General features: G+C 45.4%; 1 protein-coding gene across 1 annotated transcript; it reads right to left on the reverse strand.

Annotated features, from left to right (window-relative positions):
* Window positions 1-15264: 15264 nt before the first annotated feature.
* On the reverse strand, window positions 15265-58686 carry LOC144252811 (Fanconi anemia group A protein-like). Its single transcript, XM_077794919.1, has 11 exons — window positions 58605-58686; window positions 58288-58397; window positions 57996-58089; window positions 55976-56109; window positions 55761-55856; window positions 54427-54500; window positions 53359-53471; window positions 52634-52716; window positions 39227-39409; window positions 15638-15716; window positions 15265-15413 (listed from the first exon to the last, which is right to left on the reverse strand). Exons 1-11 carry the CDS (start codon window positions 58684-58686, stop codon window positions 15265-15267), a joined length of 1197 nt encoding a protein of 398 aa, XP_077651045.1.
* Between the last annotated feature and the right edge of the window lie 2354 nt (window positions 58687-61040).

The following is a 61040-nucleotide window of genomic DNA, read 5'->3' on the forward strand; positions in this document are numbered from 1 at the left end:
CCAGAGCCTTGAGATCTAGAGTGGATTTTTGGATTGGCAAAAGGGAGAAGGAAGCATTTTGCAAGAGTTAGAGGAACATGGAAGCAGAGATTCACAGAGCATGTGCAGAAAGCAGGAAGGATCCTGGAGCAGGGCCAGGGCAGAGACACTCTGGTGCTGACTCTGAATAGGGAAGAGGGACAAGAAGACAGGGAAAGGTTTGTGATCATGGCATTCTGGGTCAAAGCCACAAGCAACATCTGACAGCAGCGTGCAGGTGGATTGGGGTAAGAAAACATGGTGTATGGAGACCCATGAAGAGTCTGGTAATGCACTAGGCCAATGATGATAGAGTCACAGGCTACAGGAAGATGGCATAGCATGGGTCTATGTGACACCTGTAGCACAGCTTCTTCTCCCCATCACCTCTGCCAGACTGGGAGTCCATGCCACACCTTCTTTCTCTTCAGCTGCTAGTACTTGGACTAAGAAGGAATCACTATTACAATTTACATTTGAGGAAATGCACTGAGAAGTTGTATGACACAGCTAGGGAGGGATACAGAGGGACAGCAGGTAAGTGACAAAAGGAAGATCTGATTCCAAAGCCTGTGCCCTGACCCTTATCCTACACAACCTCAGGTTTTGCTTTGCCATCTGAGTATGAAATCACCTGAAGTCTTAGAAACCAACACTCGAATGGTCCCTGAAGAGTTCTCTGATAGAAGACGTTTAATCATTAGCTAGGATTTTATTCAAAATGCTTTGAGATGTTTGTTAATGAGTAGGCAAAGAGGTGCTGACTCGGGTAAACTGTAGATCTGAGTCATCCAGGGGGTTGACGATTGAGCCTGGCCTGGAGGCTAGATCTCTGCATCCTTCAGCCATCCTGTCACCAAAAGAGCAGTAGAGCATTTGCCTGTGAGTGCAGGCTGCCTGTGTGACTCCTGGCACCCAGAAATGGGTCCGTGTTCTTCCTTGGGCAGAGGGATAGTTATTATCATTAGACAAATCAGAAAAACAGTCAACATCAAGGTGAAAGCCCTTTAAATATACCTGGAAAACAAGAAGTTCTTTAGGTTGAAGTAATTTTGTTTTAATTATTTACAGGAACAGATTGGTGTTGGACATGTGGCCACCAGTCCCATGGCAGAAACTAGTTATTAGAGTAGAATTATGTCTTTCAAGGCACTTAATAGGTTTAGTTGTAGACTTTTGGCAGAAAGAAAGAAGGGAGGGAGGGAAGGAAGGAAGGAAGGGAGGGAGGGAGGGAGGGAGAAAGAGAGAGAGGGTGGAGGGGGAGAGAGAGAGACAGAAAGAAAGGGAAGAAGAGAAAGGGAGAGAGAGAGAAGGTGAAAGAGTACAGAGAATCCTTTGAAAAGTTTCTCCTTTGGAGGCCAGTGTGCTCTACCCAATAAATCCAGCACAGTTCCTTTAATCTCCAGTTTTGGAGTCAATGTGTAGATAATGCAACTGAACTATTTAAATACCTACAAGTTTGTAAACATGAGCATTTCCAAAGAAACAGAGCTACCTGGGCATGTATGGGCTGAGGTGATGCTTATCGAGTTTAAGAGGTACATAATTTAATTGCTTCTATTTCTCCTTCTCCATTTCTCTTGCATCCTGAATGGGAAACCTGGGTTCCCAGTTTTGGCAGGCCGCTGCCCATCACTGGAACCATTCTCTGTTTTATAACTTAAGGGCAGCATTTTGCCCTCTCTTCGTAGGAGTTCAAGACTTCACAAGTCTTCCTGTTCTGCTTCAATACTGTTTCCTCCTCTCCTGCCCGACTCTGGTGACCCTCAGCTCATTCCTCCTCTTAGTGACTCATCTTCATCCACCAGATGATGTTCAAGATCCTTTCAAGTCCTTCCAGTCCTTCAACCCATTTTCTTAGGTTACCATTAAAATGTGTCAAGAGAAAAATCAAAACTCCCCATGTCACACACATTTTATGAGAGGGGGATAAAAACCACGGCTGCTGTTCCTTTCCAATGTAAATGTTTACATGTTTAAATCCACGGAGTTTATATGAATAACTGAATTATGAGCCACATGTCCTTTTCTGTAAAGAAATGACACTTTCTTCCCCGAGAAGCTTTTCCTGTCTTCTTTCCTTCCCATGAGAATTAAGTGAAAAGAGAAAGACTGCTTCAAAATCAGGGTGGGATATCTTCTCAACCCTCTCCTCCAGACAGGAATGAGGTTTAAAATAAATATTACCAGACTGGAATGCAGGAATCCAACCATCAATTTGTCCATTCTTCTCCCTCCGAGTAGCACCACATTTATATTCCCTCGGACAGATGTGTCTGATGGCCTCCAGAGAAGGGCATGTCACCCGACTCACAGAGCACTTGGTCAATGGTTCCAGTGTCCTAGGAACTTGTCAGTTGTGAAATTCATTGTGTGCCTTGATCTCCTCTGCCATGTTATTAACCGACATCCCCTCGCTCGTTCCCCAGTGGACTTGAAGAACAGATGGCTATTATCTTCTCTAGGGTGGAGTTCTCAGAAGCATATGAATCTTAAGCAAAGCCAGTCAGTTATTTCCTTCCATCCATCACCACTCCTCATAATGCCCTCCCCCATCCCATCCCACATCCACACCACATAAATTCCCACTGAAATACTCAATAAAATACAGAATGGAAATGAAAAAGAGCCTGTTAAATCTCTTTAAATCCTGCTGCTGCCTCACATTTTGCCTGTGGTAAATGGTCCTTGATGATCATTGTTCCTAATCTAATAAATCTGATTGTCCTCAGAGGCAACAGGTAATGTGGAGAAGGAGCCAGCAATGTTCCAGATAAATAGCAGCAATTATGTGTGAGAAATCATAATTAAACTTGACATGGGAACCAAAAGTGACCCTGTGGAATAAGGCAGCTTCCCAAACCATGCACAGTGGATTCACCAACAGTTTCCTCTTGAGGTCACATGATCCTAAGAGCCTTGAGTCCTGAAATTTCAGGACACAAAAGACACACAGTGACATCACTCAGGGTAATCATTATGGTTGGAATATGAGGTGTCCTCCCAAAGCTCCTGTATTACTACAGGTGAAATGACTAGATTGGGAGAGCTGTGACCTAATCTGTAGGTTGGGTAGGTTACAAACTGGTCTCCTGACCTCTCCTTGGTGAAGAATTGAAGGTCCCTCTTGACAGTAGCCTGTCCTCTATACCAGGAATGCATGAGGCAAGCCTGAGATCGATGTTCCTCTCTTAAAGTCCGAAGTGCCTGTGCAATGGTGCAAATGTGTAGGTTCCTCCTCTTGGCCTGGGTGTTCAGAGGTGGGACTGTATTACACTGTGGCTGCTGTTCTCCTCCATTATGTGGATTGCATTTGGAGACTCCAGATGAGAGGTGATGCAAGAAACAATGCCCAGAAAGTGGTAACTTGTGGAAAGAAAAGCATTATGAGCTTAGGTATATAACTCTATTTTCTTACCCCCGGTTGACTTTCATTCATTTTCTATGTAACACAGAGTCATTAAACACAAATGTGCTGGTACCAGACTGTGCTAGAAATTCCAAGGTGAGCACATAAGATCCCAGCCTTCAAAGGCCTCAGATTCTAGTCTTCCTTTTTGACCTTGGCCTTCCTCTCTAGCTCCTAGTCGTATCACAAATGCTTCAATGAACGTTGAAGAAAGAGAGAGAGTGCACCCTTTCCAGGGATTAAATGCTGTATTATGAGAGAATGCCCCCATAATGACAGTTCTTTATTATCCAGCTTTATATTCTGACCCATCAACCCAGAACTCTCAGGAGCCACTCTTGAACATACCCTCCACTGATACAGATGATCGAGGTCCTTTAACAGTCCCAATAATTCCCCAGTTGGGTCTTGCTGAGATAGATCCCTGGTAATTGCTCCAGCAACCAGGAGAAAAGTTGGGAAAAGTCCTGAGAAAAACAGCATAGTTTTATAAAACATTTATTTTATTTGAGGCTTCTCCATATCTTTGAGTAAAGGGATTGAGGGATCCTATCGTCCAATAAAGGGGAAGACCCAGAAGTTTCAAGAAAATCTGTCAGTTCAAGGTTCTCATCATAAACCCTGGGGTATACTCTTCCTCTCAGGCCCTGACTTTGATTCAGTTTTTTAAAAGCTATACACTATAGAATGCATTCAAACACTATCAGAACTAATTATCATACTTACTGTCAGAAGATCAGCCAGCCGGCAGCTCAGTCTACATAGCTCCATGTGCAAAATTAACTTCTTCATTTGTTACACAGCCGTTGAGGTCTCCTGTTTCAGAGCTGGGTGGCTAACACCCCTATCCTTACAATTACCCAAGCTCAAGGCTCACATTTTTCTTCTGACTCCTCTTTCTCAATCACTAAACTCTCAGTGTTGCACTTCTATTTGTAATTCCTCACAGCTTCTTTGGCAATTTCTCATTGTCATTGTCACTTCTGTCACTCCAAGTTATGTTCTCTGTTATTGATTATAATCTCCTTAACTGGTCTTGCTACCCTCTATGCAAGTGTCATATCCATCTCGCGTGTGACTGTCAGATTAGTCTTTCTACCACCTATGTCATAAGATGAGATCTTTCAAAACCCGCCAAGTATAATAAGTCAAGACTCACCCTTTAGAAAGTGACTTGATTCCCTTTATGACCTGATTCTAGCCTAGTTTTATGTTAAAATTTTTCTTATTTACAATGTCTTCTCTTTGTATATCTCTCTTTCTAAATTGTGTGATCTGACACCCCATGTTCCCTTCATCTTTTCCTGCTACTATTTCTCTACTTGCTCTGCTAGTACTCATGTGCAAAATCCACTCCACTCATCCTCCAGGACACAGCCACTGAGGGTTACTACTGTGTGTTAAATGGCCAGACTCTAGAGCTGAACTGCAAACTATTTACTGGCAAGTTATTTAACTTCTCTATGCAGTGGTTTTTCTTAATGGTCAAATAGGAGGAGGGAAAGGGAGAGAATGATAGAAGCTATCTCACAGAGTTTTGCAAGAATCAATTTAGGCTTATGACAACACAAGCTTGGAATATGGTTAGCAATTAATGGAGATTGGCTATTCCTACTAACTATCCCTTTCTTCTTATAGTTTTCCCTGATGCTTCTAGGAGGAAATAGCCTCTTCCTTCTCTTATATTGTATAATAAAATCCTTTCTATCCCTTTCTATCACTTCCTGCCATAGAATATTTATGTTGATAGACAGCCTATTTCTCCATAGTGTGTGTGTATATATATTTCAGTTCATCATTGTATATCCCAACTCCATAATTTAATGTATTCACCATTACATTGAGTGAATGGATTTTCGGTTGTCAGATTAAATTTAACCAGGGTAAGATCGATCTCTCTCTGTCTCTCCCTCCCTCCCTCCCTCCCTCCCTCCCTCCCTCTCCCTCTCCACTATCACTACAAGGAGAAAGTATTAGCAAACTACAATAACTATCTGCATGCCCCATCCCTGCCTATATCCTCTTTTGCAATCTTGTTTCTCACCAAAACTTAGGCTAATTATTTAAAAAAATAGCAGTGAGAGTGAACCAATAAAATGTGGTCATCACCTTTCCTCTGCTCCCCATCCCTGTAAACACTATGGCAAACAAAACAAATATCAATGTCATGTGCATTTCTTAATAAATAAGTAATAAACAAAGGGTCCAGACATCACGGGTTATCTCCCTCCATCTCTCCATCTAGTCACCAGCCCATCTAACTTTACCTCTCCAGCTCTCCTGCTTCAACTTTAAACTGCAGCTAGACCCTCCCTATGCCCCAAGTCAGGGCTATTCTTGTTTTCAATCCTTTTTTACTTTCTTCACTAAAAGCCCTCACAACATTTTAGATCCAACTCAATTCTCTTTTGCTCCTGAAAAGTTTCCAAACTGGTCTTGAAAGAACATTCTTTTCTTCTTGTTCCATTACATGCAGTTGCTCAGCATTTAAGAACCCACAGCCTCTTCTTACCACCTGTTTTATGCTTATAATTAGCATAAAACCTACTCTTGAGCTCTCTGGAGGGAAGGGATAAAGCTTGTATGCACATCTAAATATACAGCACCTAGTGTCACCCCAAGCCCTTGAAAATGAGCAATTAATCCACTTTAAGTAGCTTATTATTTTCTTGCTCAGAAGATGGCTCAACAGGCTCATGGAGGTTGAAGTCAGTTTAGACCAACTAAGTTGAATCACAGGTGGGAGGCCATGAATTTTTCCTGTCTCAATGATGGCTTTCTGAAATTGATAGAAGGAGTGGGTCCTTCCTAAGGACACACACCCACACCCCCTTGCTCCTGCTATCCAGATGACCATATCAGACACTTGACAGCCACATGAGAGGAGTCATGGTGAGTGGTCCTTGCTAGATCAGAATGTGGGGAAAATGGAGCATCAGAAAACAACTGATAGGTGTGGGGATTGGATACCTTCTTCATAGGAGAGCGAGTTCTCACCACTGATATAGCATCTGCAATAACGTTAGCAATATCTACAAAAATGTAAAGTATGGATAGTCTTTTATCCTTTATTTTATGTGTCCATCTCTGTTGTGAGATATATTCATACGAGTACAGAGGAAGCACCTGTCAATGTATTTATTACACCCCCTTTTACAAGAGTCAAAATTAGAAATTAACTAAAATGCATCAATAAAGTCAATGTGAAATAAAGTAATATCCATGTGATAGAGTACAATGAGCTTTTTTTTTTTTAATGAGACCGAGTTTTATAAAAACATAGAGGAACCTCAAAGACAAATTAAATAGAAACCAAACAACTTTCAGAGAAATACATATGTTATGGCATAATTAATTTAAAAATACAAATCCAGCTCCCTTACATGTTCTCTGTATACATTTTCATAAATGTAATATACAAAAATGTCTCTAGAAGAAATACACCTGTGGCTATGTCTAGAAAGAGTTATAGAAGGAGATGAGCTATGGAGAACTTTAGTTTTACCAGTTGACTTTTCATTTCTTGGAGGGAAATTCTCATGTTATCAGTGTGGATTAAAATTAAGTTATAAGAAATAACTTGAGCTGATACATGAGACTGGAGAGTGGGGACAGATGAAGTGATTTATGCCTGTGGCTTTCTGAGTCATACTCACCCTTCTTGATGGAGTCCATGACCAAAGTGCAGGGAGGTGGGGGTTAGGGGTAATAAAACCTAGTGGATCCAAGGTAATTTGTGACCCTTTCTCTGGGGAAAGACTCATGTTTTCCTGATTCAGGCTCAGCACCTGGAATAGAAGTGGGATCGTAGTGAGAGAGGAGAGGTGTTGGTCAGAATAGAAGACATCCCTATCAACCCCAGCCAGCTCCATATCACGTTGGAGGCAGTGGCCAAGGTCAAGACCAGAGGTCAGTGGCTCTGGAACGCAATGCACACAGAATCCCTTGGAGTTTTTATTGAAGCTTCAAGATCCTGGGCTCCACCTGTAGAGCCAGTTCTGGCAACAAAGACTAAAGGGTTCCTGACCTGGGAATTGTGTCTGTTGCTCTAAGAGCTCCTGAGACAAAGTGAGGGTGGCCATCTGTCCTCTGTGGTCTCTGCCCTTTACATTCACTCAGGAGGAGCCTTGCAGTGTGTCCCCTTCTACCTACTGATCCCTTCCCCACTCCCAGCTTTCCCATCTCTAAATATTCAAACAGCCATGAGAAAAACGCAGAGTGCTGGGGAGGAACTGAAGAGGTAGAAAGCGCAGGGAGAAAATGGTGTGGAGAAGGTGGCAGGGGAGAGGGATGGGGGGCATGGGTCTTTGGAAAAAAACCAGTTGATCTGGATCATTGGTTTGAAATGAGGAATTCGGATAAAAGGTGGCTATAGTCCAAGCTGTTGGATGAAAGTTGTTGAGTTAAATAGAAGAAACCTAACCCATTCCAAGGTTTTAGGCAGAAACTTGTGTTGCAAATTCAATAGTCCAGTTCCTGTCCACAAGAGGAACTGGTCTGGTCCTGAGGCAAATGAACAAAGAAGCAATGGAAGGAAGAGTGACTGAAATTCATTGAGCACTTACTGTATGCCAGACAGTGTTCTGAGCACTTACTCACTTCATTATCACAATAATTCCTGAGGCAGATATGAATTTTTTTCAATCCCTATTTTACAGGTCAATAAAGCAAAAAAACAGAGAAGTGGGTTATTCTCCCAAAATCTCATAGCTGAGGCAGGATTGAAACCCAGGCAGACTGAGCCAGAGCTCATGACCTATGCTTGATTAATAGGTCAAATCCAGGAGCTATTAACAGAGGTCAATACAAGGAACAGATAAAACGAGTGCAAAAGAAAAAACACAGAGAGGGGGCGACAGAATAGATGGCATCTCAATTGTGTTTTGAAGAATGAAGAGAAGCTTTATAGGAAGAAAAGGAAGATGCTGGGTGCTTAATGGCAAATTAGACAACCCACAGAGAGTGTGTTGAAGAAGCTATGGAAGACCCATAGAAGGGGCAGGAGTGACACATGGCCTTTGAAAGAGAGCAGGAGCTGAGGGCTGGGAAAGGGGCAGGGTGGAACCACCAGGGGCAGAGGTGGTGGGTGGGATGTCTCTGCTCTGAATAAGTGTCTGGGATTTGGGCTTATACAATGGAATCCTGACATAGATTTCAAGTAGAGAATTGAACAATCAAATTTTCCTTTAAAATGTATTATTTGCTTGATAAATTAGAGAAATGAATAGTTGAGAAAACACTCAAGACAAGGAGGGTATTTGGTAGCCTGTGTTCTGAGTATGTGTCTTTGTGGGCTAGGGCAAGCAGATCTCTAGTGAATTTGGGGACCAAAATAACATGCTGACTTCATGTTCTCGTTTTTCGTGAATTAAACAGTTTTATGTCTTAAATGTTTCCTTCACATAGTCATTGTAGAAACAGCTTGTGTGGTGACCTGCAGTCACAATATGATCCCTCCCCTAGGGCATGCTGCTGTGAATGGAGACCCTGAGCTTCAGTGTTATAAAATAAGTACCTTTTGCATTTGTCTAATTGGGGTTTTATAAATAGCAAAGAGATTTCACATGCATGATCTCATCTGCAGAAATTTCAAAATAATAATCCTATGCTGCTTGACAATGGAGGAACATTCTGAGAATTTCACTCTGAGGTGTTTTCTTCATTGTGCAAACATCCCAGAGTGTGCTTACATCAACCTAAATGGTATAGATGCACCACCTGACGTGACCTCTGAGGCTATCAAGAGACAAGATCGACCTGACCTGTATGAAGCTGCTGCCAGTGAACCATGGCACACCATTTCACAGTAAAATTGTTTTTTATGAAATCACTGAAATAATTATAGATACATAGTATCGTAAATATGCAAACTGGTAATAGAGTTGCTTATTGTCATTATTATTGTATTATTGTACATAACATGTGCTTTGCTTTTATATGACTGGCAGTGCTGTAGGTTTGTTCACACAAGGGTCACTACAGACACATGAGGAGTGCATTATGTTAAGACATTGTGATGGCATCAGGAATGTCTCAGATCCATTGTAGTCTGATGGGACCACCACTGTGCCCACGATCTAGTCCACTGTTAACTGAAACATTGTTATGGGCACAGGATTATATATAAACTCAATCATCAGAGAGGGCTCATGGAAGGCTTACTAGTCTCATGTTTAGTGATACTTAATACCCCTGTGGAAGCAGGTAACAAAGGGTGCTATGCAATATCATATCAGTCTTTGTGTCTTGAACTCTTACACTCAATTCATTCCAATAGAGATGGATCTAGAAAATGGAAATCTTATCCAAATGGGGCAAGGAGATCACCCACACTGGAGGTTCAGGAAGGGCACTGCAGGATCCCTCCCCCATGGCTGCTGTGCACGGGGGACACTGAGCTTCAGAGTTGTAAAATAAGTACCTTTTGCATTTGCCTAATCAGAGTTTTATAAATGGCAAAGAGATCTCACATGCATGATCTCATCTGAGTTGGGTGGAAGCTGCTGTTTGCGCTTCTATCATTGGGACCAAAATACCTCATGACTTCACTTTGCAGCAGGCAGAAGGGTGTGAGGAGCAAGCTGCACAGGTGACTGGGATGGTGGGGAGCAGACCCTAAATGTTCCTCTATTCTGAGGGGGGAGGGGCAGCTACCTCTGGAGAGTGAGCAGGAAGATGAGTATTTTATTTGACCCATGAAAATGTCCTGTATGATACAAAAAGCACCAACCATTTTTATAAACATTCAGAAGCAGTAATAATTCCACGTGCAGCAAATTCTGCTACCCAGCATTGTATCTATGCACTGCTGTGACAGTGGCCTTTGACTCTATCCAATGAACATGTCTGAGATCAGCCGACAGACGGGAGACACATAAAAGCAAGTGTAGAAGCAACAGCTTCCGACACACTCCAGCCATGCGCTGTCGTCTCCTCTAATGCGACTGAACACAGCACCAGTGTTGCCTTCTTGGCACAGGAGTATTTCATTTATTTCTCTCATGGTCCTGTAGTGGACAATTCCAGGTCCTTTAGGTGCCCGGGGGACCTCCTCAGATAGCTGCTCCTAACACAGTTGCAGGCCCCCAGGAACCTCTTATCAGCTCGCTGACTTCACAGGCGTCTGTGAGTAACTTTCCCTGGGGGCGTCAGGAAGGAGCCCACATGGACAGTGGGTGAAGGACAGCTATAAGAGCTAAGGCCAGTAACAACTACTTAGCATCTGCCCTGCGGCAAGCAGAGGGACTAAAAGCTAAGAATCAAAGCCATTTCACTCTCCATACTCTGCAGAGACCAGACAAGAAGAAAAACAGATTCCCAAATGCCCTGGGCAAAGCTAAAGTACTTTCCTCTTTTGTAAAGATGAAAACTCATAATCCCTCGGAAAGTTCCATTTTAGTACTGAAAAGCTCAACTATGCAGCTTCATGTCCATCACACACTCTTACAAACCCATGTTGTTGGGGCAGAATTTTTTTATTGGTTCTTTTTAGTTATACATGACAGTAGGATCCATTTTGACATAATTATGCAATCATGGAACACATCTAATTCAGGCCCCGGGAAGGAGTACTGGGCAGAATGTTTTTTTAAAGTTCAATACCGAAAAGAACTTACTGAGAGCTGTATTCACGTGGCTGGGTTCACATCTTTTCCTAAAACACAGTGTGGACAGCAGGTAAAGAAGCTCGACCTCCATAGTTTTCTTTCTGAACTTCATCTCCCAAAATCTTTTGCTTAGCAATATGCATGCTTTTTTATTTAGAAACCTAATTGTCACGGGCGGCCCCCCTCTGGAGAGAATGGCCTTCATTGAGCAGCAGAGGATTCTCCCAGGGTGTGTTCATCTGGTTCTTCCTTCTGCAGTGGGGAGTGGCATGTGGGCACAGCGGGGGACCAGGGACACGGAATACATAGTTCTATGATAACACAAATTAACTCAGCTAACAAGAACTTCACAGGGCTCACACCGCCCTGACTGCTGCACCCGCCCGCCAATCCTCCTACATCCTTTCCACACAGAAAAAAAGGCACTTCTGCTGGCATGCCATTACATTCCAGAAATCACTGTTCAGAACAAAGGCGAAAATATTTCCCTATGTTGATACATATCTGTCTAACCATGCAGGCCCCCCGTGAAGGCCCAGAAACTGTGAACCCAGTTGTTCTGGGAAACTTACAGTCCTTGAATTTTGGCCGTGCACTGGGGGAAGATACTTTTCTTATTCCCTCCCTACAGCCCAACTGTTAAACTAAAATAGTGTTAATTAATACTGGCCAGTGGGGAGTTTTTTAAAAAGTCCTTTTAGCTGATTTCCATGTTTTAATCTTGAATCAAAGTCCACAGGACAGAAGAAATAAAAAGAAAACCTTGCAATAAAGTAAACTTCAAACATCCAAGTGGGATTACGGAGTGCTTGAAAAATGCACTGGATGAGAACAGACCAGAACCATTTTCAAAATACAAAGCTCCAATTTATTTCAATTTAACCCAGCTTAGGTGTCACTCAAATTTGCTATCCTAATGCTCCTGAAAAAATCCTAAATTAAATGTTCGACACTGATTATAACTGCACAGAAGTTAATGGTAACCTGAGTAATAACGCCACCTATTAAATGCTTTGTTTTTTAATAATGTTCTTTTCTCCAAGGACATTCTGAAAGTCTTGATTAAAGGAAGCAAGACACAAGGCACAGATCACAACCTCCCCCACCCTCCCCCTACTCCATAAAACACAGAACTCTGATCCAGCAATTTTATTAAACTCCTATTCCTACATTTAGCTCTCCTCAGACAGGAACATCTACCTTGCTAACAGGTTTGTTCAAATGTCTCATGTACAACCACACACCCCGGTCCTTTGCTGGGGTCACAGAAAACAATCAACACAAGAGGCTTCCCCGGAGCGGGTGCCAGGGCGCCCAGGCAGGACTTACCCATCCAGGAGATTCATGGTGGTGGGGGTCACTTCAGCAAACAGAATTATTTTTCCAAGCTGCTTGGTCTGCAGATTTTGTCGACAGATCCCTAAGTTAAAATGCTCTGACGAGAAGACCTCTGCCTCGGTGATCACAGGTAGCGAAGAGGGGGTGATTCCTATTTCATATGTGTAAGATGAAACAAATTTGAGGGACAGCTTGCTGTATTTTATTACTCCTTCAGAATCAACATGTCTCCCAAGCCACTGCATAATCGGATCCCGGATTTCCTGTGTCATTAAAAAAAAAAAAAAAAAGGAATGAAAATGTTGTAATTTGGTATTTCATAAGATGATGGAGTTTTTCCTAAAAATGCCATTTGGGTAATATAAGTACTTCCTGATTCATGACTAATAAGAACTAGGTTAACATATTCTGTACATCTAAACTACTATACCATATGATAAAAATATACATTAAGTGCTGTGTTTGAATTTTCATCCCCCAGAATTCATATATTGGAAATTTAATACCCAAATTCATATATTAATGGCATTTGGATGTGAGACCTTTGGGAGGTGACTGGGTCATGGGAGCTCTGCCCTCATGAATGGATTAATCCATTAATAGGTGAGTTATTGAGGGAGAGGGTTAGTTACCACAGGAGTGGGTTTGTTATAAAAGCAGTATAGCCACCTTTTGCAAGTTCCCTCACCATGTGAAGCCCTGCACTGTCTCTAACTGCAGAGTACTCCCACCAGTGCAAAGGCCCCTAGATGTGGCCCCTCAAAAAGACTTCCCAGCCTCCAGAACTGTAAGAAATTAATTTCTTTTCCTTATAAATTACTCAGTCTTGGGTATTCAGTTATAGCAACAGAAAATAGACTAAGATACTAAGTATGATTACATTATAAAAATAAATTTCAGAAACCAGGATCCAAGGAAATAAGGACAGCATACTTCCCAACCTGTTACACTTCAGAAGTCACTTTCACGCCTAGCATTCACAAGTAACTCGCTAGTCTTCTATGCATCTATAAAATATGTGTATCTTTTGCCCCACAGGAAATTCATTATCCTGTTTGGAAGCAAACAAACAAACCCCTAGGTACAGGAAGTCACAGAATGCAAAGCACTAAGACACGAGACCACCAATCTCAGGCCCTGGAGGACCACTGCTTCCTCTTGTGAACCAGCAGAGCACTGGCCACCAACAGGTAAGAAACAAATTTCCACACAGAGAAAATAAGGGGACCAGGTGCAAATCCAAAGAGAGGGAGGAAGCCAGGACCCAGAAAAGACACCATCTAACCCAGACACAGGGCTCTCTATTCTATGTCCAAAATCATAATGGAGCTTGGAAGAGGCTCCCCTGCTCTACTCCAAACCTCAGAGGTCATCAGGAACTGGGGCTTCAGGGGAGTCTTCATCCTTAGAGGCTTGCACGAAACAGATGCAGGCTTTTATGGCATCCTCTCGCCAATACCAGGTATTTTAAAAGGAAAAAAAAGCAACCTTCCCATTAACATCAAGAGTGTGCCCCAGGGCTGGGGATGTGGCTCAAGCGGTAGCACACTCGTCTGAATTGTGTGCGGCCCGGGTTCGATCCTCAGCACCACATACAAACAACGATGTTGTGTCCGCCGAGAACTAAAAAATAAATATTAAAAAATTCTCTCTCTCTCTCTCTCCCTCTATCACTCTCTCTTTAAAAAAAAAAAAAAGAGTGTGCCCCAACTTCCACATGGTCATTGAGAAGCAGCTTCGAAGATAAAATTTAATTTAATCAAATTCAACTGATGTTTCCCCCTTCGGTGCTGGGATCAAATCCAGGATCACCAGCCCCCATTAATTAATGTTTAAAACTTATTTCCTATTTGCCAAAAATACAGAAGAGAGAGGGAACCGCAGAAATGATTTCAAAAGGAAGCAATCAGAAGAAACCCAGGAAGTGAGATAGTACAGGTCAGCTGGCTGGACTCATCAACAATGTCAGGAGGGAAAGGCCGTGTGGTGCAGAAGCACAGGGGGTGTCCCATCTAGATCAGAAGGGACAGGAAAGACAGGAGGAAATGCAAGGAGTGGTTCCTGATGGATTCTGGTTCCAATCAACTAGCTGGAAAAGGCTCCGTGAGACGATCTGGGGTCCTGAATATGGACAGAATTCACTCCTGTCCGTTTAACAGGTGTGATAAGGATACTACTGTGGCAAAAGAAGAAAACCCTTCATTTTTTTTTAAAATGTGTGTATGTCATAATATCGATGATTGACTGCCAAACAGAAGAAGCCAGTGAGGCCAGTGTGAGTCACTGCTGAGCACAGGTGAAGGGCACGTGGCGTACCTGTCTCACCATTTCTCCCTCTCTCCGTGTTTGAGGATGGGCATAACTAAAAGGAGCTCTCAGAGTGGTGACATGAACACGAGCTACTGGCTTAGTGAGCTTTTCACCACTGTGATCAAAATACCTGACCAGGACATCTTAGAGAGGAAAAATTTATTTTGGCTCCCAGTTTCCAAGGTTCCATCCAGGACTGGCCAGCTCCCTCACTCTGGGATGGAGGTGAGGCAGAAAATCAAGGCAGAAGGGCAGCGGAGGACAGCTGCTCCACTCATGGCTCCCAGAAAGCAGTGAAACAGGCAAAGCCCAAGGACAAAGAATAAACCCAAAGGCACGCCACGGGGGACCTTCTTCCAGCAGCCACACCCCACCTGCCTATGGTTCCTTCCACCCAGTACAGGAGTCCTTTCAGATTGTTAAGCCAGCAAGTGGGTTCATCAGGTTACAGCTCTCACAATCTGAGGACTTCACCTCTGTTCATTCCTGCATCGGCTCCCACATGGCTTTGGGGGGCACCTCATATCCAAACCATAACAGCTACTGGAAAAACAGTGGGTCCAGCTAAAACATATTAGCAACCTATTCATTCTCTCCATAGGAGGAAGCAAGAGCATCAGCCAAGAGAGAAGAAGAGGAAGTAGGGGGTGGGGGTCCGAGCAGGGAGAAAACAATGTAGTGGGGGTACATGGCAGCAGCTGGAAGCACAGGGCCATCAAAGGCCAGAGCAGCTGGAAACACAGGGCAATCAAAGGCCAGGGAGCCTCGCAGCAGGGGCTTCTTTTTTTTTTTTTTAGAACTTTTTAGTATTTATTTTTTTAGTTTTTGGCAGACACAACATCTTTGTTTGTATGTGGTGCTGAGGATCGAACCCGGGCAGCACACATGCCAGGCGAGCACGCTACTGCTTGAGCCACATCCCCAGCCCACACCGGGGGCTTCTGTCCCACCTCACGCAGCCGCACAGTCAGAGGGTGAGGCACAAAGGCAGAGCCAAGGGTGTAGGTGAAACAGCCACTGGAGACGGGGCTCTGCTGCAAGGAGAATCCACAGCAGAAGCAGCACGAACCATAAAAGGGAAAGAAATGATACTCTAGACCTCCAAGGAGAGTAAGATCAGTGATACTGTGCTCCCCAGAGATAGCGTCAAGGGGCTGGGGGCAGCTCCTCTGTACACTCCAACCCCAGCCCAGGCCTTGCCCAGCATGTGCAGGCCCTGGGTTCCGCTCCAGCACCATAGCAGAGAAAAAAAGAAGACGTAAAATCAAGAAAAACAAAAAGACATGCAACTAACTAGGGAAAATTATTTGCAATATATATGTCAGGAAAAGGACTTGCAGTCAGAATATTAAAACGAACTCTCCACATTTATCAAGCAGTACACAGAAATGGTACGTTCTCTTAAATGTGAATCATATCTAAATAGAGGTTTTTTTAAAAAAAGCAAACTGCAAAAAAGACTGTGCAACACCAAAAATAATAACCCCCATGAGATGACATTCACTGAGGTCCAGAACATGAACATGTGCCTCCAGAGACAGTGCACACAAGTACCTCCATGGGGGTGTGAACACTGTTCTGCCTGCGGCTAAGATGGGGCACACACGGCTCGTTGCCCCGTCACACTGCCCCGTCACACTGCCCCATCACTCCAGAGCTGTTCCAGCCATTGTGGTCTTATCCGCTCAGTTACTCACCTAAGTCACATTACATTCACAATATTTATTATAGAATCTGTTGTGTGTTGGAGCTCCTTTGCCAAGAAACAAAGAATAACCAACCTTAACCAATAAAGGCTTTCTATCTCAGACACATTTGGCCCCTTGTAAATAATTAGATTAATCCTGCCTCCGTCATAACATTGTAAGTTGCTAGGAAACCAGAAGCGATAAATCAGAAAATGAATCGTCATAGACACGGCATGCAAGCCTTTTATGGGTGTCTCATTCTTAAACACTTTCAAGGAAACAGAAGAAAATACATGTCTACTCTCATGGAATGTGAGTACGTGAAATGATCCAACTCTTTTTTTTTTAATCTATTCAAAAAACTGTCATTTTTAAGATTTATTAATTTATTTTTGCAGTGCTGGGGATCAAACGCAGGGCCTCACATACAGCGACACACATGCTGTACCACTGAGCCACACCTCCAGTCCCAACAAGGTTTACTGAGCACTCAGATACCAAGCGATGCAGTGTACGCTGATGATATTGACCCCTGCTGGGCAAGGCGGTGCACACCTGTAATCCAGCTATTCTGGAGGCTGAGCCAAGAGGGTCAAAAGTTTGAGGCCAGCCCGGGCAAGTCAGCCAAGCCCCATCTCCAAAAGAACTGGGTGTAGCTCAGAGGTAAAGTGCTTACTTAGCATGTGTAAGGCCCTGGGTTTGATCCCTGGTTCTACCAGAAGAAGGAAAAAAAAAAGAGGTGACCCTGCCCTGAAAAAAATCCTAATCTAATGAAAAGGCAAACATGAAATGTCCAGGTCCTATAAAGTCCACTGATTGTTCAAGTGTTGCAGAATAACATCTTCCTGAGGAAGCTACATTTTAATAGCAGCCTCCTTAAACCAAGTGTCCTGAAGACATTGAGGAATGCAGCACTAATGGGGGACAGCTGACAAAGAGGGGCAGCAAGGGCCCAGACCAGACGCCCTTGATGTGCAAACCCTTGTCACCCAGTGTCTCAGTCAACCTCTCCTCTCTAAGGAACCTTCTCTCCCCTCTCACATTAGGAGTGGATGGTGCACCGTCAAGGACATTTACAGCAAACCCAAAGCCAAAGCCAACATCATAACAAATGGAGAAAAACTAAAAGCACTTCCTGTAAAATCAGGAACAAGGCAAAGGCGTCCACCCTCCTCGCTCCCATTAAATAAAGTCCTCAAAAAATTAGCCGGAACAACCAGGTGAGAAAAGGAAACCAAAGGAGAACAAACAGGAAAAGTCGAATTCTCTGTTCTATGATATGATCCTATACCCCAATACCAAATCCTCCCCAGAAGACTTCCAGAGTTTACAAGTGAGCTTAGTGAAGTAACAGGATACAAGATCCAAACCCATAAGTAAAGAGTGTCCTACATGCCAACAGTGATTCAGAGGAGGAGGGAATCAGGAAAGCCACCCCATTCACAATAGCCTCAGATCAATCACATACCTGGGAACTAACCTGACCAAGGAGGAAAAGAGCTCTGTAATGAAAATTATAGAACACCGAAGAAGGAAGTTGAAGAAGACCAGACTTGGATGATGGAAAAACATCCCATTTTACGCTGATGATATTGACCCGCCTTGCCCAGCAGGGGTCAGTATCATCAGCGTACACTGCATCGCTTGGTATCTGAGTGCTCAGTAACCTTTGTTGGGACTGGAGGTGTGGCTCAGTGGTACAGCACGTGTGTCGCTGTATGTGAGGCCCTGCGTTTGATCCCCAGCACTGCAAAAATAAATTAATAAATCAGAAGCAATATTGTCAAAATGGCCATACTAAAAAAAAGCAATGTACAGATTCATTGCAATCCCCTTCAAAATACCAATGGCATTCTTCACAAAATTAGGGGAAAAATTTTTTAATTCATCTGGAAGAATAAAAAGCAATACTAAGCAAGAAAAGCAGAGCAGTAATTCAGTAATTCAGCAATCCCAGTAATTCAGGAGGCTGAGGCAGGAGATGGCAAGTTCAAAGCCAGCCTCAGCAACTTAGCAAGGCCCTAAGCAACTTAGTGAGAACCTGTCTCAAAATAAAAAGTAAATAAATAAAAAGGGCTGGGGATGTGGCTCAGTGGTTAAACTCCCCTGGGTTCAATCCCTAGAAATAAAAAAAATAAATAGCACAGAGGCAAAACCACATACCTACAGCCATTTGCTATTTGACAGGTGCCAAAAATATATCTTAAAGAAAAGGCAGTCTTTTTATGGTATTGGGAAAACTGGTTCGTTATATGTAAAAAAAATGAAATTAGACCCCCCATCTCACCCTTCACAAAACTCAAATCAAAATGAGACTTAGGAAATAGACCAGAAACCTCACAACTGCTAGAAGGAAAGGTGGGTCAACAGTCCATCATAGTTGCTGGCACTGACTTCCTTAACAAGACCCTCAAAGTGTCAAAAAAAAAAAAAGCAAGAATCAAAAAACAGGATGCCACCAAACTAAGAAGCTACTGCAAAGCAAAGGAAACAAGAATGTGAAGAAAGCCTCCAATGGGAGATCTTGGCCAGCTACTCTTCCAGTAGGGGACTGGATATGTATCCAGAAGACACAAAGAAGTCAGAAACTAAATACCACAAAAATAAATAACCCAATCAATAAGCGAGCAAAGAAACTCAAAGAAACTTCTCAAAAGAAGAAACACAAATGGCCAACAAATACATTTTTAAAATGTTCAACATCTCTAGCAGTCATGGAAATGCAAATTGAGACTATACTAAGGGGGCAGGAGCTGTGGCTCAGTAGTAGAGCACTTGCTTAGCATGTGTGAGGCACTGGGTTCGATTCTCAGCATTGCATAGGAATAAAATAAGGGTCAAAATATCAGGATAACTTTCAAAAAACTACACTAAGATTCTGTCTCACTCCAATGAGAATGGCAATGGTCAAGAATACAGAAAACAATAAATGCTGGAGAGGTTGCAGGGGAAAAGATACGCTGGCAGTTTATTGATGGGACTGCAGACTAGTACAGGCACTCTGGAAAGCAGAATGGAAAGTCCTCAAAAAACTAGGGATGGAACCACCATACGACCCAGCTGTCACACTCCTGGGTATTTTCTAAGAAATCTAAAATCAGCATACTACAGAGACACAGTCACATCAATGTTTATAGCAGCACAATTCACAGTAGCTAAATTATGGAATCAACCCAGTTGCCTGTCAGTAGATGAAAGGATTAAGAAATTGTGGTGTATATACATACAATGGAGTTCTACACAGCCATTAAAAAGGAATGAAATTACGGCATTTGCTAGTAAACGAAGGAAATGGAGGCTATCGTGCTAAGTGAAAAAAGCCAACCTCAGAAACTCAAAGGCCATATGTTTTCTCTCCTATGTAGAAGCCAGAGTAAAATAACAGAAAAGGGGAGAGGATATCATAAAAAATCAATCAAATAAAAATTAATAGATAAGTGAAAGGAAGTCAAGTAGAGTAGAGGAAGGAGAACAGGAGAGGGGAGGGAGAGCAGGAAGAAGAGAGGAAAAGGGGAGGATCATGAACCAAAATTGATTCCAGGCATGTATGAGTTTGTTGGGAAGAAGCCAACTACTATGTAAAACTGTAAAGCTCTAATTTTAAAAATCAGGAAAAAATAATGAGGGAAAACAACTAATTGAAAGTCAAGGAAAAGCCACACAGATAGAAACACTGGCATGAGATGACAGGCCCACTTGGATTCTGCCCCTTACATGTTCCCACTCATCTACACAGTGTACACGTGTAATGTGACATTCATACATGCATTCTGCATGGCCTAATTGTTCAATGTTTCACTATGGAGGCCAGACACAGGGGGCACACTTGTCATCCCAGCAGCTCAAGAGGCTGAGGCAGGAGGATCACAAGTTCAAACCCAGCCTTGGCAACTTAGTAAGGCCCTAAGCAATTCAGCAAGACCCTGTCTCTAAATAAAAAGAAAATTTTAAAGGGCTGTCGGTCTGGTTAAATGGTTAAACGCCCCTGGCTTCAATCCTTGGTGCCCCAGAAAGAAAATATTTTAAATTACACTATTTGAAGAAATTAACAATTTGGTATAAAAATAAAATTGTTATAATTAAAAAAATGGATGGTACATGGGCTGGAGTTGTAACAGTAGTAGAGCACTTAACTCACATACGTGAGGCCCCAGGTTCCATCCTCAGTACCACAGTGCTGCAGTCTGGCTGGGCACAATTCAGGAGCCACTTGTCAAAAGAAACGAACTTTATTTTTAGAACACACACACCGAACCACACAGCTCTTCAGGAATTCCCTCAGAGCCCAACTGCCACCACCAGCTTCCCATAAGCCTCTCAACCTCCCCCCCCCTCCTACTCTTGAGGCCGATTGGCTGGGTCGTGTGGGCAGAGCCAAAAAAAGTCCCCCAATTAGCAGCTCCGTGGTCTGAAATGGCAGGGAAACAGCCCAGTGAGCATCACCGCAGAGGAGCCAATAAGCTGGCAGCTAGAAGTTTGCTGGGGCCGCTGTGAGCCAATCATCAGCTGGCAGCTGGAAGTTTGCTGGGGCCCCTTCGGCTGTGGCTCTCAACACCACAGAAAGATAAATTTAAAAAAATAAAGACATTGTGTCCATCTACAACTAAATTTTTTTTTTAAAGTGGATGGTACATGGGGCTGGGGTTTTGGCTCAGTGGTAGAGCGCTCACCTAGCATGTGCGATGGGTTCGATCCTCAGCACCACATAAAAATAAGTAAATAAAGGTATTGTGTCCAACTACAACTAAAAAAAAAATACATATTTAAATAAATAAACTAAAGTGGATGGTACAAGTAAGACACTGTACAACTCATTTTTTGGTAAAGGATGACAAAGTTTATGAATAGCAGAGATCCCAAAAGGTGGTATGCTAAAAACTGTTACTCAACTTATCTTTGAGGAAACACAAAACCTCAACATTTCCTCCCCAGCCACTTCCTTCTTTTAAAAGTGTTATAAAGCACTCATCCCATCTTCCTAACATGGTTCTTTTTTTTTAAGAGAGAGTGAGAGAGGAGAGAGAGAGAGAGAGAGAGAGAGAGAGAGAGAGAGAGAGAGAATTTTTAATATTTATTTTTTAGTTCTTGGCGGACACAACATCTTTGTTGGTATGTGGTGCTGAGGATCGAACCCGGGCCGCACGCATGCCAGGCGAGCGCGCTACCGCTTGAGCCACATCCCCAGCCCACCTAACATGGTTCTTGAAAAGAAGGTTTGATCTTAACGTGGATCTTTCTTCATCACATGCCTCAGATTTTCAAAAAAAGTTGACCTTTAAATTCAATTTCTTCTACTTTTACCCTGCAACTAGATCTATGCTTGTAAGAAGATAAACTGGGTTTTCCTTTATTCAACAAGACTTTAGTGAGACCCTGCCCTGAGGAACCCCTGACCTAACAGGAGGCAGGCAAGCTCATGCGTGGTCACAGGATCCCGATGTGTCCTCGTGCCACAGGAGCCTGGTGAACTGGGAGAAGGTAGAGGAAGAACTTCCCAGGAACAGGAAAGCAGATTTTGTTTTGCCCCTTCCTAGAATCCAGCACATCCCAAATTCAGGAAACAAAAGGCGTTTCTATGGCAACCCCAGAAAAAGACAGAGAGGTAACCTGACCATGGTGAGGAGAGCGGGGCCCAGGAGGCAGGGCAGTGTGGGAAGTCCTACTGCCTGTCACTGTGCACCAAAGCTCCCTTCTTCCCTGCCCACTGCCCAATCAGGGAGCACGACAGAAATGAATGGAGAGGGAAGAGCAGAGGGTACAAGGAAAGGCGGCATCAGGACGGGTGCCACACCAGGCGCTCAGAGTGGAGTCTGCAGACTCCCTCCTGCTGACCTGCAGGGACTCCATGTAAACGGGCAGCTGGAGTCAACAGCAAGTTCTGTTGGTTTTCTAGACTAGTCAACGTGAAGAAACAACCCAGCTCTTACCAGTGTATCTTACACACAAAATATTCGCAGGCACTGTCACACTCAGGGATGAAGGCACACAGCACAGGTGACTTCATCATCAGAAGATGGCGCTGTGGATACAGCAGTCCTGCTCTGGGTCCTGGCCTCGCTGAAGGCAGGGGTGCTCACTGGGCAGCTCTCAGGTGGACTGTGATTCCCAGCACCAGGATCCAGCCAAACAGGTTTCAGGCAGGGCTTGGGATGAAGGCCACAGGTGCACCTCCTGGCCTGACTGCCCCAAGCCAGGTGCTCCTGTCCCAGCCACACCAGCCCCTCTGTGGTCTGCTGCCCTTGCCTGGCTGGCCAGACTCCTGGTTGGATGGTGGCTTCCCAGCCTGGGTTCCCAAGGCTGGGCTCCTACTCCTCAAGTGCTCATCTGTTGACCCCAAGCACCATCATGCCACAGTGGATGGGCCCAGAGGGGCTTTTGACCTCAGTGACACTGTGCTGAAATCTGTCCCCTCACAGACTTCAGGGCAACCATCGACAAGAGACACCAGGAGCCAAGATGAACCTGGAGATGTGGTTTATTTGGTCCACCCATTTTGAACCAGGGCTAACATTTAGAATGGGGCTATTTCACACCGCCTCTTCTGCCTCTTCTGAAGACACAGCAACTCTTCCCACATGGCAGTCACTGGCTGGGGCCAAGTGGGACACACTCTCCAACTGGACCTGCATGTCCCCCAACTGGCCAGCTGCACTGTCTGCCCTTCCTCCTTCCTCCACAGGTATCTGGTGGAGGCCACTCATCTGGCCCCGATCCAGCAAATTCTCCCCTGGGGCCCTTGATGACACTTTTCTAGTTAGGTACATGCTAGTTCATCAGAGTGAGTCTAGCAACACAGACCCTCGAAACAGAAAGGGCCTATAATTTTTTCTTAAAAACTTAAACAGAGAAATAACATATGACCCAGCAGTTATGCTCCACCCAGTCACCCAAAAGAGCTCAAGCAGGGACTCAGATACTGTATGCCACTGCTCAGAGAAGCAGCGTCCACCAGCCAAGGAGGAAATGAACTGTGTCCATCAACAGATGACTGGATAAACAAGATGTAAAGGGGGCGGGACAGGCATTAGATATAATATTTAATTTAATATTATCCAGCTTAAAAAAAGAATGAAGTTTTGATACATATTACAACATGGACGCACCCTGAAAATATTATGCTAAGTAACATAAGTCAGTCACCAAAAGACAAATAACTGATTCCACTCCTATGAAATACCTAGAATAGACAAATTCATAGAGGCAGAAAGCAGAACAGAAGTTATCAAGAACTGGAAGTTGGAAGAGAAATAGGGAGTAATTGATTAATGGAGAGTTTCTATTTGGGGTGATAAAAAAAGTTTGGGAAACAGTACAGGTGGCTGAACAACACTGTGAATGGGATTCACACCACTGAATTGTACCCCTAGAGATGGCTGACGTGACAGTTTTACTTTACAGATACTTGATCAGGAGAGAGAAAGGGGGAGGAGGCCTCAATTCCTTTATTCCCAAGAAGCTCCCTGATCTCTGTGAGGTCACCTGCCACTCCTGGGCCAGCCGGCACCTTAGCCACTCAGGGACTTCTCAGAACAAAAGTCTCTTCCAGAGACTTTCCACTCCGACCGAGAAGCGACCAGCAGCCTCTCTTGCCAACAGTATGAATGCCACACCTGTTGCACACTCGCTCCCTGCCGAGCACTGTGCTGGGCGCCCTGGACCTGGGTCCCCACTCCTCCCAAAGCCACACTGCTGCATTACTGGCACCACCCACAGGTGACGAATGGAGCCTCAGGCAGCATTAATGGCATGCCCAAATCGCACAGGCAGTTAAGTCACAGAGCTGGAATTTGAACCCGTGAAATAAAATCTGCCGGTCCCTAAATCCTTGGCCTAATTCTTCTCCCACAAGCCTCAGCCAGGAGACCCACGGGACCCAACACAAAGCAACGTAGGAAATTCCTATCTACTGCCACCAAAATACTGATGGCATCACAAAGAAACATACACTCACATGGTCTGCAAGCATGAGGCAGTGATAAACATGGGCAGGGCTTGGAGCTGGGCAGTGGGGTGGAGGGAGCTGGGCAGTGGGGTGGAGGGAATTTGAAGCTTGGATCCACCACCCACTAACTGCAGCTACTTAGACAAAGATCCAAGAGGACATTTTCACATTTTACCATGTGAGTGAGTTATGGCTGACCTCCCCACAATCCGGTTTTGGCAGAAGAGATGGCACTTTGAGAAGAGTTCAACAAAGGACTGCCTGCAGAGAAGCAAAGCATGAGGGGCGGAGAGGCACCAGGGCCAGCAGCGGACAGAGCCACTAACAGGAGCTGCTAGCCAGGAGGAGGAGAGGTTGGGACACGGCTCTGGACTCTGTCCATCAGTCCAGCCAGCGCATCCCAGTGATGGAATCAACCAGAACTAAGAGGAAGGGCACCCAGAGAAGAGCCAACAGCACAGAGAGCAGGGTGGACTGTGTGGCCAACACCCTCCAGGAGGGAACACCACATTGTTCAGGGCTGGCCATGGGATCCCTGGTTAACCACTTAACCCTAGCACTGGCCGGCCCCGGGGTGCTGTATGAGCTTCCGCACATCCAGATCTTTCCCTGGTGCCTAGACCAAATCTACCATGGCAATTCTGCGGCTCTGAAGGATCTCCCACGGAGGGTCCCACGATCCGAATCCTAGGAATTGCTCAACGGCTGAACCGGGCCTGGTCATTTCCAGATCCCACCAATGCCCAGTCCATGTGGGCATTCAATAAATGTCTGCTAAGCCATCTTCCTTTTATCATGTAAAGTGATAGCTCAGGCTCGGTGGCTGAAAGGCCCTGGATTTACTGCATTTTTCTGTTACGTGCCAACTAGCGAAGACCACAAAGGGCTTGAGGGGAACAGTAAAGGGGGGAATGAATAAGTCGTTTCTAACGAGGCCGTTTTACAGGCCTCACACCTCCTCTGGGCCAAGTGGGCTCATGTCAGAGGCGAGATCTCTTCTGCAACTGTGGAGACCAAAGAGGAAGCCACGGAGGGCACAGAGACAACGGGCCAATTTTCGAGGCTCCACCGTGCTACTAGGAAGGAGGTGCACACTTCCACCCGGGGCTCGGTGGGGGCACCACATCCAGGGCCCTCATTAAGCCTGCCTACGCCAGCCATTTGTCTGAGTCCAACACAAACCGGCTTCTGACAGAGCAGGGAGAGTGGGGGTGCAGAGCCAAGAACACTGCACCCAGGGTGCTGGTGGGAAATGCCTGCCCACTGGCCGAGAGTGGACCAGCCTGGCAACATGCACTTGAAAGTGACTGTGAGCACTTCCTGCCACGGTCTGAGTGTGTCCCCTACAAGTTCACAGGCTGGGATCTCAATTCCTCTGTGCAGCAGTGCTGCCCGATGGGACCTCGTGGGAGACCTCGTGGGAGACCTTTGTGCAGGGCTCAAAGCCTCTCTCCAGGGACGAGTCTCGATCACTCTGTGAGTCTGCATTAGCTACCATAAGGGCAGCTGTCATAAAGCAAGCCCACCCTTGTGCTCCAGCTCTTCTACCATCACCTGCTTGCTCTTCTGCTTTCCACCATGAGCTGAGGCAGCACGGCCCCCCCACCACCCTCACTGGTGATGCTACTGCCCAGTCCTGAACTTCCCAGCCTCCGGCTGAACTTCCTGGTTCCGACTTTAAGTCACATTTTCCTTTATAAATTGACTGTCTTCCAGGTGCAGTGGTCCAGTGGGTCTATAATCCCAGAGAGAGGGTGAGGCAGGAAAACCACAAGAAAATCACAAGTTCAAGGCCAGCCTCTGCAACCAAGCAAGGCCCTAAGCAACTTAGTGAGAACCTGTCTCAAAATAATAATATGGTGGGGATGTAACACAATGGGGAAGTACCCCTGTGTTCAATCCCCAGTACCAAAAAAATTAAAAACAAACAAAAAAGTTATCCAGTCTACCAGGTGCAATGATGCACACCCGGAATCCCAGAGACACTGAAGGCAAAGGCAGGAAGGTTGAAAGTTCAAGGCCAGCCTCAGCAACTTAGTGAGACCCTGTCTCAAAATAAAAAAAAAAATAAAAAGGGCTGAGGATGTATCTCAGTTGGTAAAGCCCCCCACCCCGCCATGTTCAACACCTAGAATGAAAACATGAAAATTTAAAAATAAATAAATTATCTGGTCTCAGGAATTTTGTTCGAGCAATAAAAAACTAAGACACCTCATCTCTTCTCAAACCTGAGTGTGTCTCAGACCCTGGTACTACTGTCTGCTGTGTGCCTGTCACTGGTCGACTGGGCTGGACTCCTCTGGAGCACTGCTTGTGAGATAGGGCATGGGACCAGGCCAACAGCGCCACCACCAGCCAGCAGTGAGACCTGCAAGGCATTGCGGACCTCATCATCGTCATCTTTTTTTTTTTTTTTTTTTTCTGGAGAGGGGTGGGATACTGGGGATTGAACCCAGGGGTGTATAGCCTCTGAGCCAATCTCTAACCCTTTTTATATTTTATTCTGAGACATGTTATCATTAAATTGCTTAGGACCTTGTTAAATTGCTGAGGCTGGCTTCTAAGTTGTAATCCTCCTGCCTCAGCCTCCCAAGTTACTGGGATTACAGACACATGCTACCATACCCAAACAGTTTCTTCATTTTTAAAAAGAGAAAACTAGAACACCCCTTTCTATCAAAATTGAGCTTCAAGTCTTGTCTCCATTGTTTGATTCTCCACTAAAATGTTAATATTGTTTCCAGGATTCCAGTATTAAAATATATGTCACCTAAAAGGAGAGAAGTAGCTAGGAAAGAGTGGCCGGGAGAAGGGCGAGCCCATCCTCCTCCAGGCTGTCTTAGCAGAGGTTCGTTTCTTCAGCTGGCTGTCCCTGTCACACTCTGGAAAATTCAGAGAATCCAGGGAACAACCCATGCAGGGCCTGGAGGGGAGAGCAGGAGTCCAACATGAGCAAACAGCGGGCAGCTCTACACGCAAGAACCTCTTCAGTTTTAAGAGGACGTGGTCTGAGACACCAGGCACTCTGGACAGGAAGGGGCAGCTTGCTGACGGTCAGTACCGGACATAAAGATGACTGGACGCATCTTTAGTAACAGGTAACATGCTCCCAGCTTCTTCCTGGCTCCATCTTGCCGGTTTTCCCCAACACATCCGTAGCCAACTCTGGCGAACTCTCCCACACAGCTGCTGCAAACGCTCTGCTCCATCTGAATACAGGGTGACAGAGCGACTGGGCCAGGCAGCCATCCCAGGCAGGGCGGGCTTTCCCTCCAGGCCTGTCCAGAGGTGGGTCAGTTGTGGGCTTGGAAGCCAAGAGGGTGTCCCATAATACGTTAGCAGGACACCCCGAAGTGCTTTGTGAGTCTCACACACGCGCTTGCTGAACACTCATAAAGCAACATTTAAATTACTTTGTGGCAAATATAAAGTTGCATCAAAGACAGTATCTTATGGTTTAACTGCACTATGGAGCAAGAGAATATGTGAGCTGACAGGGAAACCCAAGGGCCACATGGAGAGCGAGATTTTAAACAGACAATAGAGCACACACACTTGGAAAATGCAGCTTCTGTAAATGTGCGGCTCCTACACGCTGCAATCATGATTCTCAAACTGAAAGTAAAGTTAATCCGAGAAAGAGCCTGAAGTAAATAAAAGCAAGCAGAAAGCGAAATACTCTTTCATTGTACTCAACTGTGAAGCTGCACCTATCAACAATTCTAAGTTGTTCCAGTATAAAAATGAATATGGCAATCATCACAAATTCTTAGTAAAGGATACACTGATGTGAACCTTGTAAAAAGTCTTTTTAAAGTTTGTTTTTTAGTCTAATTGCTTTATCAAATTGTTTTGTAGTCTGACAGCTTTGCCAAGACCAGCGAGAACACCGCGAAGCCTGGAAAGGATCAGAAAGGCTGTCTTGTCCTCCTGCCTCCTGACAAAACTGTTTTGCAATGAGAATTTGGTGACCAGCCTTTAAAAGGCCATCTCCTCTGACGAGCTCATTTAGCCAATCTGAGATACCACACCCAACCCAACATCACGGAAGGAAAATACACCCAAATGGGAGAATTTGAAATTACAGACTTTTGACTTCCATTGCATTTTTATGGACCAAAAAGCTGCAGAAAAACAAACCATCAGTGTATCAGGGCCACCAGTGGAAAGTGATACCGCCAGGTAATAACCTGGGCATTCCAAAGAGCCAGGGTCTGGATGGGCCCGACTCTCCAAAAATGCTTGATGATTCTTTTAAAAGATAAACATCTTTATTAACAGAGATTTAAAATAGGAAGGGGTAATGGATTTAAACACTACACCATGTACATGTGTATCAAAGCATCATATTGTACCCCACAAATGTGTTTGATTTTTATACTTTTATGTTTCAGCTTTTAAAAATGGGAAGGGAAACTAATGAATGCCATCACTCAACTGCTCTCCAATAACAGCTGTGTGTAGGATTCACTTTTGTTCAAAGAGAAGAAAATCACTTGCCAGATGCTTTTCTAAGGCTCAGAAAAGCAGATCCTTGCATGCAGAATGCAAATTGGCTTTAAAGCACAAGTTTCTGCAGCTCAGTCCTCGGGAAAGACTGTGGTCTGTGACCCCAACAGTCAGAGGACGCAGGTGTCCTTGCGGACTGCTAACGGATAATGCCTTCCCACCTCCGCTCGGTCAGAATCTGAATTTCAGTCTTGAAGCAAAACTGTCCAGGGCTAAAGCAAGCCCTCTCTTCACCCTTAGCCCGAATCATGTAGCCACACACCTTCCACTGTGAATCTCCCCTCAGCAGAAATGTCCAGACGTTCCAGCCCATGCCTTGGCATCCCCAGGGTCAACGGGGAAAAGACTGCAACCACAAGGTCAGGTTCTAGTTCAGTAATCTTATTTTCTCCTGCATCTTTAATTAAAGTGGACATATGGGGTTAAATACGTATTTACTTACATAAATGTGAGTTTAAATAAATGTACATATGTGTGTATTTCTACACATCCATCCACTAACATACATGCTTAAAATTGAGAAAGATGAAACACCACTAAGAAGAATCAAATAAAACAAATATTCTAAAGGCTAAGTTGTACTTATTTAAAATCATGTTCCTCGGCTGATGAAACGGAATTTAGGGCTGGGGTTACGGCTCAGGGGTAGAGCACTTGCCTAGCATGTGAGGGAGGAATTGGGTTCTATCCTTAGCACCACATAAAAAAATAGAATAAACTTAAAAAAAAAACAAGATTTGGAGTTTAAACTGTACAACTTTTTATGAGGAATACTGTATCCCACTAAGAACTGAAATTATGATCAACTCCAACATTTCTCCTTTCTAAAATAAATCTATTTTAATTTGCAAAAATTGTATCTATTCATTGTGTGCAACATGTTTTGATAAATGTATTTGCTGACTCCAGCATTTCTTCCACAGATATTTTTACAACAAAGACCAAAAATATTTTAAGAAACAAAAATGCTCATGCCCCAAGTAACAGGAGTTCATGGACTGGTGCTAAAACACGCAGTCCTAGACACTGCGTGCGGCCCAGCTCAGCCCTGCGGTGCCTGGAAAGACACGCACACCTGCTCACAGGTGGCCGTGGGGCCAAGGCAGCAAACTGTCCATGGAGAAGACAGCTGAGAAGAAATGAGCACTCTTCTATCTGCAGGAGAAAGAGCCCAATGGACAGACGGACAGATAGACAAACTAACCTTGGCTGTGTGTCCTGCTTTCCTAAAGAATCCAGAGAATTGTACTTGCATGCCCTGGTGTCCCCGCTGAGCTGCGCCCAGGACAGAGGTGCTCCAGCACCCTGAGATGGAGAGGCTGCCTCCACCATCCCACTCAGGCAGGAGAAAGGCCGGATTCAACACCGTTCCACCCACAAATTGCCTGTCAGGTCTGAACCCCCCAAAAACCCGCCAGCGCTTTCCCAGACGGTCAGCACCATACTTAGAGGAACATTCTCAAACTATTAGCATGACTGAAAACTCTGATTCACATCCCAAGAGCTGAAGGAGAACATTTATCAAACAGCACTCAGGTCTCAGACCCCAGCATTCCTGAACTGACACGCAGGCTCTACAGATGGGGACAGCCTCCTCCAAGGGCCATTCCGATGCCATGCATGGGACACTGCGCACCCTCCCCCTCTAACCCAACCTTGCTTCTGCACCTGATCACAGGACCTTTGACTGTGCCCTCTAACCTGGTGCCAGTGTGGGCTTGTTCCCTGGAATGTGTTTTTTAGACCTGGGAGACAAAAATCTGCTGTTAAGAATGTTCCAAGATTTCCTAAAGACAGCTTCAATCGACTTCCCGGGTGGTAGGGCCATAATCCATACCCGCTCACACAAGGCAGCGATTAGGAGCTGGTGGAGAAGACAAAAAGCATTTGGTCTTGGAGAATTTTTTATTCCGAAAGAGCCTGTTTCCCATCCACGAATTTGTGACTGTATAAATGGTGGATATAAATAGTCTGAGGAAAGAAAGCCGCCCTTCCTAGACACGGTGCCACCCCGAGAAGGTAACGGCTAGGCAGCATGTCCCTCCAGCCCAGAGCCCACCTTCCCTTCCCAGACCCCACAGCAAAATCACAACCCAGAGAAAGCCAAACCACCCCAGAATTCAGGAAAAGTGGAAAACAACCAAGTGTGTTTCTCTGTCGCCCCAATTTGCGCTCTCGATTTTACCCTGGAGTAAGAACTCCGCAGGAGGCTAGAGACATGCCAGTGGAAACTAGATCCCAGCAAAGAGGTCACACAGGAGCTGGAAAGCCTTCTCACAAAAGCAGACTTCTGAGAATGAACTAAGGGGAACACGCCACCTACGATTTCTTCTGCCTTTTGACACCAAGTGGCATCAGGCCTTTTGCCCCAGGCACTACGTGTGACAACAGGAAGCCCGTCAAAAGGAACAGAAAATGTCCAGTTTCAGTGAAGAGCAAAGGAAGAAAGGAGAGAGGTACATGAAAGACCCTTAAAAACACTCCTGGCTATAAAAGCTCTAGAATGTTTGCCTTAATCCTCCAGCCGCCTCGGGTGCGGTACAGTAAAACAGCCGGCCACCCCCGGCCACCCCGCAGCCACGGCTGCAGCGATTCAGGCTGCACCTGGGATTCTGGCTTTTCTCTCCTATTTGTGTCTCCAAAAAAGGAGCATATCAGGTGCACTGCAGAGCAGTGCTGGCCGCCTCTGTGCCGGCCAGGTTCAGAACGAGGGCTAAAGGCAGCAGAGGCAGGATTCCAGGCAAAATTCTTCAAGTCAAAGTTGCAGGAAAAGTTTTTCATTCTTCATTTGAAAGGGGAATTCTAATTAATTCATTAGAAAACTACACCACGCTCTTCTGTGTTGAAACCCAGTCTCTGGGCTGAGGGTGAAGCTCAGTGGCAGAGCTTTTGCCTGACACGGGCAAGGACCTGGGCTCGATCCCCAGCACGGCCAAATATTAAACAAATAAACAAAACCTCGACTCCTAAGGCTGAGGAGCTCTGCTCAGCCTCACCCACCCGTCAGGGATTTCTGATACTGAGCCCGGGTGCCTGTGTAGCTCCAGAGCGTGCTGCGAAGATCAGAAATATGCTCTCACAGAAGCCCCCACGGCAAGGGGCTTACACTCGATAGGCACTCAAATGTTTGCTGAATAAAGTGGTCTATTAGAAGGGGAGGGGTGAGGACTGCGTGATGTGACTTAGTCTGAGCTTCTTCCCAAAGACACCATTAGCAAAGTCATTGCCACTTCACTACAGATGAGTAGATCAAAACACACGTTGGACACCTAAGCCCTGACAATAAAAGATATTTTTTTAAAGGAACTCTTTGGGTAGAAGGGGCTATAGTAGGAGTTTTTCAAGTTTTTTTATTTTGATAAATATCAAAATATTCTTGCCAACAATACCTGTTTTTTAAAGGGAGGGAGTTTCAGAGTAAATAATTTGGGGTTGAGTTAAAATGAAACTCATTTTTGTTCCTAAGCATGTGTTATCCCTTCCACAATCCCACACCACCAAAACAACACACATACACACCACGGTGATTTTGCCCAGTTACTTCAATAACAAACTCAGCTGTCACTTCTTGTTACGGTTACATCTTGATCCCAAGGGTGAAGTAACAGGACACCTTCACAGGACCCCTGCCGGCTTCCATTTCTCAGGTCACCTATGTTCCTAGCCACCATGAATGCCCAAAAGAAATTCCAAGAGTTTCCATTTTAGGGGGAAAAAATCTGTGTTCCCCAGTTGCTGAGCAGGAAGCTCAGGGAGCTCTACAAACGGCCCCGAGCCACAGCCGCCACTGCCCACATTCTCCCCATCCTCTGCTGCATCCTCTAGCCTCAATGGGAGAGGGAAAGGGACTGGCCAGTGACGCTGCAGGAGTGGAGGGGGGGAGTCTGGCTCTGTCCCCATGCAAGGGTTCAGGGTCCCACAGGTCCCCGTCGCTTGGCCTTGCCACAGGAACCCCTCTGGCTGGGTAGAACTACCTCTTCCCCTTTGTCCTGACTCCGGCAGAGATTAACTGGAAATGGAACCAGAGACCAGAAACAAGACAGCTAGATTCTAAAATGGGGAAGAATTGTATTATCTATAAAATCAAATTTTATACAAAATAAATCTATTAAAATCATCCTATGACACATCAAAGAATTGTGGTTTTTTCTACAAAATCAGTGTTTCCCATAAACATGACCACGCTTCCTCACAGCAAAGTCCCCACCCACATGGAGGCCGCCACGCAAGGTCACTTCACAACACCCACATCAACAGCACAGCCTCAGTCTCCCAATCCTGCAGAAAGAAAGCCGCAGGCAGCATGTCATGTCCAGAGAGCCCTCCCAAGAAACGGGACAGCCAAGCAGGGCTAGCACTGAAACTGGGAGCTAACACCAGAAGCACCTTCCCTGAGGCACCGCACGCCAACTAGAGAGCTCCTGATCGGTCACACCACTTACCAGAGTTGAGTGATTTACTAGCAAAGCTGAGCCTTTTAAACAACTAAACAGATGCCAAATATCCACTAAGTATCAATATCTACGCAAGACACTTGACCTTTTAACATTCAAGTTTTATCCATATATGGGGCAACTCCCAAGTTCAATGACATACACTAATTTGTTTTTTTAGTTTTTAATAACTGGTTTGCTCATTATAAAAAGTAACATCCACCCATTGTACTAATTTGGAAAACAGAACGTTTTAAAAGACTATTAAAATCACTCACAAGCCCACCATCAGAATTTACTCCACACATATATACATGGACACACACACATACACACACACACACACACACGTAGACAGGGAAATACAGAGACAGACAGATAGACATGAGTGTACTACATTTCCTTCCAGTCTTGATTCTGTGGACAGAGGTGTGGGCTTCATGGTTTAACATACTAGAACTCTGCTGAAGCCCAGATTTTGACCCTGCCCCTGGGAGGCTGAATTACAAATTACAAGAGGGGTTCTGGTCAAAGGGGAAGCCCAGCTGGCCACCCAGAGGCGCACCCGGCAAAGCCTTGCCTGCACTACATGGTGGAATGTTCCAGTAGGAGTCTCACACTTACTGTGGGGTCTGGGTGTCATAGAGCCTCAGAACACACCCCTATCACGTGGGTCAATGTCCGCCAGGTGGGCTTCTCCTGTGTGGTACTCTCCCATTCTTCTCCATTGAATCACAGTAACATAGAAGCACACAGGGGCTTCATAGATCTTCTGTGCCACTCGCTATCAAGAGCAGGGTTAGGGCACCAAACTGTATCAACTCGCTGGGGATCAGTAAAACTATTCAAGTAACTCATGCATGCATTTTGTTTTCATATTCTTTACTATAATAGGACCTAGTATACGGTAAATGCTAACTCAAAGTCATTATGAGCTATGACACTAAAATAATTTCTACAGGCCTAAAAGAAAGTGCCACTAAAATAATGCAAAACTTCTAAATTATACTAGGTGACATTGATAAAGAGGAAAAAAAAACAAATTTCTCAAGAACTACTTTGTGGTTCTAGGGGCCCATATGCAGGCAGCCTAGCTCAGCAGCGACACCTTGTGGTGGAAGCTTGGCTTACAGCATCAGAGTATTTTCCAGAAAGCAGGAAATAAAACCCTGAGACATCCAAGTTCTAGGACAGGTGATTCCAGCAGTTGGCAGTGCCAAGGTCCTTTTATGTAACGTAATCCCACAGGCGTCAATGTGATCTATTAAGGCCACAGGAAAGAAAGCTAAAGAACAACCCACTTGTATTCCCAACTCTTGGGTCTGTGTCTGTAAATATGAATCCAGCAGCACGATGACTAGGTACTCAGATGTGTCTGTCTCAGCCTCAGTGACATCAGGACAACCACAGCAAGAGCAACCATCTGGCCACCTCCAGAAAGGCCATCTCAGTTTATCTATTTTCAAATTCATTGGAAAATAATAATATTAAACTTCTGACAATGTCCTTCTTAGTAGATTCAAGGTCTTTTAAGAGGAGTTGATAAATATTAAGGAATGGATACAGTCTTGGGGCTTAGTTCAAGGGAAGAGCACTTGCCTAGCATGCATGAGGCCCTGGGTTCAATCCCAGTACAGCAAAAATAAAAATATGTACAAGTGTGTGCAGACATGTGTACACACACACACACACACAAGGAGTATAGCCAGAAATGAGCAAATAGAAAAAAGCAGTCCAACTGCTACATTGATGTTCATTGCAGCTGCTGCGCCCCTCCCATGACTCAGGCAATGGCAAGGCCGTACTGAGGTGGATGGCGCAAGGTGTCCATCCTCTGGAGGAGCGCAGTATGTTTCTGGGAATGGGCTGATTTGTTTTTGTATTCCTTTAATAAGTATAGTTGTGATTTCTCATATGACCATTAAGTATGAAGGAAAAAACATGACTTTCCCAATTAATGCAACTACTTCTAAAGCATAGATCTGTTGGCTCTAAATACAATGATTCAGCTGTGGAGCGTAAATTGTTAATGTCTAATGAAAAACTCCCTGTATTCCTGTCAAGGAAGTTTTTGAGAAATTAAATTAAAATCTAGAGAAGAAAAATCAATGTTAAGAAGATAGATTAGTGCTTAGTACTGGGCAACTTGTTTTTGTTCCTGTACACAATGGTTTGTGCTCTTACTCTTGTTTGATTAAAATTAATAACAAGTCAACCACTTGCTGTAACCATGACACCGGTTCCAGTCAGTAAGTCAAGAAAGAATAGTCAAGGTATAGGCCAATAGTTTGGGACATTTGTAACTATTATTAAAAGTTAACTAAGCAGAAACAGCTCAAAGCAAAACTCGAACTGAAAGTACAAATGTTTGCTTATGCATAAGCCAAGATACATTCTTCTATTCTAATTGTAACTACGTAATATTTTGTTTCTTTGAATAATGATTCCTGTTTTGTAACCACAAAGTACTGTAAGCCTGCCAAAATGAAAAGTATATATGATCAACTTCACAAGTAAAGATTGGGATCAACACCTTCACTTTGGTGTCTGTGTTGTTTCTCCACCCCCTCTTTCGCCAACTCCTCACCATCCGTTAGTCTCCTGAGACCCCCTGTTGGAGCTGGTCTCCGACATGCAGCACAATTCACAATAGCAAGACTGTGGAACCAACCTAGATGCCCTTCAATAGATGAATGGATAAAAAATATGTGGCATTTATACACAATGGAGTATTACTCTGCATTAAAAAATAACAAAATCATAGAATTTGGAGGGAAATGGATGGCATTAGAGCAGATTATGCTAAGTGAAGCCAGCCAATCCCTAAAAAACAAATGCCAAATATCTTCTTTGATATAAGGAGAGTAACTAAGAACAGAGTAGGGACAAAGAGCATGAGAAGAAGATTAACATTAAACAGGGATGAGAGGTGGGAGGGAAAATGAGAGAGAAGGGAAATTGCATGGAAATGGAAGGAGACCCTCAGGGTTATACAAAATTACATACAAGAGGAAGTGAGGGGAAAGGGGAAAATAATACAAGGGGGAGAAATGAATTACAGTAGAGGGGGTAGAGAGAGAAGAGGGGAGGGGAGGGGAGGGGGGATAGTAGAGGATAGGAAAGGCAGTAGAATACAACAGACACTAGTATGGCAATATGTAAATCAATGGAAGTGTAACTGATGTGATTCTGCAATCTGTATATGGGGTAAAAATGGGAGTTCATAACCCATTTGAATCAAAGTGTGAAATATGATATGTCAAGAACTATGTAATGTTTTGAACAACCAACAATAAAAAAAAAAAATTTTAAAAAGCAGTCCACAGCAGAGACACCCAAGAAGACCAAACAGGACCCAACATTTCTGAGGCTGGTATGTAAGGTGGGGCTGGTAGGGAGCATTTGTGTGTCCACAGAGCAAACGCTTGCTTTAACCAGCCTCGCCTAGTTTATGAAGGGTGAATCAATATTCCCCCAATTGATCAATAATAGGGGAAAATTTTCTCCCACACCTGCTGCCCCAGACAGTTTAAATAACTGGAAGGACAAAAATATGTTTTAAGGTAAGTAGACGCATAACACAAAGTTTTAGCTTGGGTATTTCCGTTATGCCCACCCTAAAGAATATACCAGAATGGGCTGAGGTTGTGGCTCAAAGATAGAGCACTCGCCTAGCATGCGTGGGGCACTGGGTTTAATCCTCAGCACCACATAAAAATAAAATAAAGATATTGTGTCCACCTACAACTTAAAAAAAAAGAATATACCAAAAAAGACCAGTGTTCCAAATGTCTGCTCACAGGCCACTCTTTCTTCTCTGTTCTCAGTCCAAGAGTGCCAAGGTCCCAGTCCCGAGTCCACCATGGTCAGAGTTCCCAGGAAAGGTGAGGGAGCACTACCAAGGGCCAGTCTGGTCCACATGGGGAGAGCCCCGGAGCAGACAGGCACTCCCTCCCAGTCCAGTCCAGCTCAGGAAAGGAGAGAGAAGCTCCAGACCATGACGTCACACTCCCCCAGGACCCGCAGTCCTCACCCACAGGGCCCCGCCCCTCCTACAAGGGGCTTATCTACAGGACCTGAAATGCTGCAGATGGCTTTATTGTGGTGTTTCTGTACCACAGAGTGGTGCTTTTCCTTCTAGTATCTGAATGCATGAAACAGATGAAAGACGGGGAATTCTGAGTTCCTGAGACGAAGGTACAAACAAAAGCCCCATCATAACTCCCCAGGCATGCATCAGGAGCAGGGCAAGCTGTCAAGAGCTGGGTGAGGAAAACACAGCAAGAGCATGTTTCTTAAACAAGAAACAATCCCTTGCTGCATTTTAAAAAATATTATTTTAGTTGTCAATGGACCCTTATTTATTTATATGCAGTACTGAGAACTGAACCCAGGGCCTCACATATGCAGACAAGTGCTCTTCACTGAGCCACAACCCCAGCCCTCATTGCTGTACTATTAATTTTTAAAATTAAACACATTACCTTTGGTTTTTCTAGACTAGGTGCCAGGCACTGGTCAAACACATTCTAAACTTTAACTCATTCAACCTCCCCAAAACCTATAATAATCATTGTTACACTGTTATTTAAATAATAATTCTTTGTATCATAATCTATATTATATATAATCATATAGTACATAATTATATTTTATTAAAATAAATTGTTATTATTATATTTTATTATTAGCTTATTTAATAAGCTGTTATTTAATAATAATTCACACAGAACTTCCACAGATATTATTTCACTCTGTCCTCAGGGAATCCTGCGAGGCAGCTCTCGGGTTTGACATCTGTCTTCTCCAAGGAGCAGATGGCATCCCTCTGTAAATTCAGCTTGCCAAGGACCCGAGCGGTCAGGAAGACAGTGCCCTCTCTAGCTCCTCTGTTGGGGCGAAGGATATGTTTTGTTCTTCTCAAGGGAGGGCAGGTGAACCCGGTGTGTACGTCACCTGGGCAGCAGGGTATTTTCTGAAGCTACATGGTCACATCACTAAACTCAGATCCCCCTGTTAAGGGGAGACAATGAAGAGACACCCCCAAGATAATCAGATTGTCACTAGGAATAAGAAACTGACAGGCAGGGCCACGTGAGGGGATTAGCAGGAACACACACCTGTAGAATTTGGTGGCCTGCCCAAAACCCGGTTTCAACAACAGGGAGCAAATGCAGACCCGAGGCCAGAGAATCCCCAAACACATCCCCAGCTCAGGGCATTTTCCTTCTAGACACAAGTGACAGGGATGGAGATCCAGAGCACTTCTGCCACAAGATGGCAGACGTCTGCACAACACAGGGAAGCTGGGACTTCCTCATCCAAAGATACGCTGAGGAAGGCCCAGAACAAAATAACTCGTTTTGATCCCAAACAATTATGGTTCCCAAATGTAGCCATCCCTTGGGATCCATGGGGGACTGGGCCCAGCACTGCCTTCCAATGCACACTGAGGTCCACAGGTGCCCAGGTCCCTCATAGAAAAGGACAGAGTATTTGCATTTAACCTACGCACATCCTCTGAATCCCCTAAATGAACTCCAGATGACCTGCACACCTCCCACAATGTGAGTGCTGTGTGAGTAGTATCACACTGTGTTGTCTAGGGAGTGAGGACAGGAGAGAAGCCTGCACGTGCTCAGTAGAGACAATTAATTTCTCCACTGTTTTTTGAAGTTGGCTGGCTACACCCTCAGATTTAGAGCCCACAGATGTGGAGGGGCACTGTTCACTCTCGACACACACAACAGGGATCCTCCCCCTAAAAAGGGTCATAACTTGCAGACCTGACACCTCCTGAATTCCAGTCTTCTCCACCTCCCTTACCTACGCACACCAAAACAAGTCAGAGACACCCGCACATCAGTAAGAGGGTTCCTAAACTCAAAGTCAACGCAGAAATGGAAAATCATGATAAAAATCAACACCAAAGCCAATGGGAACAGCCACAGAGCGGAGTATGAGGTGCTCACCTCCAAAGCCAACAGCAGGTACAGGGGCGTTAAGGCAGGAACTTCTCGCAGGTCACAGCTGACACCCAGGGCCAAGAGGATCTCCCGGAGGACTTCGTATCTTCTCATGTTGCTGGATTTCAGCAGGTCGAAGTCTTCTTGGGTCTGCACCATGAAGGAGCTGGGAGGTAGTTCTAAGTGCACCTGGACAAAAAGACAACACTTGTTAAATCAAGGCACTTACAGTCTCAGAGAGCTTCTTCAACAGGTTTTCTAAAAGTGTGAATCCCTCTCCTCACCAACAGCAATATAAACTTTGGACCTGAATATCTGAAAAGTAATGGCAATAAAAACAAAAATATTCAAAAGGACCCTTTCATTGTTGTTGTTGTTGGTGGTGGTGTTACTAGGGACTGAACCCAGGGGTGCTCCACCACTGAGCTACTTCCCCAGGCATCTTCAATTTTTATTTTGGTGGACATCCTGGGGGTTAACATCCTGAGTTGCCCAGGCTGGCCATGAACTTGTGATCCTCCTGCCTCAGCCTCCTGAGTTGCTGAGATCACAGGTGTGTGCTACCACACTGGGCCCTGGAGGGCCTCCTGCACTTGTTGCTACCAGGCTGAGATGTTGGGTAGAGTCAACCCTAAGGGGTTATCAAACTCTTTACAGGTTGATTTTTATCACCAGCTGTGTGACCTTGGGCAAGTCACTTTAAGTTGGTTGTAAGCCTAAGTCACCTGCAGTATCCTTGTGCTGAGAGCCTAAATGAGGTGCTACTGAGATCACACAGGGAGGCAGAGGGCCAAGCTGAGAACGTCCACCCTGTCCGTCAGTCCAAACTGGGAAGCAACTCCTGGAGGACAGCATGGGGAGCATCTGCAGGAACTGAAACACAGGGGACCTCCCCCACTGCCCTCCTCGACCTGGTACAATTCTAAGACTCAGAGCCTCACGTGCTTACCCAGACCTGCTGTTCAGAGAAAATCAAATCAGCTCTACCACCAGCCTCTGTCTCGCACACTGGAACTTCCAGCTCCCCTGAGATCAGATTTTAGTTGTGTTTTAAAGCCTAGAGCTTCCAGGATACCAGCAAAGTGACCAGAACTAGTTTGCTTTACTTGGTTTTTGTCCACTGTATGGAGACCTTCTGACCTGAAGATTAGGAAAATAAAAAGCAAGGTGCCAGCCTTTGGGTACCTGCACAACTCTCAATTCCCACCTGAGCTCTGACCAAGCCAAAGACTCTGTCCCAATATATTGTCTACAATGGTCCAGATGCTAACATCGAGGCCACACCTAAAAGGTTTGGGAACACTGTCCAACATGGTCCCCACGCTCCAGTTAGGCATCAGTGGCTGGGGCTTCCCCACAGACTGAGCAGGCCTGTCAGTGGGCAGCAGGGTCCCACCTGTCCTCCAGACAGCCCCGGGCAGGGAGGAGGCAGAAAGCGGGAGCATGGGTGGGATCTGTGTACTCTTGTCTCCTTGCCCCAAGATGGGCCTCTGCTCTCAAGGGGACACAGCCAGGCTGGTGGACAAGCCACACCACAGTGGACACACTTCCTTCAAGTGAGCAGGTGGCCATCCTGGGGGTTAACATGCCAGGAGTTAAAATGAAGGAGAAATAAAACAAGCACAGTTCTGTTCCCGCCAGAGCTCAAAACAAAACACAAAAAAAGGAACTGAAAACCAAGGAAAGAAATTGGGACCAGAAAAGACTAAGAGATATTAACAAGCCCAACCAACCCATCAACCAGTAAATATTTACCATGGGCCAGCTCCTGTGCAAGGATTTGAAGGATAAAGAGAAACAAGTAAAGAGAATTAAGATCCAATATGACAAGCAGAGTGTTGTAGATTCACAACTGAGGGACTGTGAGTCAAATATCAGCCCACAGGTGATCAGGGAAGGCTTCCAAGAAGAAACTAACAACTAGTGTAAGAATTGGAGGACAAAAACATTAATTTAATCAGGTGCAGAAGAGGAAATTTCTCACATTTACAGGTTTAAAGCTATTCCAGACACACAGCAACATGTATAGAGGCAGGGGAAATGGAAATCAGAATTTGTTTCCTGAACTGGGAAGAACTCAGACAGAAGCTGTGGAAATACATAAAAGATGGGCTTGGACACTGAGATTGGTAACTGCTTAGATGAAAGAGGAAAAGTAGATCAAGGAATCAGCAATTCCTTGAGGCATGATAATGCTTTTCCCAGATACAGGATGTAAAGGAGAAGGAAAATGAGTTTGATAGTGAAGATAAGTAGGCAAGATATCAATATAGCTGGAAGGGGGAAACTGTTCTGGAGTAACAGCAGTAGCTATTGTCAGCCTTAGGGAGACCTGGGTGTAACCTGACTGATTAGCAGAATGGAATTGCACTCTTGAATTGGCATCTTCCCAAAATTAAGCCTAACTTCCATTGTGTATATATATTTCTCTGATCACTGACCATGTGAAATGCCCAAATATGCCTGAGAATGTCAGCCCCAAATGTACTTAGGAGTTTACTCAAAACTGAATTGGGAAATGGTCTTCCCCAAGAACACTGCTTCTAGTCATAGCAAATCCTACTTCATAGGAGAGATTGGCAGGAAAACATTGACAAAGTCCTAAAACTAAAAGTCCGTCTCCAGGACCCAATTAAAATATAGATTTTTATATAGACCTTCAGCAGTAGGAAAAAATGAATAAGAGCTACCAGTACTTTTAATCAGAACTTAAAATTACAAATATGTTTTTATTAATTAAAACTCACATGTAAAATTGCCTACCAAAGCAAACACAGGATAAAATAACTAACTCATTTGTTCTCATCTGTCCTCTCAGATCCAACAGTCTATTAAAACCCTCAGGGGTAGAAACTCTGGCTTATTTGCTAATCTTGCCCCAGTTTGTAGCATGTAGTATACAGAAGTGCTCAATAAATGTTAAATAAGAAATATATGTTTCTATATAAATTGGGAAGAAATGAAAATCTAAAAGAATATTTAGGAGTCTTGGAGAATCCCAGGCTGAGTCAGTTAAATGCTGTTAATATTGAAGTCAAGATCCTAGGGTAGGTATTAAGTATAAGTTTAGTTACCTCACATATCTGACTACATAACCTAGGAATCCAAAAATGTGTGGTGAGATGTTTGTGGAAGAAGGGATTAAAAGTGAAGATTTCTTTCTTTTAATAATGTCTTGCTATGTAGAAAAATGAGAAATTATACCCCAATGATTCAAATGTTTGAATTGCCAAGATCATTGTAATGTCATGTGTAGCTAATTAAAAAAATTAAATTGAAAAAAAAAGGGCTGGGGCTGGGGCTCAGCGGTAGTGCACTTGGCTAGCAAGTGTGAGGCACTAGGTTCGATCCTCAGTACCACATATAAATAAATAAACAAAGGTCTATCAACAACTTAAATTATATATATATAAACTAAAGTGGAGAGCTGGGGTTGTGGCTCAGAGGTAAAGCGCTCGTGTAGCATGCATGAGGCGGCACTGGGTTCGATCCTCAGCTCCACATAAAGTAAAATAAAGACCTTGTGTCCACCTATAAGTAAAAAATAAATTTTAAAAAAATGAAAGTCGAGTACTACAATGCTCAAGTGTGAGCTCAGAATTTTATATCTACCTAAATTATCATTCCAGTACAAAGGACACAGTTTTAAAAATGCAAACAAACAAAAACCAAAAAGGCTAATGAACCATACAAACCCCAAGCCCCAAGACTATAAACATCCCTCTCCAGAAATTTGCTGGATAGTGAAGTACAACTATGGAGAAATGACCGGAAAAACAATGTCAAATAACCAATTTGAGGATTAACTCCATTTAATTGTAAGAATAATTGTTCACAGTAGAGGATTAATATATAATGGCTAATACAGAGTGAAATTACACATAAACAACAACAACAAAAGGGTCTACCATCCAAATCCAAGACAGGATGCAGGCAAACTTCAGGCACACAGGGTGAGAGGAGAGTCCAGCACAAATGAAGGGGACAGCCTGGGTGATCAGACATGGGTAGCAAGGGCTCAGCTGGAAGGCACCTTGGGCAGATCACCTGTACCACAGCAGCATCCAACAGGCTTGGGCTTCAGGCTCATCTGGAGGAGGACCCCATAGCGGGAGGCCAGGAGTGTTTAATGTTGGGGAGTCCTCCTGGGGTAGTAGCCGGAGAAGCAGAGAATGTTACTTTTCATTTGTTACTTCTTGGTATTACTTGAATTTTCTTAGCAATCCATTGTATTCTTCCTTCTCTTTCTTCTTCAGTACTGGGATGAAACTTGAGGTCTCCTGCATGCTAGCTTTACCACCAAGCCACACCCCAGCCCTTATTTTTTTATTTACAAAACTACTTTAAAAATTTTTGAGAGATGTGAAACATATGGTCAGACTAACCTTTTTTAATGTACCTTTTTTAAATGAACAAAATTTTCACATTTCCCTGATTATTATTAAAGAAGGGAATTTCTGCCCTTTTACCCCTTACTTCAAGTGATGGGGCCTCTGCTCCTTTCCCAAAGATGATAATTTGGGTTCTAGGGTAACTGTCTGGAACAATACTTTGTGATGAAACAAAAAAAAGGGCCCTTTTTTATTTTGGCTGACATCATTCCTGGCATGTGAGTCAAACTGTTAAGTGTGAATAAGAACATCATCAAGGGGAGGAGAGGGGAGGTGGCATCGGAGGGTGCGGTGGACACAGCAGACTTGCCAGAGCACAGCTGGTGTGGCCTTGAAGTTACGTAGAGGCAAATTCTACCTGCACATCAATAACCAGGGTCAGGGCTGGGGATGTGGCTCAAGCGGTAGCGCGCTCGCCTGGCATGCGTGCGGCCCGGGTTCGATCCTCAGCACCACATACCAACAAACATGTTGTGTCCGCCGAGAACTAAAAAAATAAATATTAAAAAAATTCTCTCTCTCTCTCTCTCTCTCTCTCTCTCTCTCTCTCTCCTCTCTCACTCTCTCTTTAAAAAAAAATAACCAGGGTCAGGACAGTTTGATGAAGTACAGATTCTAATTAAGAGCCAGAGGACCACAGCCTCACCACCTTCTCAGCCCAAGTTCAAACTTGAGTAAGGATTGCAACGAAGGTGGCTGGAGACTGCTCCCTCACACTGTGCACAGGCATGGACTCCAGTCAGGCAGTTACCAAGGAGAAAACTGGTAGAGACTACCCAAGGATGTCAATCAACTGGTGGTTTACATCCTCCAGTAAATAAAGTAAAAAGTCTTGTTCTGTGCTCTGTATTATTGCCTTGAACTTGGAAATTAATCCAACCTATAAATTCTGACGTGAGGCCAAATAAAATGGGTTGGAATGAAAAAAAAAAAAACTTTAACCGTTCTAGTTGGTTCTGGCTGGTCATTATATCCTAGAACCAGAGCTTTTTTTTTTTTTTGGTAGCACAGATGGAACCCAGGACACTCTACTGCTGAGCTAAACCCCAGTCCTTTTTTGAGATAGGGTCTCAATAAATTGTGAGGGTCTCACCAAGCTGTGAAGGCTGGCCTTGAAACTTCCAATCCTCTTGCCTCAGCCTCCCAGTCACTGGGATTAGAGGTGGACACCACCAGGTTCTAGCACAGATGGAACCCAGGACACTCTACTGCTGAGCAAAACCCCAGTCCTTTTTTGAGATAGGGTCTCAATAAATTGTGAGGGTCTCACCAAGCTGTGGAGGTTGGCCTTGAAACTTCCAATCCTCTTGCCTCAGCCTCCCAGTCACTGGGATTAAAGGTGGACACCACCAGGTCATACTGAACCTGTACTTTTTAAAGTGACCACTAGGCCAGAGGCCTAAGCAGGCATCTATGTGAATAGTCACTTTGGGATCTTGGAGTGCAGCAAGGGACTGGCTATCCTCACTTCAAACAGACCAGCTCTGGTTCATCAGTATGAGCTGTTTTGATGTGCATTATGTTCATAAAAATTGACATTAGAATTATTTGTAAGATTTCATTTTATGTTTCATTATTTCAATTTTTTTCTGCTCAACCTTTACCCTAAATAATATTCATTTTCTTGAGCTATTCAGGGAGAAACATTCATTTGTAATTTATAGGATGAAAATATATTTTCAATGGCCTTGAGAAAGAAGCCATTTCTCTTGAACCTGGAATTTTTTTCTGCATATAAGAGAATAAACAGTCTCCTCACTGCAGACAATAAGAAAGCAAGGCAGTCTCCCCAGAGTTGCTCACCATGAAAATGTGTCCAGAAAACCTTATGTGCATGGGAACCAGATGGCACCTGGAATGAGGACTCTTCCTTCCACACAAGTGTTTACAACAAACCATTGTTAACATCTTTGTATGAAAACATGACAGGACATACTAATGAGAAGCTTTTACTTGATGTTTTATTTGTAGAAAAGTTTCAGTTTTGCCATATTTATATTTTAAAATGCAAATATGAGAAGAAATGAGATTCTCCAAAATGTGGCCTGGGAACAGCTGATCTAGAAAGCTCTGGAGAGAAGGATCTGCATCCACAGGCCTGGCAGGCACTGCACTCTGTGTAGTGAAGGCTCTGAGCAGCCCTGCTACAACCGAAAGGACCCCAGGTATACCCCCACCAGAGAGAAGAGGGCCAGGCACAGTCATCCACCACCACCACGAGCAGAATCCAGACCTGGTCTGTGGCAGGTCCAGGCACTGACTGACCTCCCTAAGCCCTGGACACCCAAACAGGGCAAAGTTGATTTGAGCTTGGCCTGCTGCTGTCAGCTGCTGATTTGTTGATGCTCCTCTCAAACAGCCTGGCCTCGTGCACTCACTGGGAAGGGAAGCAGGTGACCCCATAGCTGCTGGCTACCATGGCAGTCTGCTTTCTGAACAGAGGCTGATGCCTACAAAAGTAACTAAGGGAAATGGGGGCTACAGCATGTCTAGGAAGAGGTGCATGCAGATAAAACAACTACCCGAGGAAAAGCAGGAAGAGGTGAAGAGCTACAAACCCTTCAGGTGTAGCTGAAATGAAAATGGAGAGGAAATGGAAACCCAGCTTCTCTGTCCAACTTTTGGGAACCTTCCTTGCTAAGAGGTCAGCCATTGAGTTTGGGGAGAAAACTTCAGAGACGGGAGCTGAGGTGTGACATTGAGTGATGGGTGTCAGAGGGACTACCTCAGCCTAGTAGGATTCATAATGGGAAGGGAGAAGGCAGCATTTTTTGGTGGGGGAAGGAGGGCAGCGGGAAAGTACAACAGCTATGAACTTGCTCAAATAGGCTGGGCAATGGGGCCACCTACAAGGAAAATCAGTGTTCACTGGAGTGGAAGATGAACATGGGCAGACCAACTGGGCCACCAAGTGGGGAAGGAGCCTGTGAGGGGGGAGAACAGGACAAAAGAGGTGCCATCTCCCCAAACCTGCTGAACTGAGTGTCCAGCCTGTGAGTGGCCCAGTAGGGCCATCAGCACTGGAGAGAGACAGCGTGGGGTGGAAGATGAGGACAGAAGGATTCAGGCCACAGGGAGGGCCCGACTGGTGACACAGCAGAATCCAGGAGGACAGGGCAGAAAGAGCAGCCCACCAGGTCAGGAGCTTGTGGCATGCTGAGACTTGTCCAGCCGCTGTGTCTGGAAGCAGAAACACCCTGTTGTGGTGGAGCCAGCTCAGGCCAGCATGAGTTCTGCTGCAATTAATGGAGAACTACAGGGACAGTTTTATTGCATCCCAGTTTCCAAGCAGGCTAGGATAATTCTGCAAATCCCCCGCATGCATTATATAAGGGTTAGATTATGATTTAGGAGACAAGCCTTTTCAGGAATATTAGTTTATCAGTGAAAAAAGACCCACTTATAATTCATTTACTGAGAACTCAGTAGGACAAATAAAATAATTAGGCTTTTTTTTTAAAAATAGCACTTCAGCTTTGCAATTGTTCTTCATAATAATGAGCTGTTATGTACAGAGTTTCCACTCTTTATTTTTTTAAATAAGAAATTACATGCAAGCCAAGTATGACAAAATGCAGATCTAGAGGTTTCTGTGGTTATAGTAATCGGCCCACAGTACATAAATCCCCTGTCACTGGAACCTGGCTGCACTAGGAATAAATCTCTTATTTATGGATTTCACAACCATAATATTTAACAGTGTCATTTTCATGAGTACATGTGCCAGATTTAAGAATGTAAAACATTCTGAATTTATAAAAACAAATGAATTATATTTACATTACAGAAAGATTTACTGCAGGGTTCTTGTAACCAATAAGCTCCTCTAGTGCATTGAAGATGTAATTTCTAATGCATCTTAGTCAAACTTTTTGATCAAGAACATATTATTATACCATGCAAAGTATATAGCAACACCGAAATCACACTCAGCTTTGGGGGTGAAAAATGCTACAATATCTGTGTTCACTGACTCTCCTTCCTCCAAGTCCATGGTGGACGAGTATCTGACAATATGCAAATTGTCTAACAAGTACTTACTATGCCATCTGTGGGGTATACGAATGTGATTAAGGCATGGCACCCAAGAACAGTTCTTGTAGGTCGAACTGTCTCTGTGAGGCATGAGAAATGGAATAATATAACCACCCACCAACTGAGCCACCATTATGAGTCAGAATCCATGACTCTTGAAACATTAATTGAATCCTTCAACCTTTGAGTAGGTGCCATTTCCATCCCATAGATAAGAATGAAGATCCAGAGAAGGCACATGACTCCTGGACTTGGAAATAAGAAGACACAGTTCAAATGTCTGCTCTTACCAGGGCCCAGGGCATGTCACTGAACACTCCTGGCTTCTATCTTCTCAACACATAGTAGGGCATCAGCACCTCCACAGAGCAATGGGAAGGATTAAAGCACTCAATGCATGGTCTCATAAGACAGTATTAGTTCAGTAGCTTTTGCTAGAGATATGAAATTAGGGAATTTTTATCATATTCCTGACTGTCTCATCCCAAACATGGTGCTTTGGAAAGAGGTTAAGTTTTAGACTCAGTGGGAAGGACCTGAAGCAAAAAGGTGGCATGACAATAATGTTGGAAGTCTGAGGAAGGGTCTGTGTTCACCTTGGGCCCAAAGAGCTGGGAGGAAGACCCTGGGGAATCCAACTTTGGGAAACTATTATTTTCTATTCCTGAATGAGAAAACATATTTATAAGATTTCTGAAATCTCTCCTCCCATGTTTATTTTAATCATTCCCTTAAAAATGACTATTCTAGAGCAAATACAAGTAATGTGGGGCTCAATAGTTGCTTTGGGGCTAAGTCAAAATAGGAATAAGTCTTACCAACATCTGTCTAGAACTGACACCTAGAATATTATTTAGAATTACAAAGCAAACCCATAATGCACCTATAAGAAGAGTTCCCCCTCTCTGATTAATGCATTGGAAAAAAATATTAGTCTTAGAATTTTTGTTCAAATGTTTTAACTTCAAATCATCATTTAACAGTTTTTCAGCACTGAGACTGCCAGGCCTAGTAATACAAATATTAAAATATATATGCATTTTAATTGTGTAGACTCCGAAGAGACAGCAGAAGGCAATCAGTGCAATCGTGAAGGTATACACCATGGATGTTTGTAACTACTGGTTACAGTGAATTATGGTAAACAGTCCCATATTACTGTCTTTCCCTGGCCATTAGACTTGACATTCCTATTCTCCATCAAAATCTCATTTTCTTATTAGACCTACAGTTTCCATAATTCTCTCATAAGACTTTCTCAGGGCTGGGTTGTGGCTCAGGGTTAGGGTTTAGGGTTTAGGGTTTAGGGTTTAGGGTTAGGGTTAGGATTAGGGTTACTCAGAGCATTAAGCTGCACCCTCAGGTCTCAGGGCCCAAGTTCCTGTAGAGGACAGAGCCATGAATCCATCAGGGCCCAGGGAGCTGCCCCAGAGTGCACAGGGGCCAAGGTGCTGGGCCCACCTTTCAGTCAGGGCTGTGAGTGAGAACCTGGGTCAGGGTGTGGCTGAGGAACCTCTTCAGCGCATCCGCAGAAACCCTACCACACGGGAGAGCCTGGAACACACCAAGCCTGAGCACAGCAGAGGGAGACTCTCAGGAGGAAAGGCTGCCCCTTCAGGCCCAGTCCTCGCACCGTGGGTCTCGCAGGCATTCCTTTCTTTATTCTTAAAAGCGCTTTCTTGGTCAGGCCATGAAGCTGCAGGGGTTTTTGTTTTTTCTTTCTTCTTTTGATACAAGGAATAGAAACCAGGGGTGCTCTACCACTGACTACACCCCCCCCCAGTCCTTTTTATTTTTCATTTTATGACAGGATCTAAGTTGCCCAGGTTGGTCTTGAACTTGCATCCTCCTGCCTCAACCTCCCGAGTCCCTACAATCACAGGTATGGCCACTGCACCTGGCCAGCTCTAGGCTTTGAGTGGGATCCAAGGAAAATGGTCTTATCAAGACAGAAATGAAGCAGTGAGGAGCCGAGAGTGCAGAGGCAGGCTGGAGGCGAGACCAGATAAGGAGGATGGGCCATAACTGAGCAGAAATGGGCAGCCAGGAGGCCTCAGCCACCAGGAGCAGACCAGGGCATAGCACCCGGCATGTGCGGTGGCTGTGGCAGCTGTGCTCTTGTTAGAGCCAATGACTCCGAGAGAACAGGGAAGGAGCATGGGGCAGATGTCCCTAGGCTGGGGTCCGCCTGCCACTCTGCAAGACTCCCCAACATGGGTAAGGCACCCACAGCCATGGCAACGAGGGGGCAAGAACCAAGGGGCCAGCAGTTAAGTCCTACCCCTGCCAGCCTTCTCCACAGAGCACACTGCAGCCGGGCCAGCAGGAGCCTGGCCATTCCCATGAGAGAATGTCTGAACTTAAAGTACTACAGCCAAACACAGACATGAGAAGAAACAGCACAGCAAGCCACCCGACTCAGGAAGCTTGTCTCAGAGATCTGGCCCAACAGGCCGTCTGGGCCGGACCTGCCAGCCTAGCTCAGTGGGGAGCCTACCTGAGGTGCACAGACAGGGCCTCATTACAGGGTCACAGAGAGTGTCCTCACAAGAAGCCAGACCTGCTGGCCCTCAAACTCCAGCTTAGACCCAGAACTGTGAGAAAATGTCTGCTAAGCCACACAGTCCACTATATTTTGCTCTGGCAACTTGGGCAGACTAACACACACACATACGCACACACACATATACACACACACAAATAACGTGGTGCACTCCTAATTTTGTACCCAAAAGGACTTAACATCAGCATATTATAGCAACATGGCCTCATCAATGTTCATAGCAACTCAATTCACAATGGCTAAGCTATGTCATCAACCTAGGTGCCCTTTATGAATGCATAAAGAAAATGTGGCACATATACACAATAGAATTACTCAGCCATAAAGAATGAGATTATGGCATTTGCCAGGAAATGGATGGAATGTATCATGTTAAGTGAAATAAGCCAAACCCAAAAATTAAAGGCAGAATGTTCTCTCTGATATGCAGATGCTGACTCACAATGGGGGTGGTGGAGGGGGTGGAGGTTCACTGGATTGGACAGGAGAGTGAGGGGAAGGGAAGGGGATGGGAAAGACAGTAGGATGAATTGAACATAACCTCCCAGTGTTCTTATGTGAGTACACATAGTATGTCAAAGTACACTCTACCATCACATGTAACTCAATAACAAAATGGTGTTTTAACCACTGCAACAGAAACACTGAGTCATTCAGCACATCAAGCCCCTTGTAAGAGATAAAAATCAAGAGGAAAACAATTAAAAGACTGAGAAGAGGGCTAGGGATGTGGCTCAAGTGGTAGCATGCTCGCCTGGCATGCATGTGGCCCGGGGTTCGATCCTCAGCACCACATACAAACAAAGATGTTGTGTCCACCAAAAACTAAACAATAAATATTAAAAAATTCTCTCTCTCTCTCTAAAAAAAAAAAAGACTGAGAAGACCTGGAAATATGGGGGCCTCTACCTGTCCTCTTGGGATTCCACCCTCAAGGCCCTGACCCACTGTGCACTGAAGCACATCCTTACCCCCACCTCCCACGCTCAACTCTGTGAGTCTACAGAGCCCTGGAAAGAGAAGGCCACCCTGACCAAGCCTGACAACGGCAGATCTGAGCAGGACCCAGAGAGCAGTGTGGGGCTGGCCACACGGGAGGACCAACAGCAGCAGCATGTTCTGGGAAGCTCTGTGGTAGGGTCTGAGAGCAAAGAGAGGAGGAAGCCATGGGGCTCAGCTCACGTCAGGAGGCCCCATTTCCTGAGGGACTCCAGAAGCACGAGTACGGGGTGTGTTTCCTACTGGCTCTCAGAAGATGAAGGAGAGAGTGGTGCCCTGGACCAGGGGTTGCTACCCTAGAAGGGTTTCAATACCATGGGAAGGCCTCCACTGAAAGGCTTCTGCCCCTGGCCTCCCTATGAGCATGGACCCTTCCCCAAATTGCCCACATACCAGCAGCTCACCACCCTATGATCGGAGGACTCCTCCTGAAGGCCGGCAGCCAAAGTGTCAAGTGCCACTGACAACACAGGGCAGAAGCAGCACTCAGCAGGCACTAACAGTCTGTCAGCACCCACCCTCAAGTGCTCTGGGAAAAGGGGTCAATTTCTGAGTCTCAGGCCTCTGCAGGCCCTTAAATCCCATGGCACAAGGTCCAGCCAGCCAGTTACCTACCCTGAGGACACCGAGGCCTGCCAGCTTTTTGTTTTCTTTTGTGGTTCTGGGGATGGAATCCAGGGCCTGGCACAAGCTAGAAGTGCTCTGCCACTGAACTGGGTCCCCAGATCCTCACAACAAGCAGGCTGCTGATGCTGCAGTGAGCTGCACCACTGTGCAGCCCTGGAGCTAACTGTGCAGCCACACTGAACGGGGCTCTGCAGCACCACGCCGGCCAGCTACTGCCAGGACAAGGCCCGAAAGCTGGGAAGGCTCCTGAGCAGCCAAGTGTTCCCAGCTGCAGGGGCCACTGACTTACATGAGAGCATGCTCTGCAGCACCTCAGCAGCCACCTGTCAGAACAGAGCACAGGGATGTCACTCGGCAGTGTCTGGGCAGTCACGCACTCGCATTAGACACACCTGTCACCTCTACAAAGAGCACCTCCAAAATTCCTTCACAAACCTAGAAATCCCCCAATGCTGCCCACCATGACACCCAGGCATGTCCCCGCAAGGTCTAGGCCGGGACCCACAGCCCCCGCTCTGGCTGCACCCCCTCCCCTCCTGTGCTGCTAGGATAGACCTGTGCTGCTGTGAAGACCCCTGCCCTGGAGACCTCTGGAAACTCAGGTCACCCTCAGTGGTCACTTCGCAGAAAATGATTTCCTTACGCAAAACTTACAAGTGTGGACACAGAACAAATGGCAGCCACTAGCCCAGGAGTTCCAAAAGGAGCCAAGACCTGGTGGGGCCTGCTCCTCAGGCCCCAGCCCACTGCTGCTAGGAGGCTGAGTCGGGCAGCTCCCTGCTCTGCTGTCCCTCCTACCTGGGACATTGTTCCAGTCTCCTCCACTCTTCTCAGATCCGAGTTTTCCTGAAATCCCTGTGAAACCAACAGCTCCACAAAATCTGGAAAACCACAAACCAAAGTATTTACACACATATGGTCTCCAAGCAGCTGTGACTCACACAGATCCCTAGGGCCACCCAGCCCCATTCCTATCAACATACACGCACTCACCAAGCCAGACTTACCCTCACTCTATTTTGGAAGTACTTAGCATACATCAAATTTATATTAAGGGCTTTTTCTCTTAATGCAAAGAAGTAGATCTCAAGGGATGGCTCATGGATGGTCCCCCCACAGCAAATACAGGACATGCAGCTCATCCCACCAGGAAGGAGCTTTTTGCAAGGGAGGATTCCAGGCAATGCAGGCAACCAAGGCTCACAGAGCAGACAGAGCTGGCCACTAATGGAAAATGCAGCCTCTGCCAACCCCCTCCAACTGCTGAGGCTAAAAGCAAATTCAGGACACCAGGAACTTGCTGGGCCCCACGCTCACAGGCATGGCGGATGCTCAGCTTCCCACTGGCAGTGGGAACTTTTTTAAAATATTTACTTTTTACTTTCAGTTGGACATTATATCTTTATTTTATTTTTATGTGGTGCTGAGGATCAAACCCACGGCCTCATGTATGTCAGGCACTCTACCACTGAGCCACAACCCCAGCGCCCCCAAGGTACTTTTCTCAGGAACTATGAACATACCAGAGAGCACAGCCCTAGCGATGTCCAGGTATGGGCAGGAGGTGTCTATCTGCTGGCACAGGAGGCGCAGGTTCCTGAAGAGCCACGCCACCACGGCCCGCATGTCAGGATGGCTGGGGATACAGCACACAGTGGATCTGGGTCTGCCTGACCCCATGGCTGCCTCCCCTTACTTGGCAATTTTCTGCAACCCTCACTCCACTGTGAAGCCTAGTCTTTCTGCTCCAAAAGTCCATGGACCAGCTACAGGGTTCTGCCTGGCTGCAAATGACCCAGAAACAATCAATTTCAAATGGTTCACTTATCTGCACTGAACACTGTAGGGATCAGGGATGGGACACATACGGGACATGTGCAGCTCCTTTGCACATACTCTCTGTATGTCTTTGTTTCCTACTTCACTGGTTTCTGCTATAACCCTTATTACTTTCTCCCTCCATCTGGCTTAACTGGCTCTTCTCTTTCTAGTCTCTGAGGTTAAGCCTAGATTGATAACATTCTTTTTTGAAATATAGGCTTTTACAAATATGGATTGCCCTCTAAACATTTCCTTAGCTGTGTTCCACAGATTCTGGAAGACTATTTTCATTTCCACTCATCTCAAGGTATATTAGGTGCACACTAAACTTCATGTAGTGAAGTTTACTACCCATGTATAGCTTCTGGCTCTGTCACGTTTAGGCTTCCCACTTCAAAATCACGAAAGTCCTCCCAGGGCTGGCTTTTATGTATTGACATTTTCCTCTTTAATTCATCTAGAGATTTTGTTTAGTTTTGCATACAGAACCCAGGAACTCACAGGTTCCAGGCAGCTCGAGGACACTGAGCCACCCCATAGCCCAGGCTTTTTTTGAAATAAGAAAAAGATATGACCTTTTTTAATCAGTGTGAGCCACTGTCACACCACCATTTGGATTCAGGTGGTGTGGAAAAAAATCACACATGATTTCAATAACAACTAATGTTCTCGTTAAACAATGAGGCAATTGCTTCTCCAGGTGCTTTTGGAAGTAAATAATTCATACTAAACAGCAATGTCAAAGCAACATGGATTCACTAGTGCACTACATTTCCAGTGGCTCTTGTAGGCTCACGACACTTTGCACATGAAGACACCATACAGCTTCAAGCAAGAGAGAGTTCTGAGGAAAATGAGTGCTATGAGTCTGTGCCTATGTCCCAGCGTAGGCCGACTTCATGCCCACTGAAACATGGCCCGATGCCTCACTTTGGGCTCACGTTCCTACCCCCCTTCAGGCTCTTCTGCTGTCCTGGGGCTTCTCTCCGTTCCCACAGTCTAACCTGCTGCCTGTCAGGCTCTCGCAAGCCACCCCAACCTGGCTCCATGCAGCCAACACAGCAACCCAGTGGTTAAATGCCCCTGGGTTCTAATCCCTAGTACTCCAACTCTTCTGTAGATGCCTTTACTGGCTCCTCATCGCTTTGGGGACAAAGTCAAACTCTTATGCATGGCATAGGCCTTTCCTCATGAGCCTCCCCCAGGGAAGCCCCCCTGGACTGGCCAGGCATTCACACCATTCCACTGGACCCTGCTCAGACCATGCTGATCTTGTCCCCCACCACCTGCTATCCCCTCCCCTCCCCCAACCTCCAGGCAACTTTCAGCTGCCAAGAAGCCTTTCCTCACACCTTCTCTGCACAATTGTGAAGATGACACAATGCAATTTTCATGTGCATGTCATTGCCTTGTCCTAAATTAGATGCAATGAGCACAGGGATCATAAGCAGGATAAAAGGATGGAAGTTACCACTTTTATACACTTGCTCAGGCAGTTAGCACAAAATGGTAACTGAGCACTTTCAAAACTTCAAAAAAAATCTGTAAACTGCCAGGTGCAGTGGTACACACCTGTAATCCTAGCGGTTAGGGAGGCTGAGGCAGCAGGGTCTGAAGCTTGAGGCCAGGCTCATCAACTTAGCAAGGCCCTCAGCAACTTAGCAAGACCCTGTCTCAAGATAAAAAATAAAAAGGACCATGGAGGTGACTCAGTAGTTAAATGTTCCTAGGTTCTAATCCCTGGTACCAAAAACCAAAACGAAAAATATCTGTAAACCTACAGAGTTTGAATTATTCAAAAAAATACTTTTAGTATATTTAAATACTCTACTACTACACTGAAAAAGACTTCATGATAATATACCCAAGAAGGCAGACCACCCTGTTTCTGGGATGCACTGTATTCTAATAAAGATTGCCAACAATGGGCAGACACTGGCAAAAGGACTGAGGCTCTTCCTTCCCAGCACAGGAGCATCTGATGAACTTTTATTTCATTATCATTAAACAACATATTCAACTGAATCCCCAAGAAAACCCAGGGTTCTGGCTCCAACCAAATCAACAGAGCACTGCTGGACAAGACCAGAGTTGGGGTTGTTACCTGTGCTTTCCATACTTCTTGGCAGAAGGAGAGGCGGGAGAACATGCTGTGTGCCAGAAGATACTGAGCAATCTCAAGCAAGAAAGACAGTTTCTTCTGAAAGGACAATAGATCTTTTTTGAAGACAGGCAGACTACCTAAACTACAGCAGTGTGCTATTTCCACACAAACTCATGAGCAACAACATGTGACATTTAGGGGAACTGGCATCTCACTCTTTGCTCGGTGATGAGCAGCACGGGATGGCTAGGCTCCTCACAAACCATCTTCATACTGCAGGCAACTGTCCTTGCCGACAGTTTCCCCACAGGAACCCCCACCTTCAAGGCCTGATCCTGAAAAGCAGAGCCTTAAAGACAAAACAAAAAACAAAACTTTTCCTGAAAACATCAGCAATTTGAGTTAAAATATCTTTTTAAGCCACAGCACACAGAAAACTGTCTTCAAAAGGGGGGAAAATGTAAAGGGAAAAACATGATACCCAAAATAAGACACTTTCATGGACCAAGCAGCTCTACTACAATGAGAGGTAATTTCTGAACCCAGAGCTGTGCACACGCACAGGCAAGCAGGATGAGCAGATATGCTGACAGCTACACAAAGAGCTCTATCTCCACCGTTCAGCCAGCACCACCGAATGAGAACCCCAGCAGGCTCTTTCAACTACTCTTCTCCTTTCCATGGCCGTCCATGCTAGGTAAGTGCCCAGCCACTAAGCGTTCATGGGTGCAGCAGTTTGTCTTCCTGATTACTTCAGCATCCAGATGACCTGTAGGATGGAAGCATCCCACCGCCTTTATAGGTAGGGGCTTCCCAATGCTCTGCCACACACACCTGGTGGAAGCAAGGGCCACAGGTGGAGTCAGTCTGCAGGGCTAACAGAAGGAACCCCAATGCTGACTCTCAGGCAGCCACCAGGCTACTCCTGAGCAACCAGTCTCTAGTCTACCTTCCTTGAAGTGAGAAACGCTGTGCACCCTGGAAATAGGTAACACCTACAAGCAGTCACTTCCTTAGCTTCAAAAACTAATTTATGAGAAGAAATAGAAAGTTCTAGTACATGATCATTATCTTCAAGATTCTGAAAGCACATATTTATGAAGTGAGCAAATGCGATGGTTTTAGAGGCTTCAGTAGAGTATTAGAAATCAACTATTTGTTGCCAGGGAAAAATTTATTTTTATTTAAAATGCATTTATCTTATTTACTTATTTAATTTTTAAAGCATGGTAGCCATCTCTTCAGCAAAAAAACAAATTTAGGGGCTGGGGTTGTAGCTCAGCAGTAGACCACTTGCCTAGCACGTGTGAGGCCCAGGGTTCGATCCTCAGCACCACATAAAAATAAATAAATAAAATAAAGATACTGTGTACACTAAAAAATAAATATTAAAAAAAAAAGAAAAGAAAAAGAAATTTAAAAACTAATGGATGGGAGCTGGGGTTATGGCTCAACGGTAGAGTGCTCGCCTCGCATGTGCAAGGCCCTGGATTTGATCCTCAGCACCAGATAAATAAATAAATAAATAAATAAACAAATAAATAAATAAATAAATAAAAATAAAGTTATAAAAAACAACAACTACTACTACTAATGGGTGGAGGGTCCATACTTCTGTGATTAAGGATAAACAGCACAAGATCTCATGCCTTATTCAAAGTCCTTACAAGAATGTACAACCATGCCTGGCCCCTGGACTTGTGACTCATCATCTGTGAGATTCAAAACCAGTTATGGCAGTGAAAATCAGGATCATTTCCCAATGGCACACAGCATCAGAGATTCTGCCAGACCTATTATCTAAGGTTACCTTTATACTTCTTAAGAACAAATTAGTGATTCAGTTAATTCCACTATTTGCAAAAATAGCTGTCATGTAAAAAACTATGAAGGACAAGAAGAAATCTAACACATTTTTTGTTATCTCCTCCAGAGCCTTCCCTATCTCACTATCCCAAATTGGGAGGAAAGTGGCCACCTAGAAACACACTTACCCTCCTCCTTCCTCCCTGACACACACCTAGAAACACACTGCCTTCCTGCCTGCTCCCGGCACAACAACCTCTGCTTGTGCACCTCTGTGGATGAGCAGCACACACTGCGGTCTTTCATAAATCAGCTTGGTTCCTACCCAAGTCAGTCAGTTTCTAAACACAGCAGCAAAACAAGCCCACACCAAATCATAAAATAACAAATCCTCTAACTCCATGAATTAAGAATCCAAGTGTAACTCACCTATGAAGGAACAAGAACCATCCGTGGAGGCCTTGTCACTGTCACAATCAATCAATCTGTCGAAGCACAATTTTTCACAGAGTGGATCTTCCACCTAGAATCAAAGCAGGGTGTGCACCACTGTCAAAACCCAGAGGCTCCTACCGGGCCGGCCTGAGACTTTTAAAGTGGAACTGACTGACCGCAGCCTGGGGAGAGTCGTTAACCCACTCCTCAACCGCGCTCTCCACCGAGATGCCCCGCTCTCCACCCCAGGCAGCCGGGAGCCAAGGCCACACCGACTTCCTCTCACCTCAAGCAGAAGGTCACTCAGGCTCTGGTGGCGTCTCAGGAGTTGCACCGCCGAGTTCTTCAGTTTCTGTCCCCTTTCAGGATTATATTTTTGCCTCTTGACTCTTCCCGCTAAGGAAAAGGAGAAAATCAGTTTCCAGACGTCGACCCAGCGAGCTCCTGCCCCGGGCCCAGGGGACGCGAGGCGTACCGCCCGCGGGGTGGCCGGGGGCCCAGCGGGCGGAGGGCCGGGCCGCCGGGACCCTTCAGGCCGGAGCCGGCCAGCCGCGGTGGGGAAGCGCCCAGGGAAGGGGCTCGGGCCGGCGGAGGTCCGCCCACCTACCAGCAGCTCGGCCCAGGACCTCCGGCGGCGCAGCGGATCGGAACCCGCGGCTGCTCCCGGAGGCGGCGAGCCCGCCATGGTGAGCGCCAGGACGTCCAGGCGCTAGCTCTCCGAGCCCGCGCTGCCTGCCTTCTCATTGGCTGCGGCCGGTTCGCGTGTTTCGGGGCTGAAGTCCCCAGGCCACACCCCACGAAGGCGGAAACCTGGGGCAGCGGCCATCTTGGCAGTGGCATCAGAAAAAAGGCGCTGGCAGCCATCTGGGTGGTGGCAGGAGCGTCGAGCGCTCACGCCACGAGAGAAAAGTTACCCGGGGTTGGAAGCTGGAAGGGGCAATGGGCGGTGCGGATTGATAGTGGCATCCTGCCAGGAAACAGCGACGTCCCTAATGCGTCTTTCCTGACGAAAAGGACCCTGAGCTGATCTGGAAAGGACGGGCACTACAAACCCAGAGCAAGAGATGCTGAAAACCTCCGGGCCCTCCCCTGCAAGGCGGGCCAGCTCCTGCAACACCAGGTTCTGCATTTCTCTTACCTGGGGTTGCTGTGCTGAGTTCTCATTTCTGGAAAAACAGGCCCAAGGGGCTTTTGTGCCACGGCGTGACTCTCCTAACTCGAACGTTAGGGGAGCAGAATAGAGCTCATAATGTCACCTAGGGAAAAAGGGCCCCATCGCTTATGCCAAAACTAACAATCATAGTCTTTTCCTATAATAGTGGCCCAGGCAACCTGAAGTGTGTATCCATCCTTTGTCTGTAAGGGAGAGTTACAGAATACACCAACTGCGCTTTCTGCATGCTAGAAAAAGATTAGCCAACTATCTCCATAGTGTGGTGGGGACAGATGAGACAAGACCTGAAGACAGCAGGAAAAAGATTTATTTGGCTGTAGGCAAGTTCAGAGGGCAAAGCTTTTGCTGTAATCCATCTGAAAGGACACTCGCAGTCTTCCACAGTCCAAAGAGCACACCACACACCTGAATCTTGTGCAAGAGATTCACTGTTGGTGACCTGGGGCAAACTGGCAAACCTGTCCCTTGGTGGAGAGCAGCCGTTGGCCAAAGAGATGGGGACTATCTCTAAATCCTTGGGGTGGGACAGTCCAAGTTAACTGGGTAGAGGTGTGAGTGTCTGAGTCTGTCCAGGTGAAGAGGAAAATGTCCTGGAATTGGCATCTTTTAAGTCCAAAACGGAAAGCTGCTTAGGAGTTGGGCCAGAAGCGGGATAGGGTTGGGCCAGAAGCGGGGTAGCGTTGGTCACAAGCTGTTTAGGAGCTTAAGCTGGGGTGGGGTTGATTGTTTAGCAGACACATGTTCTTATGGGAAGTTAAGTATCATTGCTTCATAATCGAAACTTTGAAGCCTTTAGATAAAAATTCTCCCGACCTAAAATGGTGAATCTGATGCCAATATTCCTCCCTTTTTGTTTTTTAGATACCAGGGGTGGGGCTGATGGTCTTTCTTCTGTAGTTTCTTCCTGCTGCTTAGGGGTGAAGACGTTCATTCCTGTAAAGGGAATCAGGGAGGGTTTTAGGTGGGGGCAGAGTCTCTGGGAGAGAGGAGTTGATCAGGACTCATAGGTCTCCGTCTTGGGCATCAGGGGCTGTTAGTCCTTGTAGTAGCCTCCTCTCTCCAAGAAGAGTCTTCTTTAGGAATCAGTGGGGAGCTTTGGAGGTTTGAAAGTTGAGGTTTTGGAGATGCACAAAGTCAGAGGTCCTCTAGGGGTTGCCTTATAGTGAGACTGATCTGTAAAGAGGGGCTGCCAAGGAGGAGGTCATCTACATGTTGAATAAGTTTACATTGGGGGAGTGAGAGGGAAGACAGATCCCTAGAAAGAGCTTGGCCAAATAGATGGGGACTGTCTCTAAATCCTTGGGGTGGGACAGTCCAAGTTAACTGGGTAGAGGTGTGAGTGTCTGTGTCTGTCCAGGTGAAGAGGAAAATGTTCTGGAATTGGGGTGTAAGGGAATGGAGAAGAAGGCATCCAAAACCGAAAAATGAGTGATGTGTGAGGGAATAATGGAGAGGCGGGATGTGGGCTGGGAACTCCTGGGTGAATTGGGTGAAAAACCAGCCTCTACCTCAGAGAAAAGCCTGTCCAAGGAAAGGGACATGACCTTTGTCCTTGGAAAGACCAACAAAGCACTCCTAGGCACATTCCCACCCTGTTGAGTGGTTTATCTACAAATGAGATCTGCGCCAGGTGTCCCTGACTCAGTCAGGCTAGGTGGGGACCCATAGCAACCCCCTGGCAGCCACCGATCAGCATGAGACAGGGAAATACATGGGATGCCAGATGACCTCCCAGTAGTTTATGGTGTTGGGAAACCATGTGTAATTCAGCATGAACACCCCTCTTGGCTTAAACCAATCAGTTCAAATGAATACCCCTTTTGTAGTAACCAATCACCTCTACCCAACCTGTTCCCACCAGTGAA

Source organism: Urocitellus parryii, unplaced genomic scaffold (assembly GCF_045843805.1).
Source record: "Urocitellus parryii isolate mUroPar1 unplaced genomic scaffold, mUroPar1.hap1 Scaffold_60, whole genome shotgun sequence".
In the NCBI taxonomy this organism is placed as follows: Eukaryota; Metazoa; Chordata; class Mammalia; order Rodentia; family Sciuridae; genus Urocitellus; species Urocitellus parryii.

What these genes read in the sequence shown, in the direction of transcription:
- LOC144252811 (XM_077794919.1), bottom strand. Translation starts at nt 58,686, where the DNA reads ATGGCGGGCTCGCCGCCTCCGGGAGCAGCCGCGGGTTCCGATCCGCTG. An exon ending in AAGAAGTATGGAAAGCACAG is followed by an intron (nt 54,501 to 55,760) that starts GTAACAACCCCA and finishes CATTTTCCTCAG; the next exon opens with AACTCTCTCTTGCTTGAAGC. An exon ending in ACCTGCTGTTGGCTTTGGAG is followed by an intron (nt 15,717 to 39,226) that starts GTGAGCACCTCA and finishes TTCTCCTTGCAG; the next exon opens with CAGAGCCCCGTCTCCAGTGG.